Source organism: Lepisma saccharinum, chromosome 7 (assembly GCF_977018435.1).
Source record: "Lepisma saccharinum chromosome 7, izLepSacc3.1, whole genome shotgun sequence".
Lineage (NCBI taxonomy): Eukaryota > Metazoa > Arthropoda > Insecta > Zygentoma > Lepismatidae > Lepisma > Lepisma saccharinum.
Window position 1 is genome coordinate 88625745 of NC_139235.1, and position 60948 is coordinate 88686692.

The window sequence follows — 60948 nt, forward strand, 5'->3', positions numbered from 1 at the left end:
CAACAACCGTAAAATCCAACACCATGATCATTTTAACGGTAGGTATATTGGTCCATGGTGCAACGGATGCAACCTCATGGCCCGGGACCCGCGCTTCATCCCTGTGTTTTTTCACAATGGCTCGGGATACGACTTCCACCATCTGGTGCCTCACTTTGGGTACGACGACATGCGAATCAACGTCCTGGCGCAGAACGAGGAGCGTTACATTAGCTTGAGCAAGTGGGTGCGAATCCCAGGATCACACTCTACCGTCGAGCTTCGCTTCCTCGACTCCCTGAGGTTCCTCCCGGCCAGCCTCGATGCTCTCGCAGGGAAGCTTAGCGACGAGCAAATGCTTATTACCTCCGGAAACTTTCCGAACTTGGACGCCGGCCTCTTCAAGCGTAAGGGGGTCTATCCCTACGAATACATCACAGACCCTTCCAAGTTCGCGGAGACGTCGCTACCTCCCCAGGCGAAGTTCTACAGTCAGCTACGCGGCTCGAACATCACCGACGAAGAATATCACCATGCCCAGTCCATGTGGCGCGAGCTGGGCTGTCGAACTCTCGGGGACTACCACGACGCCTACCTCAGACTTGATGTGACGCTCCTCGCCGACGTGTTCCAGACGTTCCGTGCGACCGCAATGAAGATCTACCAGCTGGACCCCGCCTACTTCTATAGTCTCCCCGGACTGGCGTGGTCAGCCATGTTTCTGGTGACGAAGATCGAGCTGGAGCTTCTTTCGGACGTGGACATGGTGCTGTTTGTGGAACGCGCCGTGCGGGGTGGAATGGTCCAGGTGTCGCAGCGACACTCGCACGCCAACAATCACCACATGGCCACCGGCTACGACCCCTCACAACCGTCCAGCTACATCATGTACACGGACGTCAATAACCTCTACGGATACTCCATGATGCAGCCACTCCCCTTTAGAGGCTTCGAGTGGGCTGACCCCTCCAACTTCGACATCGAAAGCTTCGACGAATCGGAACATGGGTTCTTCGCCGAGGTTGATCTGCAATTCTCCGAGAAGCTGCAGGATTTGTTCAGCGATCTTCCCCCTGCACCCGAGTTCAAGTGTCCACCCGATTCCAACCAGAAGAAGCTCGTCATGGATTTCGAAAACAAGAAGAATTACGTCCTGCACTACCAGAATCTCCGGTGGTTAATGCAGCGAGGGGTCGCGGTCCACGCAGTTCACCGCATCCTCAAGTTCGAGCATTCTCCGTGGTTGCGTCCATATATTGAAGTCAACACCAAACACCGCACCGCAGCCACGTCCGAGCTTGATAAGGATTTCTTCAAGCTTATGAACAATGCGGTGTTCGGGAAAACCATGGAGAATGTACGGAATCGTGTAGATGTGAGGCTAATATCAAACAAAGCACAATGTCGCAGGCTCGTAGCAAACCCGTTATTCAAATCGAGGACCATTTATAATGAACAGCTTGCTCTGGTGCATATGAGGAAGAGCGAGGTGATGCTCAACAAGCCAATTTATGTTGGCGCCTCAGTATTAGACCTGAGCAAACTGCACATGTTTCAAATATATTATGGGAAACTACGCCAGCACTATAACGATAATATCAGCCTACTCTACACGGACACGGACAGCTTGGTGTACCACGTTCGCACGGACGACACGTACGGGGATATAGCCACAGTTCCATCTTTGGTTAACCTCTTCGACACCTCGGGCTATCCCCAGCAAAACAAGTACGGTATCCTGGCCCGCAACAAGAAGGTGCCTGGCAAACTCAAAGACGAGAAGGACGGTGAAGTAATTCTCGAGTTTGCAGGTCTTCGCGCCAAGGCCTATGCCATCAAAGCCGAGGGCAGCGTTACCAAGAAGGCCAAGGGTGTCGGCAGACAGGTGGTTCGGGAGCATCTCACATTCGAGGACTTTGTCGATTGCCTCAAGACCAGGTCGTCGGTTCTAAGAGCAGAACAGCGCATCCAGAGCGTCGACCATATCATCACCACAAACAAAGTTAGAAAAATTGCGCTGGATCCCGATGACGATAAGAGGTGCGTCCTCGAGTGTGGTATTCACACATTGCCGTGGGGGCACTATCGCTTAGCAGAAAGCAAAACCTGCAACATATGTCCATCTTCAACAGAAGATTCATAAAAACAAAACAAAACAAAAAAAAAACACTTTGACTGTCATTACAAAAAAAAACTTTGACCGTATTCTTAAATAACCAGCATGCCTATGAATTTGTTCGGTTTCAAAAAACAGATCATTATGGAAACCATACCAGATCATGAAGTCTTACCTTCCGTGTTACCTAAACTCAACGGTCTGTTGATCATTCACCTCAACAGCATTTGGACGAAATTGGATGAAGACGTCGGCAAAGTTTTTTACGTCTTCAACAACAATTTACATTTTTACGAAATTCCGATCGACGGGAAACTTCAAATCACCGTGAATCCGGAAAACGCAGGCGAAATCAAAATTTCTACCGGCAAGAACATTTTTCGAATCAAGCACGACAAGATGCTTTCTAACATTACGTACGATGTGTCTGCAGGAGATTATCTTTACATGGAACTCCTCGGAGATTACGACAAACTTATTCCTCTCTTCGTAGAATTACGAATCGTCTATCCTATTATAAATAACCGTTAACCAAAAATGCCTAACGACATTTTCGGCAACACCAAGCGTGTAGACCACGCAGAAGAGATTCTCATGTTGGACGTTCGTGTTAAGAAGTTGAGGACCGATTTGATCGCTTTGCAGGAGACCTTAAACAAAAGTTTAGAGTCGGAAATCGCTACGCTCCAAACGCAATGTCTCGACCCCATTCTGAAAATCGATTCCGAACTGAAAACGCTCATAAAAAATTATGTCGACGTACCTTCTTACGACAACGTTCAAAATATACAGTTGAGCGTGGATTCGCTTCAAAATGATTTGGCCAAATTACAGCAATTTCAATCGAAAAATGAAGATTTGGAAAAATTGAAACTCGAAATCGAAGAACGAACTTCCGCAATCGAAAAGAATTTCTCCGAACTTCAAACCGTGGTGAACGATATTGATGTAGAACGCTTGCACGTCGTCGTTTCCAAATTACAAGAAGAATTCACCGGCACGTTGGAAGAAATTAAATCCAAGTTACAGACTTTGGAAGATACCATGACGAACCTACCATCGTCGGACGAACTGCAGGTCATCGGTAAAAGCGTCGCGAACATAAAAATTCAATTGGAGGCCTATCAAGATTTCGAACACATTCAAACCACCATCGCTACGCTTCAGGCGTCCTTGGAATTGATCAACGAAGAAATTAAAAATATTCAAGCTGAAGCGAGAGCGTTGACGAGCATTCAAGACACGTTGGGCACGGTTCAGCAGAAGATCGAATATTTAGAAAATTTGAACGTCGAATCCAATCTCGCTCATTTTCATCACGTACTGGACAGCATACAGGGTGACTTGGAATCGTTACGGACGAGCGTACCTTCGAGCGAAGATTTGGAAAAATTGAAAACGGCGGTGACGGCACTATCCGATTCGAGCGACGTCAAAAGTTCGTTGAGCGATCTCGAGAGTAGGGTGGCCAATCTCCCCACCTCCAAAGAATTGCACGCTTTGAAAAGGAACATATCACGTATGCTGAAACGGCTGGAAACAGAAACGGCGAACGTGGAACAGATTCGAGACGAAATCAGTTCGCTGGTGTCGACGCTGCCCACTTCGCAGAGCGTAGCCGATCTTCACACACAGATTACAGAGATGCGAAGCATCGTGAACGATCTTACCGAGAAGAGCTCGAAATTGAATCAAGTCGAGAACCTTCAGAACATCGTCGTCAACATCAGAGATCAAGTCGGAGTGCTGGAATCCACGCAGGAATCGACGCTGGCCTCTTTCGGTGCCAAGTTGCAAGAACTCAACGAAAACTACAAGCAGTTGAACGTGGAAGTGAAAATCAAACCGTCGTTGTCTGCCGTAACGGATACCATAGTCGAGCATTTGCTGCCCATCGAAAATAAACTCGGACACGTTCACAGTAATCTGCTCGGCGTCGACACTAAATTCGCTAAACTGCATTCTCTGCAAGCCATCGAAATCAACAGCGTACCCAATCAACAGAGAATCTCCACGTTCGTCGAAGGTAACAAACTGTACATGTTACATCCTTATCATCCGTACTACAAGTTTCTCCTCGATGGCACGATTCAGATAAACGAATTCTCGTACTGGTCTCACGGTAGAAAAGCTAGCGTTCCCACCATGACTTTGATATCGAATCGTGGTGTCCTGAAAGCAGGAAACATTCCTCTGGCACGTTGAAACGAAACGCGCAACATATATGAAATACACGAAGACGAAGATCTTACCGTTTTCGACGTGAGTGCCGGCGATAAGCTGATCATTCAAAACACGAGCGAGGTGCCACCCTCTTTGAATCCCATCACGCTGGTGCTTCTCTTCAAACGTAATCTCTAAAAAATGTCTAGGCAAGCCATCGTCGAAGAATTGCATAAACCTGCACGCCGTAACTACGAACGTTTGGCTGTGGTAACCAAGGGCATCGACGACCTCTGGCAAAGTGACCTCGTGGAGATGAGCAGTGGCAATTTGAAAAATATACATAAATTGAACAAGAGCAACAAGTACCTCCTCACCGTCATAGACACGTTTTCGAAATTCGCATGGGCTCTACCTTTGAAAGCCAAAACGGGAACATGCGTCACGGAAGCATTCAAGACAATTTTTCGCGAAAGCGGTGGCAGACGACCACGGTTTCTGCAAACGGACAACGGTAAAGAATTTTACAACGCTGTATTCCAAAAGTTTATTCAAAAACACAAGATTCAACATTATTCGACCTTCAGTCACATCAAAGCCAGCATCGTGGAAAGATTCAATCGAACCTTGAAAACACACATGTGGAAACGATTCACGCTTCGGGGAAATTACAAATGGGTCGACATCCTGCCGGAACTCGTCGACACCTATAATGATACGGTACACAGAACGATAGGCATGAAGCCAGCCGACGTTACGAAATCCGACGAGCAGCGTTTAATTTCTACCGTTTACTGTCCAAAGTACACACCCACGGCAAAGAAAGCTAAATACAAAATTGGAGACCAGGTGAGGATCAGCAAATTCAAACGCACCTTCGAGAAGGGATTCACAAAAAATTGGAGCACGGAACTTTTTACCGTGGTTCGAGTTCTACCCGGAAACCGACACACGTATATAATAAAAGATAGTAGCGGCGAGATTTTGAAAGGAAGATTTTACGAAGAGGAACTCTCTAAAACGAAACACCCCGACACGTACCTCATCGAGAAAGTATTGCGTAGGAAAGGTGACAAACTGTTTGTCAAATGGCTGGGACTTCCGGAAAAGAGTTGGATCGACGCGAACGAAGTGATCTTGTGAGTACGTGGAACGTGGTGAAGCGTCTACCGGATCCGGAAAGTCAAACGAGAAAAAAAAAGAACGGCGAGTTGCTTCCCGACAGCATCCGCTGTCTGATCGTAGGTCCTTCGGGGTGTGGGAAAACGACACTGCTCGTGGACAATTTTCTCCTCGCACCGAATTGGTTAGATTGGAAGAACAGGCACCTGTACGTGTTCTCGAAAAGTTTGGAGCAATCCAAATACCAGCAACTGATGAAAGTGTACGATGGTCTGGACATTGCAACGTTCGCTTCGGAAATAAAACCACTCGACGATTGTCGTGAAAATTCAGTCGTCGTGTTCGACGACGCCATCCAGGAAAATCAAAATGAAATTCGCAACTTTTTTACGCAAGGTCGTCACAAAGAAATGGATTGCTTTTACCTAGCTCAAACGTTTTCCAAAATTCCAAAACAGTTACTACGCGACAACGCTAATTTCATATGTTTGTTTCGTCAAGATCACACCAACCTCAAGCACGCGTACGATGACTACGTAGGCGGAGACATGAACTACAATCAATTTTCGGAATGCTGCTCTTCTTGCTGGAACAGTGACGATTTCGGATTCGCTACGATCGACATGACGAGGAAACCCATCGACGGAAAATACAGAAACAAAATCAACGACTTTCTAAACGTTGCAACGTTGTGAGAAACGACGTGTATAAATAACGTCATGACGAAACGAAAAATCGAAGACGAAAATCTCAAGCTTCGCGATTACCTTGCGAAACGCTTCAAAGGTTGGAAATCCGAGAATCGCGGATTCTACGAAGAGAAGAAACGTCAGGATCAACCCGTGATCGATGCCATCAGCGGTCTAGGTAAAGAAATTAAAAGTGTCACGGAACAAAATAAAAATTTGATCAACGAACTCGTACCACTCGCAGCTAAAAGTTACGCTGTACCCACGCCTATTTCGAGCATTCCTTCGACGCCGTTCGAACTGAAGGACGTACCGACACGACGTCGAGCCATAGGCAGCACGTCTTCGGATAAAATCGAGTTGGGACCTTTGGCACGAGACTACCTGAGCACGGGGAAATTCGACAAGGATGAAGTGTTCGGATTGTATCCCAGCATGGAAACCAGCGAAGGCGGCGGTGTGGTGTGGAAGATTGGGAAATCGAAGGTGACCTTCGAAGGCAACGACATTAAAGTCAATTTAGGCGACAAGGATAGTTGGAACAGGTATCCGGGTACGGTGGGACTGTGGGAACTCGTCGCCAAAAAGCAGCCGAAAGATTACACCGACGAAGATTACCAAAGTTACAAGGAAATTCTGATCATGACGGATGCCTTGTACCAGAACAACGACGCCTCGCAGAATAGGGTGAAATCGAGCAGCGGCGAGAAGTACAAGAATCTCATCAAACCGATTTGGAACCAGGTCAAAACAGGCAGCGGCGTCAAACGCTACAACACGTTACCCAAAGAATTCGTTTGGGTGGACGACGTTAGGAAACTCGTGGACCGATTGTTGGTGATAGCCGCGAAGAGAATGCAGGCAATCGTAATTTCTACAACGAGAAGGTTGGCATCGTGGACATGATCAGCACGAAACTTTCCAACTTCATCGTGAACGACGACAAGGGCATAGGTTACCTGATCAAAATCATCAACACGCTGCCTCCGAAATTTTGGAACGTGGCCGAAGGAAAGGGACTCGTGAACGACATCATCAACAAGTTACCTTTCGAGATGCATCTACCTGGCTACCAGTACTGCGGACCGGGTACCAAACTCGAGAAAAGATTGGAGAGAGGAGACAAGGGTGTGAATCCGTTGGACGCGGCATGCAAAGATCACGACATCGCCTACAACACCACGCAGACGGATCTGGACGCACGTCACGAAGCAGACAAAAAATTGGAACATGCAGCTTTCGAAAGGTTCGTGAGCAGAGACGCATCGTTGGGTGAACGGGTCGCCGCACTGGGTACCACCATCGCCATGAACACAAAACAAAAATTGGGGTGGGGTATATAAATAACATCCAGTAAAAAAAACAACATGGCTTGCATAACTGATTTGCCGCACGAACTACTATCTAAAATATTCAAAAAGGTAGTTAACGGAGATGTTAATAAACTTGTGATCATAGCTAAAACGACGCCGGCATTTCACATGGGATGCGAAATAGTTTTCAAGGACCGTCTTCGGGAGATCAGTGGAATGAGGTGCGGTGATCTCGAGACTTTTCTGTCGGCCGCGGGGGAGAAATTGAACGAGAGGTTGGACGAACTGCACGAGGCGAGGCAGGGGAGAAGACGGGACACCGATGATTGGAGAAAATCTAAGCAGGAGACGGAAGAAATCATCACGCACATCATCGCGTTTTCGGAAGCACGAACTTTCTTCCTCTGTTAAAAAAATATTCGATACAAAAAAAATCTCGTGAAAAAATATATATATAAATAACACACATCGTGAATAAAAATTAAATTTTTCTCTAACACCCTGAAAATTTTTCTTTGATATGACGAGTGAAAACATGAGTGACCTCCAAGCATTAAAACAAATGCTAAATTTATCAGTCGAGTATGTAAAAATTCAGGAATTGGAAGTCGACAAACCTTACACGATAACTTCCGGTTCAATCGTTTCTACCCAGTATGGTCCCAAGGTGCGTCTGTTGTTCAACGGACAATACAGTCTATTTTTACCAGATTGATACGCTATCATGTTATCCGACGAGAAGCTAGCTATCTTAATCGAGAACAAAACTCGAATTGTGTACAAGGGGACAAAGGAACTTCTTGGTAAGAAAACAAAGCATGTAATAGAATTTGTGTAACGGGGCTACGCGGAGTATATATAAAATAACATCCATTGAAAAAAAATCTCAGAATATTTATATATAAATAACATACCGTGAAAAAAATAACACATAGAGCATCAACATGAAGCCCAAGGGTGTCGTGTACCAGATACCATATTCGAATCTAAAAAATCTAGGTGCCCTCGATGGGTTACTCACCAAGAAACAACGCGAGAAGAAACGTTCTTGCTTGTCGAAAGGACACGGAATGAAATTGCTGCTCAGCACACCTCAATTGAGACGCTTGCAGCGTTCGCGGAAACAGCAAAAGATCGGAGGTTTCATATTCAGCATCCCGGCCATCCTAGCAGCATTGGGGGCCGTTGGAAGTTTGGCTGGCGGAAGTGCCGCCATTGCGAAAACCGTCATCGACTCGAAGAAGAACAAGGTGGAATTGGAAGAACAGAAACGTCACAACCTGGCCATGGAGAAGAAAGGGGGGAAGGGCGTGATGAAGAAGTTTAAAAAAAAGAAACAACAGCACTCACCAACCGAGACATTGAATCTCTGATCGAACCGTTACAAATCAAACACTTCAGAGGAGTTTTCATGTCCGACTCGTTACCTTCAAGCGTCAAAAGAAGAGAATGCGGAGTAGTCAACTTGGACGGTCAAGAAAATCCAGGCACGCATTGGATATGTTACCACAAAAATGATGATAAAGCATTCGTTTTCGATTCTTTCGGAGGTGTTCCACCTACAAATTTAATTCATTATCTGAAAACGAGCAAAACCTCTATATACTACAACGACGAACGCATTCAAAATTTCGGAGACGTGAACTGCGGTCATCTCTGCCTCTCCGTGCTCGCGTTTCTCTCTAAAATAAATAACCCTACGATCGAGGATTTCCAGAAAGCATTGTGGAACCTCAAACAGCATCACTAGGATGGGCGTGTTCCATCTCACGAGCGAATCTTCAATCTTGAAACTCACGCTGCACGACGACATCGTCTATCCTAAATCCGTGGCTCTGCGTGCATTCTACAGCATGTACCTCATACCTAACGTCACGCAGCACAACAACAAAATTAGCGTCGGAAGCGAACACATCGTCGTCACGCCAGGACAATACAATCTTTCCACTTTGCAAGCTCAATTACCCAAAGGCACATACCTTTCTCAAAATTCGGTCACGCACAGAGTGGAAATCCTATCCGCGACGGAGACCGTGGACCTGGGCACCATGGGAGAACTTTTAGGTTTCGAGAACGACACCAAACTCGAAGCTGGCATCAAGCACGTAGCAACCAACATTCCTAAATTCTTGGCCATAGAGACTCTGAACATACACTGCAACGTGGCGGAAGGCATGATCACGAAATCTTCGGACAAATTATTAGGAAGTAACAAGCAAACGGGAATCATAGCCACTTTCAAACCAAGTTCCGAGTTCATGGAACCGATCATCTACACGCCCTCTTCGCCGATCTATTTTCCGGTATGTCGCAACCGCATAGACGACATAGAGTTGGTGGTGACGAACGAGAAAGGAGACGTGGTGGATTTCGCAGGTGCCACTACGACGGCCATCGTGGAGATCAAAGTATGATAAATAACCATACATGTAAAATGGAGCAAATCGAAAGGTACGAATTGAAATCTTTCCCTCCCAACCGTCGCACGTTCGCCAATCTGAACGAAGCGAACAGGGAGATCGAATACGACGTGGACGTAGGCGACGGGTTCATTCATCCTCACAGAGCGGACCTCTACCTTCAATTCGACGTGGTGAAGAAAGAAAGCGGAGACGCGTTTCCCGCAGCAGCAAACTTGATACTCGTGGACAACTTCGTGCCTCACCTGTTCTCGCAGGTGGAGGTGAGGAAACACAACACCGTCATCGACAGAATAGATTATCCAGGCATCACGTCGACGGCAGTGGGAACGTTGAAATTATCCAAAACGGACGCAGCGTACTACCAGGCCGGGGGATTCGAAGCCGGGACCAAAATATCGGCGAGAAGTCACACGGTACTCTTTCCCATGCGTCTGCTGCCTGGTTTCTTCTCGGACTACAAGGAGATCATGTGGAAGGGAGGACTGAGGATCACGTTTCGAAGAGCGGCCAACGACAACGACGCACTAATGCGATACGCTACTTTGGGTCCGGACGGCACCACGCCGATAGCCAACACTTTACCCGAAGCAGCGAAATGCGTCATCCGGAGCATGGAATTGAGAATGCCGGTGGTGGAATACGAAACGAACTACGCTCTCTAGTACAAAGCGGAGATCTTGAAAAGTCCGCAGGTGCCGATTCACTTTCACGGTTACCAGTGCGTGCAGAAGATGGCGTCGGGAAGTCACATGGAATTCGACGTGACGACGCAGTTCAACAACATACAGTTCGACATGCCAGATTTCGTCGTAGTGCTTTTTCAGACCGGGAGGGACAAGAATCAGGAAAAAGATTCCAGCAAGTTCGACGACTGCAAGATCAAGAACGTTTATCTGAAGAACGGTAGGAACGAAGTGTTCCCGCGCGAGAATTACAACCTCGACGTGACCAAAAACGATTACCTCAAACTTTACGAAGCGTTCTCGGCTTACAAACGCGTGACCGAGGGAAGCGTGGACATGTACTACACGCCCAGCGAATTCAAAGCACGGAGACCCATGACCGTCATCAACACATCTAAGAGAAAGAAGGTTGTGGTCAACGATCGAACCAACATCAAGGTCGTCTGCGAGTTCCATGATGCCTTGCCCGAGGATACCCTATGCAGTGTCATCCTGATTGCAGAGAAGTCCTTCGCCTACGACGTGAAGAACGAGAGGGTCACAGAGCAGTTTTAACAAGTTTTTAACATCTTTTCTTGCACAAATAAGAAATTTTTTGTACTAGCACAATCAGTTACAATAGCACAATACGAATTTCACTAGTTCAGATCAGTTACAAATGTCAATTTCATTAGTTATCAGTTACAATATCTTTTTTTTTGCACTATAGCACGAGAGACAAATCAGAAAATTTGCACAAAAAAATTTGTTGTTGTTTTTACACAAGAAAATTAACAATAAAATTCTTTCTTTTTTTATCGTTTCAGATGCTGTCGAAACATCAAAAACACATACACACACACTAGAAAAAAAAGCATGCAACCTTATTTGTAACACACACACATACATTCTCCATCTTCATCAAGAAAATATTATAATAAACATAATTATTTTTATCTATATCTCACAATAAAACTCTATATCCAAAAATATTACAACATCAAAATAACACTAGAGTCGTTAGTACACGTTGCATGCATTACGGAGGTCCTCTGTAGAGTTTCATGGAAGTTTGAGAAAAAAAAAAACACGTGAAACTCTACAGAGGTGTGGTTATCTAGAACCGCAGCCGTTAGAAAACCTTTTACTTTTTTGGTTGGGCACCACGCACCCTGGCGAGGTTATAGGGGCCAGGAATCCTAAAAAAACAACAATTATTATTTGTTTGTTTGTGTCACAATACAAAAATAATAAAAAGCACGCGCGTGCGCGTGTGTGGTATATCGTTCCCCCGAGAGAGGTTTACAAAGGTCACGATATATAAACATTGGCTTTTTTTTTTTTTTTTGGACTTGGAAAAAATTTACAATAAGATGCATTCGCTCACCACTGTTGCCAGCCATAAATCTCTCTCTCTCTTCATCTTACAGCAACGTTGGCATCTCTATTTTTTTTTTAGTTGTAAGTGGGTTGCCAACACACTCTAGTTAATAATGCTACATATTATACACACACACGCACACACATACTGTGTTGCCATCCACCCATCTCTCTCTCTTTTACGGCAGTGCCGGCTCTCCTTGCCCAGTGTGTGTTACGCCAGTATATAAATTGGCTAAGCCTCAAAAAAAGTAGTAGCTTTTGCTAAGTAGGAAGAAAAAAAGCTGTAGGTAGGTGTTGGCAGCACTATCAGTTGTTTAACTCTTCCCCCTCTCTTTTTTTTTCTCTCTTTTTTGTAAAAGGCCATGGCAAAAATACCAGTAGGTTGGCAACTTGCTTTATGCACTGTAAGGCAAGCCTCAAGCAAGGTTGTCAGCTCCTTGCTTTAGGTTAGGTTAGACCAAGGAAAAAAAAAGCTGTAGGTAGGTGTTGGCAGCTGTCGGTTGTTTAACTCTTCCCCCTCTCTCTCTCCTCTCTCTTTTTTGTAAAAAGTTATGGCAAAAGTACCAGTAGGTTGGCAACCTTGCTTTATGCACTGTAAGGCAAGCCTCAAGCAAGGTTGCCAGCTCCTTGCTTTAGGCTAGGTTAGACCCAAAAAAAACCTTGGTGATTTTTTCGAGTAAGATGTTGGCAACACTGCGAGAAAATAGGGCTTATGCCTTACAAGAGCAAACCATTAAGGCGAGCCTCAAGCAAGGTTGCCAGCTCCTTGCTTTAGGCTAGGTTAGACCCAAAATAAATCCTTGGTGATTTTTTCGAGTAAGGTGTTGGCAACACTGCGAGAAAATGGGGCTTATGCCTTACAAGAGCAAACCATTAAGGCGAGCCCCACCGAGCCCCATTTTCGGTTGCAGAACCCGTGCACCTGCACTACTCGAGAGCATCCTCAATGTGCGTTATGGTGCCTTGCAGCTTCCCGAAATCCTCGTAGGTCTCAAGTTGGAGTTTTATGTTGGCAACACTACGGGCAATGGTGTTCAGCTCGCTGGACGAAGGTAGATTGTCGATGAAGTCCTGTAGCGTTTGGAGTTTAGTTTTGACTTCGGTGATGGCTGCATGCAAAGCGTCCGTTTGAAGCTCAGCCTTGATGCTTTCCAACGTAGGAATTTCGAACGATTGAAACTGTTCACCCAATTTGGCAATACTGGCGTTCACGCGGCCGTACTCATCTTGAGTCTTGATGCTCTGGATGATGGTTTGCAGTTCAGTCTGGATGGTGCTCGTTTGGTCCTGCAAGTGTCTCTTCAGCTGTTCCACATCGGAGGTCTGCGTTTGCCGCAGTTTCAAAAATTCGTTCTGCAGCTTGCCCATGCTCAGCGCCAAGTTGTCGAAGTTGTCTATTGACGCGAGGTCGGTGTACTTTTGCAGCAGCGATTTGAGCTCGGCGTCGATCTTGAGTACGGGGTCCAGGCACTGAGACTGCAGGCTGGCTATCTCTGACTGGAGGCTGGAGTTGAGCGTGGACTGGAGGGCCTGCAGGTCGCTTCGCAACTTCTTGACCCTGACGTCGAGCATGAGAAGCTCGTCGCCGTGGTCGTCGCGTTTCGTGTGGCCAAAAATATTGTTAGGCATTGTTACCACTGTGGTTATTTATTATAGGGTAGGTGATTCGCATCTCCACCAAGAGCTCCACGTATAGGCGATCGCCAGCAGACACATCGTACGTTGTAGTAGCATCCATCCTATCATGCTTGATGCGATAGATGTTCTTGCCAGAGGAAACCTTGACCTCCCCTTTGTTCTCAGGGTTCATGTTGAACTGCAGTTTGCCGGAGATGAGGAACTGGTAATAATTCAAGTTGTTGTTGAATACATAGAAAGTTTTGCCCACATCCTCGTCGTACTGGGTCAGAATGCTATTCAAGTGTATAATTAACAGACCGTTAAGTATAGATAGCATGGAAGGCAGGAGTTCGTTGAAGCTCGACGACGACGTAGGCTGGACGGGCACTTCCATAGCTTGCTTCCTGAAGCCAAACAGATTCATAGGCATTGTTATATAATAGAAATATTGCCAGCTGTAGGGTTAAAATTACCCCCCCCTTTCCCCCAAATCGCATTACATACATACATTTCGTCCATGGCGTTACGAGAGGAGAGCCCTGCTTAAAGGTTTTTTTTTGTTAGCATGCAATAGATCAGTATGCTAGAAAAAACAGAAAAAAAGGGAGGGGGTTAACAAGAGCATCAACACTGCACCACCACTATTGCCAGTTAGCATGTGTTAGATCGTAGTCATTTGTCACCAACTCTCCATCTTACTGCATACTTATCATCTTAGAAAATATACAGCATAGATCGTAGTCAGCGCTGTCAACTCCTATTTGTAGGTTAGCCTCGCCTGTGAAATATCATATGGCAAAATTAAAAAAAAAAAAAGGTTTGTGAAGCAACTTTTTGGTACTAGTTTGTGTTGCCAACTCCTATTTGTAGGTTAGCGTCGCCTGTAAAATATCATATGGTAAAATTTTCATGGAGTGGGTTAGCAACACTGCGAGCACAGTATGCCCAAAAAGAGATTGGTCAACCGGTCAATTACCACTACTCTTGGCATGTGTTATAATTTCCATCAGTGCTTGAATAATTTGAAATATTGGTAGAATTGACAAATGTACATGAAAACAGTCACTTTATCACATGTTCTCATTGAATGCATATTTTTCCACCTTCCATCTTAGGACAGATACTTAACCCTCCCCCTGACACACACATCAGTTGTGGCTCCTGGTGAACCAAACTTGTGGGGTTCTTTGTTAAAATTAGTCCCGTTATCTCTTGATACAACCATGTGACTTATTGAAGATCATGCTAGCCTCTCTTCTATAGTGGATACTTTTAAAAACTGCAACTCATCAACACTCTCCAAAAGTACATATCCTGTACTCGAAGAAGATAAGGTGATTTTTTTATTATTTTTTTTGCTATTTCAGGCATCGTGGGAAAATGCAAGATTCCAGGGGTCCTGGGTTCAGATCCCAGCTTGGACATGGGTGGTCCTTTTGAGTGTCCCTTCATCAATTTCAGCCTCATCATTACGATTAGACAAAAGTGTTAAGAAAAGCAACAATAAATAACCCAATTTAATAAATCAATGAAGGAAAATGCTCACGTGGCTCCTGAATTGGCAAACACAGATTACACTACATTATATTATCATAGGCGCCACCAGGAATTTTGGCAGGAGGGGGCAAACTTGGGGAAAAACAGGTACGTTTCATTTCTTAAACACTAAACACAAACACACATAAAAATATGGGCCCATACCACTTCCTTCACTTGTAAAAGGTGACATAACACACATATTCCCAGAACAAAAACTGGGGCCGCCTCAGTTCTCTGCCAAATAAGTCAATTGCTCTGAAATGAAAGTTTGGATCACTTAGCACTTATAGTCGTTGAATGCGTAACATACACAATACTGAAAGTCGATCATGTGACATGATTGATCTTAATCGTTGCCTTGTGCTGAAAAATCTCTCGATAGAGCACGTTGTAGCTGATAAAGCACTGCAATCTTTGCGGCAGTAGCTACAAATGATACATTGAAGTGGTATGAATAAGGTTTTCAAAAGTTGACGGTATGAGGAAAGCTTTGTTCGCATTAGTCCACTTTAAAAAGTAGCTTGTAGCCTCAGCCTCCAGCTTATCAAGTACATAGGAATGCACTTGTCAACTTCGTTACCATCTTCCTGTACTCGTCGAATGACAACAGTTTGAGGTATTTTGGGATGAAAATGAACAGTTCCCGACATTGCTGGCTCTCGGGTGAAAATCGTAGATCCAAGGCAGCAGTAAGTGAACCAAGGTATGGCACAAATATATGCTGACGAAAGTACTCTTCTACACTTTTTGATGGCCAGTTTTCTTGATACTGTTGCCGTCAAGTACAGCGAGATCGTGTTAGTACCATATCAATGTGCTCACAAATTTGTTGAAAGTACGTACATCTCTGCAAATTTACTGTTGGCATTTTCCCTGTATTGCAGAATCAAGAATGAACATTCGGGTAAAAGCCAGGGAGGAGCAAATACCCCCCCCCCCCCACTCTTATGAGGTGGCGCCTATGTGTATTATATGCACCTGCAAAATAAATACAGCTAGCCGAGTGTTAGTATGGAAGCAGATGATGTCAATGACTGATATATCCATCAAACCAAATACAGATAACATATCAAGAGCCGGAATAAATTCCTGTGTAATGGGAAATGCCAGCAGTCCCCAGGTGATGAGAGGTCACCGAGGGAGTCTTGATCAAGAGGAGGAAGCGCGAAGGTGTTACGAGTGACAGTGTTAAGTCAGCCCGCTTAAAAGGTTTGGGCGAGCCCACTGAGGACACCTTCGATGGACTAACCCAGCACCACGTCGTGACTCAGCTGAGGAACCACGAAAGAAACCACGTACAGTGGTGGCACTTTGGGTTTATCATTACCAGTGTTTAGACATCTTACTGACTCGTGCGTGGTCATCTCCCCACTCGCTTGTACAGTCTCTATTAAATATTGGTAAAGGGTGATAAACATAAATTATTACATTCACATCCTCTCGCAGCTAAGCAGAATATAATTTGAGAGATTTTCAATTGTATTTATTTGACTGCAGATTTTTTTAACTTGTCATTTTCGTGAACCTATATTCATAGGGTGCCGCATGATGAAAACCGAAAACTTTTACAGTGTGTACAGAACATCAAGGGAAGCAACTTTTCTCAGTCACTATTTGCTCGTCTAATTATTCTTTCGATGTTACAAGCAATCGAAATATGGCATCTTTTGTCCTTAATGTATGCAATCCCACTGATAGCTTCGCAGTTGCAGAAGTCATTTATTTTTACTGCCCTTTAAAATTCTTAGAGCAATATATAACATGCTATGGAAACGATATCATGCAAACAGTCAGGGTTAAAACTTAACTTTTCCTTTATAAAATTGATATCACACCTATGTTGCTTATCATATTTGATGTGTTTACGTTAGAACAGGTCTTTGATAAATTTTCTCAGTATGATATGAAAATTCTGTTAGGTGACTGTAATGCACAGATTGGCAAAGAAGAGACATTTAAACCCACGATTGGTAAAGAAAGTCTTCATGAATTAAGTAATGATAATGGTATAAGATGGATTACTTTTGCAACCTCAAAGAATTTAATTGTGAAAAGTACCACTTTTAAACATAAAGATATCCATAAATATACCTGGTCTTCTCAAGATGGTAAAACTCATAATCAGATAGATCATATTCTCATTGATAAGAGAAGGCATACTAGTATAATTGACGTTCGTACACATAGAGGTGCTGACTGTGCCAGTGACCATTATTTAGTAATTGCTAAATTAAGAGAAAGACTCTCAGTGATAAATAATAAGCAACAAAATCTAAAAGTTCTAAAATTTGATACAGGAAAGTTTACTAACTAACTAACTCCCTAGCCTTCTTAAACCCGAAGGTTCATGGCTGCAGCAACACAGGCCTTCCATCTTTCCCTATCTTCAGCAAGATCTATATACTCTTTTCCATCTCTACCGATTTCCCTTAGGTCCATCTTAACGTTGTCCCACCATCTTCGTCTTGGCCTTCCTACAGGTCTCTTACCATCAGGTTTCCCAACAAGAATCCTGTAAACTCCTCTTTCCTCTCCCATTCGTGCCACATGGCCTGCCCACCTAAGTCTTCTTGATTTCATTATTCTAATAATACCTGGACATGAATACAAATTATGAAGTTCTAAATTATGTAACCTTCCCCACTCACCTGTTTCCTCATCCCTTTTAGGTCCAAAGATTTTCCTAAGGATCTTATTTTCAAATACTCTCAATATATGTTCCTCTTTCAATGTAAGGGACCAATGTTTCACATCCATATAATACTACAGGCAAAATTACTGTTTTGTATATTTTAACTATTAGTTTCTTAGATATTAAACGAGAAGACAAAAGTTTATGAAGAGAGAAGTAACATGCATTTCCTGAATTAAGCCTACTTTTTATTTCCTCTTTAATATAATTTTCATTTGTTAATATTACTCCTAAGTATTTGAATTTGGAAACTGGTTCAAACGAGTTGTTATCAATAATTAGATTTTGATTATAACCTAACACTTGGTTTCCGCCTGTAAGCATATATTTAGTTTTCTCTTTGTTTGCTTCCAAACCTATCTCTTTAGCAGTTTTGAAAAATATTTTAGCATTATTCTTAATTGTAATCACATCATCCCCTAGTAAGTCTACATCATCTGCATATGCTAACAACTGAGTCACACAATTTAATTTTAGTCCTTCTTTAGTTTCTTTTACCTTCCTAACAGCATATTCTAAGGCAAAATTAAAGAGGAATGGAGATAATGCATCTCCTTGTTTTAACCCATCATGAATTGTAAATTTGTCAGACATATTAATACCTACACGAATTTTACTTTCTGTTTCACTGGTGCATATTTTTATCATACTAACAAGCTTCTTAGGTATTCCAAACTCTACTAATATATTATATAATTTATCTCTTTTGACCGAATCATATGCTTTTTTGAAATCAATGAATAGCTGATGGACATTTTGATTATATTCCCACTTTTCTTCAAGTGTCTGTCTGATGTGAAAAATTTGATCTGTAGTTGATCTGTTACGTTTAAATCCACATTGATAATCACTCTATAATTCATTAGCATATGGGGTTAGTCTTGTTAAAGGAATGTTAGACAATATTTTGTATGTTGTTGAGAGTAGAGAAATTCCACGGTAATTATTGCAGTTCATTTTATCACATTCTTTAAACACAGGAACAATTATGGATTCTTTCCACTGTTGAGGGATTTCTTCTTTATTCCATATTAAACAAATTAATTTATGAATTTGACATATTAATGAATTTCCACCATATTTAATTCACTCAGCTGATATTAAATCAATGCCAGGTGCTTTGTTATTCTTTAGCCTTTTAATAGCATCTTTAACTTCAGTCAAGTTAGGTTCTGGAACTAAAGGTTCTGCTGTGTGGACTTCATTTACTTCTGATTTATCTCCTACACGGACATTTAAAAGGTCATTAAAGTAGTTCTTCCATCTATTTAGAATATCGCTTGGGTCAGCTAGAAAATCACAGTCTTTATCTTTTATCAAGTTTACTTTAGGTTGCCACCCCTTTCTAAACTCATTTACACCTTTATATAAATCTCTGATAATTTTATTTTTGCTGTTTGTTTCAATTTCGTTAATTTTGCTTTTCAAGTAATCTCTTTTTTTACTTCTAAACGTGCGGTTAACTTCTCGCTTTATTCTATTATAATTGTTTAGATTTGTATCATCAGAGTTATTTAACCACCTAAGTCTAGCCTGATTTCTTATTTCTATTAGATTATGACATTCATTATCAAACCATGGCTTACTTTTTCTCGGTTTATGGTATCCTATACTTTCTTTAGCTGTTGATTCTATTGCATTACGTATGTGCTCCCAGTTCTTATTTACGTCTGTCTCATTTATATTTTCATCATCATTTAAATCCTGCAAAACATCAAATCTATTTGACAGTTTAATTTGGTAATTGTTCTTAATTCTTTTATCAGTAAAGTTTCCTGTATCAAATTTTATAACTTTTAGATTTTGTTGCTTATGATTTATCACTGAGAGTCTTTCTCTTAATTTAGCAATTACTAAATAATGGTCACTGGCACAGTCAGCACCTCTATGTGTACGAACGTCAATTATACTAGTATGCCTTCTCTTATCAATGAGAATATGATCTATCTGATTATGAGTTTTACCATCTGGAGAAGACCAGGTATATTTATGGATATCTTTATGTTTAAAAGTGGTACTTTTCACAATTAAATTCTTTGAGGTTGCAAAAGTAATCAATCTTATACCATTATCATTACTTAATTCATGAAGACTTTCTTTACCAATCGTGGGTTTAAATGTCTCTTCTTTGCCAATCTGTGCATTACAGTCACCTAACAGAATTTTCATATCATACTGAGAAAAATTTATCAAAGATCTGTTCTAACTCTGTATAAAAATCATATTTAGTATTATCATCTTTATCTTCCGTTGGTGCATGTATGTTTATTAAAATAATTTTACACCACCTACCCTGTAAAACTGCATATGATATCCTATCATTAATAAATTCTACTGTTTTAAGAGCCGAGATAATTCTATTATTTATGAAAAAGCTTGTTCCAAAATTATGATTTTCAGTACCACCATAGAAAAAAGTATAATTTTTAGTTTTACAATTCCCTTCTCCTGGCCACCTAACTTCCTGGACAGCTACTACATCTAATTTATACCTAACTATCTCATTAACTGTACACTGAAATGCCCCAGGCCGGTAAAGGCTCAGAACATTCCAGGTGCCTAATTTAATATCCTTATTCCTAACGTAGATCTTATCCTTAGTCCAGGGACCTCCCAAAGTAGTCCCCACCCGGAGATCCGAACGGGGGACTATTTTACCTCCGGAATATTTTACCTTGGGAACATCCATGGCCTTATATTGCTGTTTCTTGACATTTTTTTTTTTTACAGTGCAGAGTTGTCAGCTCTACGCCTAACCCCCAATATGAATGGAGGAACTACTACACAAGACAAACATAAACACATTAGACAGCACAATTACTACACAAGACGAACACAAACACATTTGACAGCACAACTACTACACAAGACACACACAAACACATCACAACTATAACACAATATAAACACAAACACACCACAACTACTACACAATATAAACATAAACAAACTACACACCACAACTACTACACAAAACAAACACAAACAAATTAGACAGCACAACTACTATGCAAGACAAAACAAACATACTAGACAGCACAACTACTACACAAACATACTAGACAGCACAATTACAACACAAGACACATACATACATATCACCGATATTACACAAGACAAACTTCAAACAAACAAAAGTTTACTGATGAAAGAATTAAGAAAGATTACCAAATTAAACTGTCAAATAGATTTGATGTTTTGCAGGATTTAAATGATGATGAAAATATAAATGAAACAGATGTAAATAACAATTGGGAGCACATACGTAATGCAATAGAATCAGCACCTAAGAAATATAGGATATCATAAACCAAGAAAAAGTAAGCCATGGTTTGATAATGAATGTAATAATCTAATAGAAATAAGAAATCAGGCTAGACTTAGGTGGTTAAATAACTCTAATGATACAAATCTAAACAATTATAATAGAATAAAGCAAGAAGTTAACCGCACGTTTAGAAGTAAAAAAAGAGATTACTTGAAAAGCAAAATTAACGAAATTGAAACAAACAGCAAAAATAAAATTATCAGAGATTTATATAAAGGTGTAAATGAGTTTAGAAAGGGGTGGCAACCTAAAGTAAACTTGATAAAAGATAAAGACGGTGATTTTCTAGCTGACCCAAGCGATATTCTAAATAGATGGAAGAACTACTTTAATGACCTTTTAAATGTCCATGTAGGAGGTAAATCAGAAGTAAATGAAGTCCACACAGCAGAACCTTTAGTTCCAGAACCTAACTTGACTGAAGTTAAAGATGCTATTAAAAGGCTAAAGAATAACAAAGCACCTGGCATTGATTTAATACCAGCTGAGTTAATTAAATATGGTGGAAATTCATTAATATGTCAAATTCATAAATTAATTTGTTTAATATGGAATAAAGAAGAAATCCCTCAACAGTGGAAAGAATCCATAATTGTTCCTGTGTTTAAAAAAGGTGATAAAATGAACTGCAATAATTACCGTGGAATTTCTCTACTCTCAACAACATACAAAATATTGTCTAACATTCTTTTAACAAGACTAACCCCATATGCTAATGAAATTATAGGTGATTATCAATGTGGATTTAAACGTAACAGATCAACTACAGATCAAATTTTTCACATCAGACGACACTTGAAGAAAAGTGGGAATATAATCAAAATGTCCATCAGCTATTCATTGATTTCAAAAAAGCATATGATTCGGTCAAAAGAGATAAATTATATAATATATTAGTAGAGTTTGGAATACCTAAGAAGCTTGTTAGTATGATAAAAATATGCACCAGTGAAACAGAAAGTAAAATTCGTGTGGGTATTAATATGTCTGACAAATTTACAATTCATGATGGGTTAAAACAAGGAGATGCATTATCTCCATTCCTCTTTAATTTTGCCTTAGAATATGCTGTTAGGAAGGTAAAAGAAACTAAAGAAGGACTAAAATTAAATTGTGTGACTCAGTTGTTAGCATATGCAGATGATGTAGACTTACTGGGGGATGATATGAATACAATTAAGAATAATGCTAAAATATTTTTCAAAACTGCTAAAGAGATAGGTTTGGAAGCTAACAAAGAGAAAACTAAATATATGCTTACAGGCCGAAACCAAGTGATAGGTAATAATCAAAATCTAAATATTGATAACAACTCGTTTGAACCAGTTTCCAAATTCAAATATTTAGGAGTAATATTAACAAATGAAAATTATATTAAAGAGGAAATAAAAAGTAGGCTTAATTCAGGAAATGCATGTTACTTCTCTCTTCATAAACTTTTGTCTTCTCGTTTAATAACTAAGAAACTAAAAGTTAAAATATACAAAACAGTAATTTTGCCTGTAGTATTATATGGATGTGAAACTTGGTCCCTTACATTGAAAGAGGAACATAAATTGAGAGTATTTGAAAATAAGATCCTTAGGAAAATCTTTGGACCTAAAAGGGATGAGGAGACAGGTGAGTGGAGAAGGTTACATAATTTAGAACTACATAATTTTATTCATGTCCAGATATTATTAGAATAATTAAATCAAGAAGACTTAGGTGGGCAGGCCATGTGGCACGAATGGGAGAGGAAAGAGGAGTTTACAGGATTCTTGTTGGGAAACCTGATGGTAAGAGACCTGTAAGAAGGCCAAGATGAAGATGGATGGACAACGTTAAGATGGACCTAAGGGAAATCGGTAGGGATGGAAAAGAGTATATAGAACTTGCTCAAGATAGGGAAAGATGGAAGGCCTGTGTTGCTGCAGCCATGAACCTTCGGGTTTAAGAAGGATAGAGAGTTAGTTAGTTAGTTAGTTAATGATTCAAGATTTTATTGATTGACTTGCTTTCTTTTACATCGCCTTTTGTGCCACGTTTGGCTAATATGCAAGGATGGGGATGAGTGGTGATATGATGAAATTTATCAAACATCCATGCCCAGGCTGGGATTCGAACCCGGGACCCCTGGCGTCATAGCACGATGTGCTAACCACTCCACCACGGGGTCCGGCTCAAAAGATTTGAAATTGATATTTACACTCCATAAGATGCTTAGTGTAACCTGCATAAAACTACACATTTTATTGCTTTCTAACCGAAATAATAAATTTGAAACACACATTCCCATCGTGTTTGATAATAATTTGAGCCGGTAAGCTGTCCTACATCTTTCACTAGCCGACCTCCATGGTGGGATGGTTACATAACACACTACGATGCCAGGGGTTCCAGGTTCGAGCCTCGGCATGAGTGTTGTTTGTGAGCAGAGGCGAAACCACAAATGTTTATCTGGAGGGGAGAGGGTCAAGTACCAGGGCAAATGTGCCAATAATAATAATAATAGTAGCATTAAAAGACGTTATTGTCGTCGTAAATCGTGCAAAGGGGGTAGAAATCGGTGCTAAAGCATTTGTGTTTGAACAAATTATTTGAAATAATTTTTCCAACACTTTCAATTTCATGTTAGCTAATAATGGAAAACAAGCACACAAACTATATTTTTGAAAGACAGAATATGCATGACGAACGTTATTCTTTTTGTACATATGACATGTATAACTTTCATGTACAGCATACATTTTACACATATGCAACATGGAACGACGTAAAATAAGAAAATACATGTGCAACATGTTAATGCCAAATTGTGTACGTATTCAAAGTTTATTTAATATATATATATTATTTAAATACATTACATGATAAATTCATCCGCCAAATTGTCTCTCAAATGTGCATGCCTCATCATTGCGAGCAAAGTGAGCAAGAAAAATTTTACGAAATGTACTTTTATTTGTATAAAATTTGAAATCGAGGGGGCAATTGCCCTTCTGTGCCTCCTGCAAATGCCCTTAACCGTCTGGAAGAAAAATGCAAGAAACACTTGAAAATTAATTTCATTTTGAGTATCCATTTGTCCTGCTATTCTTAGATTCTGCTAGTCATGTTTCTTTACTTCAATGTTTGCCCCCCCATCCCTAGATTGGACATCTGTCCAAGATTGGGGGGGGGGGCAATGGCCCTGCCCCCTGTGGTCGCATCACTCTTTGTGAGTGTCTCTTCATCAATTTCACGTCATCACTCATTGTCACGATTAGCTAGATGTGGTAGAAAAGTAACGCTACGTTAAAAAAATTAAAAAGCCACTCCCTTCTCTCTATCACATGAATTGCTATTACCAAAAGGTAGACAGGGGAAACAAAAAATTATGCAGTTCAAACTTCATAGCAACACATCCAAGAAAAACATCCAAACTCATTAGGCACCTTTAATACAAGACTTCTCAAAATGTCACAACTGTTCTAGATACTTAAAATTGCAAGATCATTTCCCGAAATCTGAATCTGGAAGGTATTTTTTTCCCCCAATACTGATACATTATACGGAATCCCACACCCCTTCATAAATCATAAAATCAATAAATGTCTTGGTTATGTTGCTATAGTAATAGGGGATATAATATTGTAAAGAGTAGTGAGAATTCCAGGTAGGAATGTGTTCTGTATTTTTCACCGGGGGCAGAGCAGGCTCTCAGGGGGGGCAGTTGCCCCCCCCCTTCTGGCTATGGGTCTGTCCAGGCGTAATACTGGTTTTGCGCAGGTTAACATTTGTTTACAATGACATGGAACTGTAATTCCATGTCAAGAAGAATCCAACAAATCGGTCTATATATGTTGAATAATGTCCCAAAAAAAATAAAACAGAAATCTGCATTGGTAAAAATCATATAAATTTGACAAGTACATAGTGATCCCAATCTCAAGTTTTCCGCAACACTCGTATTGCAATTCCCCCCCCCCCCACCTTCGTTCCTGTCTGTTTAAACTCGTGGAATGTTCAATGTTATGAAATAAAATTATTATAATTAATACATAAATATTTTAATATCATAATTACTCGAATCATTCAATCCTAAAAGCACTTTCTTCAGTAAGTTTCTCTGCCAAACCTGCCAAACCTGCTAAATTTTCACTTTCATCTACTGATTTATACGAGGGGCATCCAGAAAGTAAGTTCGAATTAGTAAGGACCTTGATTTTTTGCAAATGCAATAATAGTGAAAAATGTCAATTGCTGCGAAGTAGTGTTTATGAATGTGCAGTGATGTGTGGACACATTTTTCACCCGTTCGAAATAGCAAAAGAACGAGAATTTGGCATAAAATGTGAATTGTTGGCATTTTTCGCAAATTTTAATAATGTGCTTCAACAATGAAAGTGCCTGGAAATCCAACATTCTTGTCTTTTTTAGGCTTAAAGAAACACAATGTGCCATATTTGTGTATCTAGAACACACACTTTTTCCAACATTTTATCCAAGAAAAAACTATAATGCATGTACGTGGAATAATTCCGACAAGCCACATTCAATCAAATATTTTCCAGGATTTTCTCAACTTCTATCAGAACAATTTGCACCAGAGAGCAAAGTGACGGGGTTCACACAGAAGCCGCATCATCAGTATTTGTCGCGTGAGAAGTGTTTTGAATCACCGAGCTAAGTGGTGCAATTTTGGTGGAGATTGAGTGCTCACCTACTGCCACAGAGGAGTCATAACATCTGCATTTGTCGAGCGATAAATAATGGAAAAGTAACTTTCTCGGAAAATTGGTTCCAACATATCAAACTGTCAAGAAAATAACGTACACCATGTGACCTACAATTTAAAACAGTAGTTTAAAAACGTGATGAAGGTATAATTTTATGTATATTTGCCACAAAGCGTTTAAATGAAAATGTGAATTTTGGGGGAAATAACGCTGAATAGTAAAAATAAATAAATAAAAAAACACCAATTTGGAAGAAAAATAAAAAATCAAGGTCCCTACCTATTAGGCATAAATAAAACAAGAATATCAGTAGTAATTAAAACCATTAGTTACAGTGAGTGACTCCTAATCTAATTTTCGTCATAATCACCACTGTTGTTCTGGCATTAGTCGTAGCATGACACTAAATTTTGTGTGCCCATGGCATATGTGTCTGACAGCAAAGGCTAGAACTATCTTGAGTGCAGTGTAGCTGTCAAAACCTTGTCCTGCCAGAAATCTCTTCAGCTGAGCAAAGAGATGAAAGTGGGCCCATGCAAAGCCAGGGCTGTACATGGAGTAGTCCAAGATCTCTCGCTTGAAATGATGTAAAAGAGCCTGCGTGTACTCAGCTGTATGGGGTCGTGTACATTGGATTGGTCTTCATTGTCTGATCATATTATCGCTCATGATGTCTGGTCTGTAAACCTCACACGATTGCTGATGGCTTTTTGCAGGATTCTGAGCATACAAAAATCTGATTACCACACATACCTCACAGTCAGTGGGAGACTGTATGAGAGCTGACATCTTGAACCTAGAACTGTCTTAAAACTGCTGCGTTTTACTGTACTAGATTACAGCCACATGACACTTCTTCCTGCCTGCATATGCATGTTGCACTTCGACCACTAGCACCGCGTGCAGGTGTCATTGGAATTTTTTTACAGGATGCCCCTCGTACATAAACTTTCGGAAGCTGTTATCAACAGCGTGTTCCTGTTTTAATATTTGATTAGCTAAATCAGGTACCTTTACGATGCAGTAGATTCCCCTTCCATAAATTGCTTGTGTTTAATTTTTAATACATATGTACCCTTTTTGCCAGTAATAATGGTATAACTGCATGTTGGCAGTTACACAGTACTTCACTTGGATATACTGTGAATGTTTGTACTGAAGGAGAAATCCCATTGATAACTTAACAACTTAACCCTTGCACAGAAGTGAAACAATTGAATCATACAAAACAAATTGTCATATTTCCTTACATAAAAGATAAGTAGGTTTGTGCATTGAAAAATGAGTCTGCATTCATGGTTCTTGCAAGCAGAGGGTTCCAAACCTCAGAGGAAATATCAACAAACATACCTATAATACCAAGACAGGCTAAAGATATTGAAAAATTACAAAATTCCTTTTTGCATCAATCACTCTAATCTCATTTAGTTGTAACGTTAAAAATAATCAAATATTTTATTGAAAAACTGGCTGCATATGAAAAAATCCCATAATTGTGAATAGTAATAATTTTCCAATTTCACTAGTTTGCAGTTTGAATGCAAATCATAGAGAAATAAGGTTAATTTCGTGGATGCTAATATAGGTACTTAATATACACCTGGATCTGTATGACATTCTTATTTCCATTTCCAGAAACATGAATTTAGTTTATAATTGCCAGGGAAAATTCCAAATTTTGTCCTGGAAAACCTGGAAGAGTGAATTTGATTTCTGCTTATCTGTAGGGTAGCCACCATCATTTGTACAATTCTGCAGTACTTTGTCTTTCTTCTATGAAACCGAAAAAATCAATAAACATTCGGAACCATTACCATACTTCCCAACACTTATTCATGTAATAGCATGAATTGCACCCATTTTTAATATAAATTAATTTCTTAGCTGTAACTTTGGCAACACTGCCAATGAATATAATAAAATATGACAAAATACAATGTTATGGTATGATTCAAGTAATTTCTTTTCACAGTAAAAATAACCCCATATGCTATTCTCACCATCTGATTAAATGTAGTCACCACCATTAATTACAGTGAAACCTCAAATTTAGGTTTTTCAGGGGACCAAGATGGAAAAACTTAAAATGCGTAAAAATGTAAAATCGAGTATTTTTTTTTTTTTTCATTTTGCTATGTTGGGACCATCAAGATTGAATGTGTAATGCAGGCAATGTAAAATCCAGGGTTCCACTGTATGTTTATATATGGGGTAGCCCAGAAAATACTTTCTTTTATTTGGAGGGGGGGTAGGGGCATTTTGTACATTGGCTTTTAAATTGTGACACAGTGAAACACCATGTTATATATAAGCAGTGGTTTAAAAAAAAGGAGCGTCAGTACTCTCCAATGCAAATCGGAGCTGTGTAATCATTAGGGCCAAGCTGAAACTTACTGTTTCTCACTGGTATTAATACAGATACTTCCATTTTTTAATATATTTCCGTGAAAATATTGAAAAATAGGGCTGAACGAATACATATGTGACCCTACACTCGTAGATTCGTGCTGATTCTTCGAAATTAAAAATATTCATGATTTTATGTAATTATTTAATCATAAAATCCTTCTGTAACTGCAATGCTCTTACCAAAGTAATGATAATTATGCACTTTTATAATTTTGAGAAAATTTATATATATATAGACTCTGCAAAAGTGTTGCATTGCATTTTTGCAGCCCCCATGATTCCTGAATTCTGCAAAATAATTGTCTGATATGGGTTATTAAACTTGAATTGATACTTTCACATGCATATATAGGCTAATCGGAACTGGACCTACAGTTTAAAGTGGGATCTGAACCACTTTGCAATGTACCTCCACTGGGTTTCAAACCTGGGACCCCTTGATTACAAGGGATTATTCTTATCTCTGTGCCATCGGGGAGGCCCTCACCAAACAATGATTAGTGTTTATTCTCGGCTATGGAAAAAATTGTGCCAGTACAGTAGTGTCCCGATAGGTTTGAAACTACCTTGAATTACAAAAAACTTGCTATACAGAACAATGTAGAAAAGAAATATCTGAAGACAAAACTACAGTATGCGAAAAATGCAGTGGATGGTATCGTTATGAATATTTTACTCACATTTGCTCATTACAGCAGTAACAGTAATGTTAGGAAAAATTTTTAGACATTATTTAACTTATATTTTTAAGTATTTTCTGCTTCAGGGCATTGCATCATTTCAAAACAGCCATGTCACACCATTGTCTGATTAACAGATTGTCGGCGGGTTGCCTCTGGCTAAGGCATTAATATACCAGCCCAGTCTCTAGTTTACTGCACTTTTTAACACCAAGTGTGGATCAGATGCATCCCAGTGCCAGGCTGGTGCAAGAAAATTGTGGTCAACCAAGTAAACGCTGTACACAAGAAAGTGGTGTTCAAGTTCAGAAGATTCAACAAGTGCCTGCTTATTTGATTGGTTGGCATGTACCACATGAACATACACAATACTGTACAATGCTCCAGAATGTAGTGCAAACGTTGTAGATGTCAAATGAACAAAGTAGACTACTCCACTGTTGCACTTTGCAACCAACTAGACATGTGCGTAAAAAGAGAATTAAAAAAGTGCAGCAAATTAGATAGGGCTACCATGTCTCATTGTGTACTATTGGGAGAGAAATCATTACATAGAACAGTATCATTTCTTTCTTATAGTTCTTCGAAACTAATCTCTGGTCAGATATTATCTTTTCAGCATAAATGTGCCTATTCTACATTGTATGAAAATGCTTCATGCCTAGATGAATGGATGGGTTAATGTCATGTAGAGCCAACGTATTTTAGGAACAGCTACGAGATCTTTCACTTCGCTAGTTAGCGAGCCTAAAATTCCACTCGTGAATGCGACGACGTAGCAAGTTGTGCAGAAAGAATGCACAGAAATTACTTGTGCGTGTAAAGTCGAGGTGATAGGATCGGGTGTTTGAGTTTCTTGCCGGGCCATTGTTGTTTTCTACAATCTTTTGTTGACGACAGGGTAGAAGTGCTATTTTGAATTACGTTTCACGTGAAGAATATGCCTCCTACACACTACAAAATATATCGTAGGACACTTAAGGGACAAACGCGTGAAGTTGTCGCGAACATATTGAAATTTATGCGGGAGGAAGCCGACCAAAAAGGATCTGAAGTTGCCTCTGAAGAAAGTGATGGACCGTGTTTGTGCTGCGACTGGTGTCTCTGTAAATACAATAAAATCAATTAAAAAGGAAAGTTCACAGGTTAATGTGGGAACATCCTCGTCATATAGCATGCCACATAGAAATAAAAACCGACCGCGACCATGTACAAATATTGACGATTTTGATATGTGCGTTTTTCGAAGGATAAAAAAAAGGTAAAGTGCTCCCCTGTGCATAGCACCACGCCATGAAGGCGTATAGGGGGTGTGGGGGTAATGCCCCACACTTTCTTGATCCGGTCAAAGGACAATAAACGAATTTTATACCACAGACAAACAAGTGTCTACAGTAAAATCTGTGCTCGCTAAATTAAAGACTTCAATGGGGTTTAAAGGGCAGGAGTCTAGTTTGTTAAAGATTTTTAGAAAACTCGGGTTCAGGTGGAAGAAAGTGCAGAGTAATAGGCGCATACTTATTGAAAGAAATGATATTCGCAATGCGAGAATAAGTTATCTGCGTGAAATTTGTAGATATCGAAGGCAAGAGCGTCTTATTATTTATTCTGACGAAACATACATCCACAGCTCTCACACAACATCCAAAGCATGGTGTGATGACACTGTTCAGGGCCTAAAATATCCAGTATCCAAAGGGCAATGCCTGATTATTATTCATGCAGGCACCCACAATGGCTTTATCCCAAACGCTCTTTTGATATTCAAGTCTAGACAAAAAACTGGTGATTATCATACAGAAATGAATTCCAACAATTACACGCGATGGATACGGGAAATGTTAATTCCAAATTTACCACCAAATTCAGTATTAGTAATTGACAATGCATCATATCACAATGCCCAGAAAGAAAGACTGGTTATTGAAAAACGGGATACCTTTTACTAATGATATGTTTAAACCTGAACTGTACAGTCTCATAAAACTACACAAACCAAAAACAAAGTCTTACGTTATAGATGACATAATGAGTGAACATGGTCACACTGTCCTTTGTTTGCCCGCATATCATCCCAACTTGAACCCAATTGAGAAAATTTTGGGGATATGTAAACAAAAGGTTGCCAATCGCAATGTCACCTTTAAATTGAACGACGTCTGGGAACTGTGCAAGGAAGTGTTTGCCGAAATTGGCGAGAAGGAATGGGAGCCCTGTTGCTGCAATGTCAAAAAGATGAGGAAGAATACATTTGTTTGGAAGGTTTGCTGGAACCGGAAATTGAACGTCTCGCTTTCAGTATTGGTGACAACAGTAGCAGTGCAGATGATTCTGTTTCAAGTGCTGGTGAGGATTCGTGCGACATGACAGATTCGGATTCCGAGCTTGATGGCATTGAGCAGTTGGAATAAAAACAACTTTGTTTCATCATGACATTTACGGCATTACAATACACAAGGTAAGTTTATTAAATTAAATTGTTTTGCGTGTGCCTTTCTAGTCAGATGTCTGCTTTGTGTCACTGTCAGCCACCGTTCCTTCGTTTACTTGCATCACTGCACAACCCATGCTAACATCACTTGTTTCTCCTCCCCCACAGCTGTAGGGGCTCGCTTCGAGCTTGTGCATAAGAAAACCTCATAGCTGTTCCGAAAATACACTGGCTCTACAAGTGTTTGCCTGCCAGAGTTCCAATGTTGTTTGAATGTTATCTTTCTTTTGGAGCTATATATTTCTAGAGTATAGTAGTCCAGCAAATGCAGCAGAGGCCGTGAAAGTGACAAACAACTATAAACTAGATAAAATTCATACATTTGTTGTCAATCTGTTTACAGATTTCAAAAAGTAGGTACCTATTTTCTTAATTCATGTTAGTATATCCACGTTGGAGAAAAATATGCTTGCAGTGGAACCTGAACTGTTTGTTTTTAAGTTGATTGTGGTCAAAGTGTGTGTGTAGTGTAGCAAAATTGTATAAGTAAGCTAGATATTTATGGTGAATAAAATATCAAGATTTCTGTATAAAACGTGGACAAATATTGGGATCAAAAGTGGTATATAAAAAGGGCATTTAGGTGTTAAAATGGTGAATAAAATCCCAAAATTGGTTCGAAAATTATGCATATTACACACAGAATAATCATTTTGTTTCTAATAGCACATTTATGTAGTGTATGTTAGTGTTTAAGTTTATTTCTGTGCAAAATAGTCCATTTTTGCTTTTCAAAACACAAAACCTTTCAAAAACATCAAACACATAATGCATTATCATCACTGCATGTTATTTTATTTTACTGTTTGTCAAAAACTAAAAATGCATGCTTATTGTGTATAAGTTTTATTTCATTTAGACTGGAAAGGCAAAATGTACAATCTGCAATCCACTCTATTTACACGAGCGTACGCTGAACCTCGCCCGCTCAATAAAGATATATTATTATTATTATTATTATCCAATTATCATTTGACACAACATGAGAAAGTTAAAATAGTAAAAACCCTTAATAAAATTTCTGTTTGCATATGAGCTTCGTTTCATAGCCTGCCATGATGAATGTCTCAATTGTGATGCTTTGTGATCATAAGGTCCTCTAAGAAGACCTGAGAAGGTTCATAGTGTTCTTCAGACCTGACTAGCAGTGGATTTACATGGGTCATTTCATATATAATGCACACTAATTTATTACTGACCCATATGTTGCTGTGGCGGTGATGTCTTTTCACAGTCCTTCAATGTAGTCTCCCTGCTTGGCAATGACCGAAGCACAACATCGAGGAAGCTTCTGTATGCCATCCAATACACCATCTTTGTTCAGCTGTCGAATGGCTCTGGTAACAGCAGTAGAAAGCTCTTCCAGACGTGAAAAACAACGTCCATGCAAAGGCAGTTTCAACTTAGGAAAGAGTTCGAAGTCATGTCTGGACTTACGGAGCATGGGGTATCACATCCCAACCAAAATAGCCAAGTTTTTCATTGACGACATGCCCGATATGCGGCTGAGCGTCATCTTGAAGAATGAGTGGACCAGCCTCGAGTAGCTGAGGGCATGTTTCTTGCATTTTTCTTCACAGATTTTGCAAGAAATCATGGTAATACACTGCTGTGACAGGTGTGTCACATGGTACTCTGAGGATTATTCCCTGATGATCATAAGCCAAAAAAAACATAATTTGTTTGAATTTTGATTGTGCCCACCAATTTTTTTTTTCGGTCGTGGGGAAGATGGAGCTCTCCACTCGTTTGACTGCATTTTCAGTTCCGGTTCAAAGTCCCTGATCCATGTTTCACCAATAGCAACAATCCGATGCAAGAATGCCTCTCCTTCAACGTTGAATCTTTGTTTCAGCGTGGTTGCATTGTCTAGCCGTGTCGTCTTCTTGCAGCTGTCAAAAGGTGGAGAACCCAATGCGCCAAAATTTTTCTCTTTCCTAAATCATTGATCAAAATGTGGTATACTGACGTCGGTGGGATTCCTGTGGCATCAGAAAGTTCTTCAGAAGTTGCACAACGATCTTCTTCTAATTCATCAGTTGTTGTTTTCGGCCTTCCTGGTCTTGCATCATCCTCATACGACCACTATGAAAACGATTTGACCAACGAGACACTGCACTACGGTTCAATGTTGACTCGCCGCATACTTCCAGTAACGCTCTGTGGATTTCTCTGGGGTTTTTGACACATAAGAGTTTCAATTTTAATGTACGACCTCTGATCCTCAACTGTAATAGTAACCGAGACACCTACAACCACACATTTCCACTCTCACAGTCAAGCTATGTAAAGTAGAGCGGGCCCATGTATATGCACTAAAAAGGGCCACAATATGCAATAAAATTGTATTTTATGGTCTATAGTTGCTACACCCTTTGGGGGTACGTACTTAAATGTTCTTTACCACGGCTACAGATATATCTTAATCTCAGGGGATAGGTTCTTTATTCGAGAATTCCAAATAAGAAAGCGTTTTATAGCCAAGAGGATATAGTTAAATGCGGATCTATATTCTGAGAACTATACAAAATACAGAGAAAATATATAGCGAAGCTGTATATACATTGAAATATACGCTGATTCCAAATTTACGTCGGTTATATTCTTCTTAAAAGGAAATCTTGTTCTTCGTTCTTCTCGTAATTTCTGGCAAAAGACATCTTCTTCCTTCTATTTTTGATTTGGAAAAAGACATCTTCTTCTTTTCTTCGTTCCATTTTTGGAAAAGGCTTCTTCTTCTTTGATTATGGAAAAGGCTTCTTCTTCTTTGATTATGGAAAAGGCTTCTTCTTCTTTCATCAATTTCTTCTATAGGAAATAAAGGCTTCTTCTTCTTTCATCAATTTCTTCTATGACAAAATATAGGAATGGCTTCTTCTTTCTTCAATTTCCACTTCTTTTCTTTGGTAAAAGGATAATCTTCTTTTTCTTTCTTCTACCTTTTATGACAATCTCTTTCTTCTATTTACAAAACATAGTCATCCCCTTTTATTCATCGCTGTTTCTTATTTCCTCTATTCATATCAATTCTTATTTCTTCTTTCAGCAGCAATTCTTATTAACTTCTATATTCCGATGAGATATTCTTATATTCTCGATAAATTCTTCTATTTGTATCTTTCCACAGCAAATTCTTATTTCTTCTATTCTTCTTTGCCACTGGGAAAAGTCTTATTTCTCTCATTTATCGCAAATATTTCTCTTTACCATATCTCTTCTCAATAATATAGACAAATCATTATGCTGCATTCCTTGTAAAGAATTGAACCAAAGCTATAGAGGATTTTTAGGGGCGTCTAATCTGACAATAGCGCCTCCTCCTAAAACAACAACCAAGGGAAATAACCAGGATCGCTAATAATAAGCGCTGCCGATGGCCCAGTGCGACTAATAAAGAGCGCAACCGTAAAGTGCTTTGGGGCGTCTAATTTGACAACTGCACCACCGGGGACAAGCAACCAAAACATTCTCCTCGCCAGAGAATCAAAAAGAGATAGATTTCTGAATTCCTTCGCTTACTTAATAACTTTCCTAAACCTTTCATATGCGGCCATATTCTTAATTATTTTAATTTACTATATACAAGATTCTATTTATTTCTTTTATAGTATTTGAACTCTTCTTTTATATATTTCTCAATTTACTATAATATATATAATCCCTCTTCTCCGCTCTAAGTTTTTTATAATTTCCTTTGCTCCTCTTTATATAGCGTGCTGCCATCTCTCATCGATTCCGAGAAACCATTCCTCCTTGCAACTTTCATTGTGTCATCGAAACTGGCACGTGACATAGTAATACTTCCTAACCCAACCAATATCCTTGGACATAGTTGTCCATAAGTACAAAAATTGAAAGAATTTTTGTCTATAGATGCATATTTTCTGCATGATTGGATATCTTAATGTAGTTATTCATACTATGGGAATGAGAGATGCGGTAATAGATAATACAGGTACTCACGTTTTCCGCGAAGCTGTTTTAAGTAATTTTCTACCAAAATTAATAGAAAATTACTTAAAACAGCTTCGCAGAAAACGGGATTACCTGTATTAATGTAGTTAGTTAAAAGTTATTGCACTTGTATCCCAAAATAGTGTCTATTATTGAACCGAGAACAAAATAGTGTCTTACGAGGTGTGGCTAGAAAAAAAACGGATTGATGTTGCTGCTGACAAACGGCAAGCGCGTCAAGGTCAAGCGGTGCATGACTGTATAACGTGATATCCTGCCTATCGACTGTGTGATTGCCCAGGGTGCGCGACAGTCAGTTCCGCTGTAGCTTGTGGACGAAGTGAACCGTACATCTGTGTTCCGTCGGAAAAATGTTAAGTGTGAAAGTGGAATAGCGTATCAATGTGAAGTTTCTTATGGAACTCGGAAAACCACAGAAACTTATGGTTTGTTGAAGGAAGTGTACGGAAATGAGTGTTTATCACGCACGCAAGTGTTTGAGTGGTTTCAAATGTTTATAGAGGGACGAGAAGTGATTGCGGACGACTCGCGTCCTGGACAGCCTTGCACGTCGAAAACGGAATCAAACATTACAAATGTCGGTGAATTGATTCGAGAGGATCGTCGCTTGAGTATTCGAGCTATTGCAAAACAACCAACATTATTACATTAAGGTGCTGACGACCCTTCGTGAGCGAGTAAGAAGACGTCGACCTGAATTGGGAAAAGCAAGTCATGGATTCTTCATCAGGACAATGATCCTGTCCATACGGCATTATCAGTCAAGGTTTTTTTTGGCCAAGCATGGGATTCCAGTGTTAGAACATCCACCCTATTCGCCGGGTATCACTCCGTGCGACTTTTTTTTATTCCCAAAGGTCATATCAGCACTGAGAAAAACCAGATTTACGACCGTAGAACCTGTGAAAACAAAAGCGACGGAAGTCATGAACATGGTTTCAGAAAATGATTTCCAGCACTGCTTTCAGAAATGGAAGATTTGTATGGAGCGGTGTATCGATAGTTCAGGGGAGTACTTTGAAGGAGATAATGTTCGTATTGTACAAAATTACCAATAAAAGATTTTGTAGCAACAGTCCGGTTTTTTTCTAGCCACACCTAGTATTATGCAACCGGAAAACAAGACTAAAATGCTTAAAATGTGGGGAAATTTTATAACATGTTGCTCTATTGTTGATTTTTTTTTATTTATTGTTTTAAGTCCACTTTATGCACAGTAAGGCTAATCGGGACTGGACCTACAGTTTAAAGTGGGTTCCAAACCACTTGTGCATCCACCGGGTATCGAACCCGGGACCCCTTGATTACAAGGCGACGATGCTACCACTGCGCCATCGGGGAGGGCTGCTCTATTGTTATCATGAAGATTGAATGTACAGGGAGGTTATTTCAGTCGTTCACCGCCAGCCTGTCGGCCGTTCAGCGGACTCTTCATGCAACAGGTCCCGGCAAATTGCGTTCAGGAAGTCCGTAACAGAAACCGCTTGTTTTGTAATGTTTCCACTTTTCACAATTACAGTTACAATTACAATTGAAATAAGCACGTACCTTGTCGCAAGGATGCTGTGTGTGTGTGTGTGTGTGTGTGTGGAAAAGGTGTCCTCCCAAATACAAATATTTCTGGCACCTTATTTCTGACAGAAAATCTTAGATTAGTCATCGCTACTTTATCCTCAGTTGTCGCGACAGCGCCGGCAGCTTATCGGGGGTTGGGTGAGTTGTCTGTCAGCCGCGAGAGGGCGCTTCATACTGCACGTGTCGGCAGTGATGCCAACCGTAGGGACATGTCCCTAAGCATAGGGACTTTTCACTAAAGTTCGCCCGCGTAAGAACGTAGGGACAGATTGTGCCAAATGAGGGAAAACGTAGGTACTTTTTTCAATCTTGGTAAATGACATTTTATGAATTAGTTTATCTGGATACTTTAGCGAAGAGGAGAAAAAAGAACTAACTAACAAATCTCCATCAGAATTTTGAAACATGTTATCGGTTACCAAAAACTTTCAAGGCAAGTTCCTTTTTGAAAACATTTCCACTCTCGCGAAAATAGTGCTAACATTGCCACATTCTAAAGCGGAAACGGAAAGAATATTTTCAATGTTAAGTGATACAAAAACAAAAAAAGGGCCTCCCCGATGGCGCAGTGGTAGCGTCGTCGCCTTGTAATCAAGGGGTCCCGGGTTCGATACCCGTGGAGGCACAAGTGGTTCGGATCCCACTTTAAACTGTAGGTCCAGTCCCGATTAGCCTTACTGTGCATAAAGTGGACTTAAAACACCAACTCAACTCAACAAAAACAAAAAAGGGAAATAAAATGGGACCAGAATTGTTAAAGACTGCAGGAAATACAGCATCACCAACCAACATCTATCTCTGCACAGCAGCAGCATGTATGACTTCAAATAACATAATCAACAGTAAACGACTCAACGTTATTCATTAGGGGTGTGCGGGATCCTTTACTTTAAAAAGTCGTTAATTCTCGACGTTTTCTGCCTTGTAAGTTTCTGGAACTTATCGAAAATTGTAAGTTTTTATTCTAGAAATGCAAAAACAATCACTTAAAGTGAAAATGACTTGTAAAATTCGAGATTTCCAGTGCTTCGGGAAATTTCGAACATTTCCCGTCCCGAAAATTTTCCGACTTGGTCGGGAAATTGCAAATTTTTCAGTCCCGAATGTCGGGATTTAAAAAAATTACCGTCCCGACCCAAAAAATTCTGTCCCGCACACCCCTATTATTCATTAAGGCAAGAATTTCCAATACCGGACCCTTCTGTAATTTCTATGCTACGTCTTATACTCACGAAATAATTATTCGTGATGATTTATCTCAAGTTAACATGTTGGGGTGAGGGGGGAAAAATGTTAATTAACGTGTAAAAGTTGTAAAATAAGCATTTCAATTCTCGCAATGATTCTCCGTATACAAGTATGGTAGCCATATTTGTTGATATGAACAAATTACAATTAGTTACGCTGTCTACAGCGTTGCCACACTGTTGATTTCATACTTGGAGAGCATGGATTGTATAAGAATAGCGGAAGAGAACAGTTAAAAAGTTGTTAATGTTATACAGATTGTTAGGTGGAGTGTGCAGGAGGGCTAATTAATAAACTTATTCATTTCAGTATATTGCCCAATGAACATGCTTACATGTGACAGCGACAATCACGATGTAGAAGAACTGATTTGATTACAGGTAAATTTGGCAACATTACATCAATCATAAAATTGCAGGATACGAAAATGGCGTCTTCGATGATGTTAAAGTGATACGAAAAAAATATTTTTTATCGGTTCGTAATCACAATTACCGCAAAACCATTCAGGGAATAGCCCCACTGAGCATTCTCGGTAAGGTTAGGTTAAGTTAGGTTAGGCAAGGCAAACATAGTTAAAATTTGGGCTCGAAAAACGGGTAGCCCAACAAACCATTGACGGATAGCCCCACGAACCATTCAGGTACAAAAAAGATAAAGTGTTCCCCTGTGCATAGCACCACGCCATGAAGGCGTATAGGGGGTGTGAGGGTAACGCCCCACACTTTCTTGATCCGGTCGTGAGTGGGGGTGATGTGATCAGCATCACGCCCCTGACCGCCTTTACCCCCCAGGGTTTCCCCCAGGTACCCATGTTATTCGACGCTGGGTAGGCGCCGGGTCATTTGGTCAGTTGTAGGGACATTTTGACTACGTCTGTAGGGACATTGCCGAAAAATGGTTAGCAACACTGTCGGCTACCAGACTAAGCCCTGCGTCAGGTCAACCTTGCAGCAGGTTTTAGCATATGTAGATCCAAACGTGCGCGCAAGAATATAGTTCCACTGAGACGGGTTCTATTCCGACACAACTGCATACTTGCAAGAAAACAGTTATTTAATTTGTAATATACAGACAAAATAATACATTGATTAGCAGGTATGGACTTAATTGGTTGCAATCACTGTGCAGACGAACTTAGAACCGCAGATTCGCCAACTCGAATCTGTAATGCGTTGAAGAGACATTGAAACTTTAGAGCGAGTCGAGCGAGACTGAATGCGTTGCAGAGCGGGTGAAATCGCTGATACCAGTGTTGCACCTTCCACTATTTTAACCCTATGTTTATTGTAGAGCGGCGAGAATGGCTGAATCTCCTGTTCAGCGCGCAGTTATACCCGAATGTTATTTTGGGCTTCATCCGAAAGGAAATGTTCTTCAAAGTCAAGCAAGTTGTTTTAAATGCATAATCCTCCTTGCGGCAACAAGATCAAAGTAAAACAGGGCGTGAGGTGATTTGCCGTCAATGTGCACACGAATTGTATCACGGGTGTTGAATGATTTGCGGTTTGAGTTTAGCAAGAGGAAACGATTGTTTGTTGTTTGACGACAAAAGAATCTCCGCGGTATTAAAAGATATCGCAGTGAGAAGAAACATGTTTATTATTTGGACGAGACGTCCTTCAACTCGGTGGGTGGGGGAAGGGGTAATAAAACATGGAAGGATACCACCATGCAAAACCACCGCCAGGGCTGAAGAAACCGACGATGAGGGGAAGGGGGAGGCTTATTGTTTCACCCACTGGCGGCAATGAAAGCTTTGTTGAAGGCGCATATTTACTGTTCCGCGCAAAGAAAGGGAAGGGTGATTATCAGCAAGAAATGGACAGACCAAGATTTGAATCCTGGTTTAGTGAAGTGATTCATAAATTGAAACCAGAGTAATAGCGACAGACAATGCACCTGATTGTATATATCACCAATAACAAATCATGCTTTTTTGGTGGTACAACTTGAAGTGCGTGTGTCTTACAGTAACGGATGTATTGCGAACGAAGCAACCAAGTTTTTCATAAATCTATTTCTTTCTAAACCAAAAACAATAATTTGTCATTAAATTCAAAAGGGGCCTATCGTTGTTTACTTTTATCTTTGTTTATTTTTATTTTTGCGTGCTCGAAATATACACACATGCTCTCATGTTTAGAAGTTGTTTCGCTCTTATATTAATGACACATTTATTAAATAATATATGCGCAGAAAGTACTTTTAAAATGTTATGTTTCAGGAGACAAAGAGAAGCAAAAATACAATCCACTTGACATACATGCGGGTTTTGATGTGTTGTGCGGTTGGCAATACTGTAGATTTTCTCAGTGTCTCCGATGTAAGCAGCTCGGCGGTTGAGGAAAGACTGGCACGGAAGATTCTGAGCTCAGTTCTCGCGCGGATTGATACACAAAACCTGCTGCAAGGTTAACCTGACGCTTGGCTTAGTCAGTGTACGTTCAAGTTCACTTCTGTTTGCGTTTATCAGTACGCGTGTTGTTTATACTGTGTTGCTACTCATGGCCAGTACTTTATTGTGTGTTAATTGTTATTCATTCATTAGTTATGTCGTTAAACAAATATAGTCTTGAACAGAGAGTTTTTATGTACGATAATTACGTGAAAACGAATTCTTGCAGAAAAGTGGTCAGGGAATTACGATAGACCGGATCTCTTGAACCTAAGAAACGTGTTGTATTGCTGTTAAAGGAGGTCATTTTCAACATCTCTTATAACACAGGAGGTTAGTGATCATCATTATTATTACTTTTAAATATCATTTTACGCTTTCGGTTTGCTTTATGCGCCGGGATGCTGTCTTCCCTTTCTGACAACTGACGATAAAGTAGCGATGTCTAATCTAAGATTTTCTGTCAGAAATAAGGTGCCAGAAATATTTGTATTTGGGAGGACACCTTTTCCACACACACACACACACAGCATCCTTGCGACAAGGTACGTGCTTATTTCAATTGTAATTGTAACTGTAATTGTGAAAAGTGGAAACATTACAAAACAAGCTGTTTCTGTTACGGACTTCCTGAACGCAATTTGCCGGGACCTGTTGCATGAAGAGTCCGCTGAACGGCCGATACGCTGGCGGTGAACGACTGAAATAACCTCCCTGTATAATGAGGGAAAAAATAAATCCTCCATGACAACTAACCTCTGTGACAGATTGTTTAGTACACTATGCTATGATGCCAGGAGTCCTGGGTTTGAATCCTAGCCTAGGCATGGGTGCTCATTGTGAGTATCCTTTCATCATAACTTATCTTCATTGTCGCGATTGGCCAAAAGTGGCAGAAAAGCGACGATAAATAAATAAATAAAAAATCATTTCTAGCCATGACCAAAAGCATATTCTTTTTTTTTTTTTAATATATGTATAAGGTTGTGCAACAATAGGTTTGACAGTCTTTTTGCATACTAGGCATATGCCAACTGCCAACCTACTTTTGCACCATCCTCACTTTTTTTTGTAAGGCTGAGCTGTGCCAACAAGACTTTGTAAAAATCTAAAGTAGTTCAGAATATTTAATTCATATGGCGTTCCATAATTACTACATCAATCATTTCGACAGACCTGAAAAAATATTTTTTTTCTGCACAGTAAGGTGCAAAAAGTGGTGAAAATATTTGGATCTTGCATAATTTTGATGTTTAGTCTGCAAATGTATTGATACAGTATCAGCTGTTATCAGTGCTTTTGACCAAATTGCAGCTGATACATCAGTTTGGTTTTAATTTTTTCAGATTAACTTGAGCAAGTATATTTTTCCCTGTTTTATAATAATTATTAATGACCCTTTGCTTCATGTCAAGAATAATGAATCAATTTATTTCCTCACACATATTTCATTCTCAAAGTTTATATTGCTTGTTTAATTACCGTAGTTCTTCGAATCGAAGACGCCATCAAATCTAAGGTGCACCTGAATTTTCGCCTAATTTTTTCAGAAAAGAAAATTCTTCGAATTGAAGGTGCAGGAATATGCACAAAGACGTTCATATATTTTAACCTTTGCGGTGTATATTTAGACATTTATAGGGTACATGTTTATTTGTTTACAAATACCTATACGGTACTTAACCTTGCAACATCGGTAACTTCTGTTTTTACATTTTTTTTGTTTATTTAAACATCTATAGGGTACATGTTTATTTGTTTACAATTACGGTATATGGTACTTTACCTTGCAACATCGGTAACTTCTGTTTTTACAAAAAATATTTACTCTTTGTAACTACCAGTATTAGAGAATGCAGTAGATTCTATGTTGTACGTGTATGAAATACGTATATTGTGTATGAAATACGTATATTGTAGTATATACGTCGAATCGAAGACTCCATCGAATCTGAGGCGCACCTGAATTTTGGACGTCTACAAAAACTATCACCTTAGATTCGAAGAACTACAGTATTGGGAACATCCTGAATACCAGATTGTCGTTTTACCTGAATGTTCTAGGTATGAAGATATTCCAGATGATTGGGAACCACCAAAACCACAGCCATACAAAGAACAAGGAAATCTACACTATTACCTTCTGGAGCCGGATGCGTATGACCAGTTCTGTATCATGTGCAATGGTGGCAGTGTTGTACAAAAATGGCTGAATTCTGCACCAGAACCTTCATTGGTTGAGGATAGACCGGTGAGTAGATGTAAAGATTGGTGAATAAAAGTGGGGTAAATTTTCTTAACCTCATCTTCACCTAATAGCACATTTCCAGGGTTGACTGGGAAATATAGAAATAGTATCAACAGTTCCCTGACCTGAAAAAGTGACTTTTCGGAACTGCTGGTTTGAAACGAAATGTGTATGTCATGCTTGTCTGCAGAAACCAGTGAAACTGCTTCTACTAGATGTAATTTTTTGATGCTTGACATCTGTAACACAGAGTGGCTGTTTTCGTGTTGGCTGTGTTGCCTCTGCAATGATGAGAAATCTTGACCATGACTTCATAATGATGATGTAATACTTAGGCTTTTCTGAGTATGCAACACTGCCTCACTGCATGTAATAAAATCCATATAATATGCTCGAATACTACATTAATGGTAACATCATCGCCTTGTAATCAAGGGTTTGAAGCTTTGTGGAGGAACGTAGTGGTTCAGATTCCACTTCAAACTGTAGGTCCAGTCCTGATTACCCTATCTACACAGAGTAGACTTAAAAAAATCTAACTCTAATAGTACATATTTTGGTAACATAATAGATGTGATTTTTTTAATGCTTGGTGTAGTGACTTTCATGTTGGCAGTGTTGCCTCTTCAATGAGAAATCTTGACCATAATTTTACCATCATGATGTAATACTTAGGCTTTTCTGAGTATGCAACACTTCCTCACTGCATAATATAATCAACATTAATTGTTCGAAGGAAGTGATGTTCCAATGTTATGCTGTTTTTGTTTTTATATAAGAGTTTCTAAACTGAGCTTCCCAACCTTGAACATACAAATAAAAATTAAATTTTCGAGCGTAAAAGTAATTTGTAACTTTTAGCTACCGTATTTCTTTGTTGAGCCCTGATCATGTAGGGCTGCCTTACTATGTGCAAGGAGCATTCATTCTCATCTCTTATCCCAACTCCTCATATACTGTATTTATGCATGTATAATGCCCAACCTTGTTTCTGATTGGATAAAGGGACAAAGAATTAATAATGGCAGTACATTTCAAGTTGAAGACAGGACTTTCTTAGTCATAGGTCATACAGCTGTTGTTATGCTGATCAAGAGCAAATGACATCATACCTATTCAATTAGTCTCCAACCCATGCCACCTCCCCCCTTCTCCGTCCACTGTGTTTATCATCCGAATGATTTCATTTCTGTAACCACTTTCTTTGTTCTCTTGTAGAAGAAAAGAGATCAGAATTACTTTATGGATTTGCAGGATTCAGGAAGTTATTTTCTACTATTTCACAGCCAACAAATACCACTGATGGAATGTGCATGCTCAAATTCTACAAGAACAGTGGCACTTTTCATGATGCCTCAAAAACTCCCAATGCAAAGTGAAAAGTCATAGGAAACTGCCGTATTTTTTTTTTTTTATCCAACCTGGTAATTTGTATTTTGCACCAGTTGACGTATATGTGTTACATGCAGTGACATAGTAAAACCATACCTGTCCAAATTATTCTGTGTGTAATACACACTACAGTTTTAGGGTGCAAACATTTTGGAAAAAAGTGTACATTTTACATGAGTAAATACAGTAATCATTATTCATTTGTTCAACTAAGGGTTTTATGGTTCTAACTATCATTATTATTATTAGGGATGGGCTGATATGAAGTTTTGGCTGATATCAATAAAGTACTGATGTAGAATTTACAGATACCAATAGCCAATATTCTACCGATCCATTAATTCCAAATAGTTCACTGACCTCCTTAATAAATGTACGTTACCAGATAAACCAAACTTTTGCAATGGAAAAGAAGCTGCATATTTACTCATTTCTTTTTAAAAAACGTATGGGATAAGGATTATTATTATCCATAAAAATTATAATAGAAAGGATCAATATTGCATTCAATTTTAAGATATGTATAGATATATCAGGTCGGTAAAATTATTGATAATTTTACCGATATGCCTATATCGGCCATACCGATTAGAGTACCGATTAATCTATCCCATCCCTAATTATTATTATTAGTATTTTTATTTATTTACTTTTGGAGGGTTGTAAGGACCACTGTAGAAGGTATATGAAAGTCAACCTCAACTCCATGCTTGAAGTGAATTTTGGAAACACCTTTTCGTAGATGAAAAATGTCTGTTTTTCTTTAATAGCAATAGTTTTTTTCCACTGTGTATGCATGTATTATTCATGGGTTGTCGACAAAACTTGGGCTTGTTGTACACCAGGTAATAGCATTATGAAAACTATGTTGTTGTTTTTTTTCCAGGGTGCTACAGTTAGGGCACATATTTTCAAACATATGTATTTGTTAGTATGTTAAGAGCCATTATTTTGAAATTCGAACAAAGAAGGGATATTTTGATAGTTGTATTTTTTGATTGGCTTCATTTTTTTATATGTTAAAGTAAGTCATGAGAAATGAATATCGTGCGACTTTTTAGAATGAAAAATTTTTCCCTCCCCTGTAGAAAATGTCAAAGTTCAAGGTAAGAATGCCCATTTTTCATGAAAAGTGAAACATGGGTAAGTTCGGAGGGCTGTATCTTTGGAAATCAATAACATCCCAAACTTTTGTTTTGATATACTGTTAATATAAGACTGTTTGCTTATATACATTCAATAGTTATGATGGTTCATTGTTGCTTTACCATTGTTATGCTGCAAAAGAGGGTCTAAAATGCAGTTTTTCCTGTTTTCGGCCCATAATATCTTGGTTAAGCAACAGTACCCCAAGATTTGTTTACTGGACATTGAAGCTCACTATTAGGACAAGCTACCTGATATAGCACGTGACTGGGATATTGATGCTGTTAGCAGATATAACCCTTTGAATACTCAAAAATTGCGAAATCCGCATCTTTAGAATTACCTATCTCAAAACTGCATCAAGGTAAAAATACACTTAGTATGCCAACTTGTAGGTGAATATATGTACTAACACCAGGAAATGAAAAAGCTTTGGGGCCTCGTCCCATTTTCGAGAAAATAATTTTTAAAATATTAGGAGATGTCAATGTAAATTATCACACTTCCTCCCCATAATCCTGTACGTCTCTTATTTCCCCTTTATAAATAATAAAGAAGTGAGACGTGGATTATATTATCGGCACAGTGGAAGTTAATTATTATTCAGTATGTAATTAAACTATTTAATGTAAAGCTTAATATTCATTCAACCATAATATTTATTAACAAATCAGATTATACTTTCCACATTTATATATGTATCACAAGGTTCATTCACAACCCATCTAAACACCGAAGAACAACATTTTAGTTTATTCAACAATAATAACCATGTATAATCTCCCCATTAAATTGTATCAGTCCATCCAATTAAATCGTCAAAAGTCAGTATGTAATGGCTATACGAGTGAACTGCAACCCTGCCTAAAACCCTCACAGCCTACATGACCCAGAGCAATCTACCCAAAAAAAATTAAATTTCTTCTTTAACATTTTCAAGAGGTCGAAATAACTATATAAACGTTAGGCACATTACACCAGGACATGCAGGCCCAAAAAGGGTGATACATGGATATACAGCATACTCAGCCTGTGGCCAGTTAGTCCTACGTCTCCCCCAGTCGGCAAGGATCTGCCATGCCAAACACCTTGCTCACCCAGCGCAGAAGCTTAGCCAGTGGCATACCCTACCTTAGTCACATGTATATTGCATCTTCAATACGTCACCAATGAGTTATTGTACACAATGGGCTTACAAAACAATCCCTCTCCTAAAAATACAATTTTCCAACACATAGTGTACTCCTAGTTACACATATCTTATCTCAGAATTCACATTCCAAACATGCTCTTCATACACAACAACAAAGATTCAAGCTTTAGAGCGAGGTGTCGTAATAGTTATAGGCGTTTGCGCATGTCATCCCTCCAACTCCATCGCCTGTAAATATTCAAAAAGAAAAAGAAAACAAACTGGTACCAGTACAAATGTACAAATATAAATAATTCATTCTCACTATAATACATGCAACATACACCAAAATCTACAATAATTTACATTCATAAAATGGGAGAATTCTTAATTAACCTTACATAATATATATGAAATATATGGTGTACCCGAAACCCCCAATGAAAATACTCATGATGTTGTAAAAAACGTGGGAGTGGCCTTGAATGTGAATGTAGATAACAATATGATTGATGTTTGTCACAGATTTAAAATACTCCCTCATCAAAAATCAGGTGGAATAATTGTAAAATTTGTTAGGCGTACTGATAAGGAAAACTTTTTGGCAAAACGCAAGGTAAAAAGAAACTTGAATTGTACTCATTTAGGATACACGAGTAATGAAATTATCTATATTAATCAAAGCCTTACACCTTATCGAAAGATTGTGTATGGGAAAGCCAGAAAAATTAAGCATGAAAGAAATTATGCCTATTTGTGGGTAGATAGTTCAGGGAATACAAGATTAAGGAAAAAAGAGGACGATAGGGATGTACATGTACTAAAGACGATTGAAGATGTAAATAACCTATAATATTATAAATGGCTACTTCAGATGAGATGACAATTTACTATCAAAATGTAAGAGGCTTGTGTACAAAAACCAAAGAATTCTATATAAATGTTATCTCAAATAGGTACGACATTATACTCATTACAGAAACATGGTTACATCAGGGTATACATGATGGGGAACTGTTTAATGGGAAATATAAAGTTTATCGGCATGATAAACCGGTTAATAATAGGGGAGGAGGAGTTGCCATTGCAGTTAGGGAAGATATTATTTCTAAGCACATAAAGTTAGATGACAACCTTGATTTATGTTGTGTAAAAGTAACCATATGTAACATAATATATATTATTGTTGTTGTATACTTTACACCTGGTTCTAATGTAGACAAATATGCAGCTTTTTATAGGTCATTTGGAGACCATGAAGAAATCCAAAACAATAATCTTATAATTATTGGTGACTTCAACCTTCCATTAATTATAGATTCAAATTATAGGTTACAAAATGGAGGAAGTTGTTATAGAGTATTAGATGACTTTTTAAGTCTTCTTAACTTACAATCGATTAATAATATTAAAAATATTAATAATAGAACACTGGACTTGATCTTAACTAACACTAAAAATAACATTTCAGTATGTAGAGAAGAATCACCACTTGTTAAAGAGGACAAGCATCACCCTGCTTTAATAATTAATATGAGCATAAGGAAACTAACAAATGCTTTAAAAAATGATAAAATTTTAGTGTACAATTTTCGAAAAGCAAATTTTCTGAAAATCTATGAGTTATTTCGGATTACTGACTGGACCTTCTTGAGTAGTCTCAGAAACGTAGAGGAAGCAGTAAGCCAATTTTATGATGTAGTAAATACGGTATTCGAAGCATCAATTCCAAAAAAGAAAGCTTATGTAAATAATAAATACCCTTGCTGGTTTACGAAAGAAATTGTTGAGATATTGAAGTTAAAAGAGTATCACAGAAAACATATGAAACATGCAAAGGACAGTAAATTATTGTATGAGAGAACCAAGGTAAAAAGTCAAAATCGTTGATAAATAAAGCTTATTTTAATTACACTAAGGAAATGGAGGATAATATCAAACATGATGCATGCTCCTTTTGGAAATTTGTTCAAAACAAAAAGGATAAAAATTGACACAGTAATAGTGCTATGGTTTTCAATGGGAAAGTTTTCGATACTAGTCAGGATATTGCAGATACCTTTGCACACTACTTTAAATCTGTTCATGCGGATTCCCCTAGTTCATATAGAGTATCAGGAAATGATGAGTTACGAGTTCCACATTCATTATGTATTGAAAAAATTACTGAATGCGAGTTTAATAATGCCATCAAAAACTGGTCCAGATGGCATACCGCCTTACGTATTAGAGGGATGTGCCGAGGTCTTGAAAAAACCTTTACTGGTGATATTTAATTTAATATTGGAATTACATACCTTTCCAAATATGTGGAAATTAACACGAGTGTGCCCAATTCTGAAATCTGGAGATAGTAGTAACATGGAAAATTATAGACCAGTTGCAATCCTCAGTGCTCCAGTCAAAGAACTAGAACAAATTCTATATACTAGAATTTTTAATCATGTAAAAATTACATAAATAGTAACCAACATGGATTCTTTCCTCATAGATCCACTGTAACAAATTTAGTAAATTTCATTCAGATGTTTATAATGCAATTCATAATCAGTCAAGTGTTCACACTATTTACATGCATTTCTCCAAAGCTTTTGATAAATTAAATCACGATGTATTACTATGTAAACTTGCAAACTTTTACGAGTGGCATGTTATCTCTTATTATTTCATATCATCACAATAGGAAACAATATGTGACTTACAAACAATCAGACTCACATCAATACGTTGTAAATTCTGGAGTCCCCCAAGGTTCGAACCTTGGTCCACTTCTGTTTATTTTATTTATAAACGATTTGCCACATAAACTTCAGCACTCCAAACTTCTCATGTACGCAGACGATGTTAAACTGTATAAAGAAATTAATTGTACTTAAGATATGTTAGATCTTCAGAATGATATAAATGTACTCTATGATTGGAGTATGGATAACGATCTAAGGTTTAATATTAAAAAATGTAGATTTATGGTATTTTCGATGAGTAAACACCCATATGAGTATTCATACAGAATTAGTAATGAAAAGCTGGAAAAAGTGTACTCTGTCAAAGATCTTGGTGTTGTTGTTGATTGTAATTTATCCTTTGAGGAACATATTTCAAATATTGTTAAGGATGCATATAGACGACTAGGATTTCTCATAAGAAGCTCAAAGAGCCTAAATAATTTAAATGTTATTATGCTCTTGTATAACAGTATGATAAGAAGTAAACTCTAATATGCGTCGGTTGTATGGTCTCCTGGGTTTATACGAGTATCTTATAAAAATATAATAGAGCAAATTCAAAAAGATTTCTACGGTACTTATACTACAAGAAGAATCAAGTATCTGCTTACGAGATGAAATTATCTTATAAGTAGAGCCCGGAAGTTTGGCAAAATGCATATATTGATAAAATTTTTCCGGATATACGTTTTTTATGTTGTTTCGAATGTTTTAAAGCCTTTTTATTTTGCCTATTTGGGACCCCACTGCCTATTTTTAATTATAATGCCTTTTTTTGCCTTTTTCAATGAAATTTTACCATTCTTTTTTTTTAAAAATATGTATATAAATTATTTTTCTCACAAAACAACGTTGTTGGCATTTATTTTTCTTCCGTTTATTATGTGAATAATTTTTGCCTTATTTAAGTAATATTGAACTCAACATTGCTGAAGGAGAAAAGTGTGAGAAAAAAGTATTTCATGCTGAGTTAGGATATTGCCTTTCGGTTAACATTTCCTTGTGCATGATTGACTGATGAATACTTGTTGCAGAACACCTGCACAATTACGTCATCACGTCCAGCGTCCGTGTCAGGAGGTTATTGACAAGAAACAGCACTAATACCCAAGGGCCTTTGCATGAATTCCAAAATCAAGTTCTCTATCTTTAGTTTACTTCTGCACTTTGGAGTGAAAGGATCGTGTAGTTGTCATCATGCCGAAATTTAGTGTGCCATTAAGTGGTAAGTTACATGGTTACGTGCGTGAATTTGGTGAAAGCACATTTTCGACAGACAGTACTATTCTTTTCTGCAAGATATCTGAAAAAAAAACAACCATGAGAAAAAATACTTTATATCTCAGCATGTGTCAACAGCAAAACATAAATCTGCAGCTGCTAAAATGATCGGACAAAAGAAGATATCCCTAATTTCAACAGTGGGCACTTCATCTAACAGGCAATCTCAGTTTTCTCTTGAACTGTGCAAAGCTTTTATGGAAGCAGAAATACCTTTCTCGAAATTGGAAAACAAGTCACCGAGGAAATTTCTGGAGAAATACACTAAAGAAACGGTGCCGTCGGAATCTATGCTGCGGAAAACATATTTAAGCGTCTGCTATGAAGAAGCTCTGCAAAGAATTTGTGCTGAAGTTGGTGGAAAGAATATCTGGATTTCAATAGATGAAAGTACTGACGCTATGGGACGCTACATAGCCAATGCCATCATAGGAACTATGGAACCAACATGCGGAGAATCCTCGTCATTTCTTCTCACCTCAGAACAACTAGAGAGAGCCAATGGTTCGTCAATAGCTCTGGCCAGTTGATGTACATCATGATGACGTGTTACTTTTTATCAGTGATGCAGCTCCCTATATGAAGAAGGCTGCCATAGCATTGAAAATTCTCTTCCCGAACATGCTTCATATCACATGTGTAGCCCACGCAATGCACAGAATCACCGAAGAAGTTAGAGTGGACAGGTTGCTTTTGAACACAAAGAAGATATTTCTGAAATCTCCCTCTCGAACCCAAAAATTTCAGGAAGTTACGCCTGAGCTTAGTTTACCTCCGCAACCAGGCTTGACGAGATGGAGAACCTGGATATCAGCAGCTATATATTATGCTAACAACCTTGAAAAAATCAGTGAGGTGATCGATGCTCTTCCAGAAAATGAAGCGGCTTCAATTCGTGAAGTGAAAATACTCCTGGGCTATTCAGAACTGAAGAATGAACTGTCGTTTATTTTTGCACATTATTGTGCATTGCCAGAGACAATTTCAAAGCTAGAGAAAAGAGGTGAGACTCTTATAGCATCCATGAAAATCTTCGAGGAATCTATGCAGCAGATGATGGAAGTGCCAGGAGAAAAGGGGTCAGCTGTTGCGGAAAAGTGGAAACGGCTAGTGGGTGCAAATAAGGACCTGAAACAATTTAGAACAATTTGTGATATTCTAAAAGGTGAAAATGATGTTACCGAAATGAGTCCAGCTACATTAGCTTGTTTTATGTATGCTCCAATAACTTCTGTCGAAGTAGAAAGATCATTTTCTATTATGAAAAACATTCTCTCTCACAGTGGACTATCAATGAATGTTGAGAACTTAAAGAAACACCTTGTAGTTAAGTGCAATCAAGACGGAGAAAATCGAAATGCCCTTCCCAATGTAGATTTTAACATTTTGCCAGAAATTATAGATAAAAGTAAGTGACTTCCAAATGTGCCTTTTTTCGGTTTATTTTGCCTTTTTTCATTTTTAGTGCCTATTTTCCACATTATAAATGCCTTTTTGCCTGCCTATTTTAACGAAAATAAATGCCTGAACTTCCGGGCTCTACTTATAAGTATTTATTGAAACAGTTTTGTTATGTAAGCCTAAGTAGAAGAAGAGAATTAGCTCAACAAATATTTCTTTACAAAACAGTAAATGGAATTCTGGATAATAGTAACTTTTTTCATCAGTTTAAATTTAATACTAGAAAATCTAATCTTCAGATGCAACACCTTTTCCTCTGCGATATACCGAGAACGGAAAAATACAAATCATCACCTTTATTCAGACTTTGTTCTGCATATAATAATATTTCTACAAAGCATGACAATCTGGATCTTAGTCTGCCACTTTCCTTGTATTTAAAAACACTAAAACTAATTTTTTAAAAAGACTAGATATACATATGTGAATCCATTCTACTGTGCATTTTTCCATTGTTCTGAAATTATTTTACCTTCTATGCTATTTATATTATTATTATTATTGTTATTATTTTTTACGTTCAATACTATGTAAAGGCTATGTTCTGAACAATGAATATTTATGTATATGGTTGGATGTATATATGTTTCTTTCCTGTAGTACTTCACTTATTATCTTGTGTGTATAAATGCGTTTGTGTGTGTGTATGTGTGTTTATATGTAATCTACACTCTTATATGTTTATTATTTGAATTGTGTAAGCTTTCCTGTAATTGGAGATTCTCTCTGTAGGAAGCAAACGAATAATTAAATAAATAAATAAATAAATTTTGAGATTTTACCAATCCAGGTAGTAATTACATATTATTTATTGCCTCTCCTGGGCTCCAAATATCTTTTCAATTTATTCACATGTACTTTAGAACATACATTTTCATCATCAACTTTCTTAACCAGAACTGAATTCTCTGTTAAAAATTTACTTATGAAATATGGACCCTCGTAGGTATTAGAAAGACTTTTAGTTATGTTGTCCTCCAAGGAAGATTTAATCTTAGTCCTCACCAATACCATGTCATTGACTTGAAATGTTATGGGAGCATATCTCTTCTTATACAATTGTTTTCTCTTGTCCCATTCCCTTTGCATATTTCTGATGGCCCTTTGCCATTTGTCTTGCAAATTACCATCTGGTACATTAAAATCCAAATGAGATAATTGCCATTGGACTTCCAATGGATCCCATAATTGTCTTCCCAAAAACAATTCCGATGGAGTATATTTCAATGTATGATGGTATGAACAATTTAAACTATACTGTACAGGGGTGCTGACTTGTCAAAATTATTGGTGGGGCCTCTGATCACTTAAATAAATTAATGAATGACTCACTCTCTCCCTTTTTAAAGTTTTGGCCTCAGTCCTGATTTCCCAACTTTTCGAGATCCCGAGCAGTCGGGAAATACCGAATGTTCATTTTAAAATGTCGTTATTTCTCGACGTTTTCTGCATTGTCAATTTCTGGAACTTATCGTAAATTGTTAGTTTTTAATCCAGAAATCACTTAAAGTGAAAATGGCGTGTAGAATTCGAGATTTTCAGACATTTCCCATCCCGAAGTCGGGAAATTGAAAATTTTTCCCATCCTGCACACCCCTAATAAAAGCCCATGAATTCATAAAAAATATCAATTTTTTTATTCACAGTTCGAATGCAGAATATTAATTGTCCACGGATGGATATGTCACAAGTTTCGTCAACCATAATAGCAAAATATTCCCGACTTTTAATATCTGCTACCATGGAGCTTAAAACAGATCTCCCTAATATATCAATGATCTCATTCTAAATGTCATGTGAGAGCCATTTGTAGCCCAAACGTCCCATCCACTACCCTAGTTCATGCACATCATCTTTTGAAACTCTTTTTAGTAAAAATTTTAACAATACTCATAATTACATACTTAGTATATAGTAATAAGTCATGTATTTTGCTGTCTCTGGTCATAGCCTCCCCAAAGTTGATGGTTTAGCGGTCTCAGCCCCCCCCCCCTTCCCCCCAAAGTTGATGGTCTAGGAAATTTTAAATGTGTATTTAAAGTTAAGTTCATGTGGCACATTTCAGAGTAAACTTTACAAGAGAAGCAAAATAATACATTAGATCCTCTTAAGCAAAATTATTTGGGGAGCTCTGCCCCAACATCGTTAATATTGGGGGAGGGGTTTGAGCCACCCCAGGCCCCATGGAGTCGGCACCTATGATACTGTATCTTTCTCAAACCTTCATGCCATTTAGTTTGATCTGCTGAATAGTAACATCTTAAGGCAGTTTTCAAGGTACGTATGTATCTTTCACTTAAATTGGCCTGAGGATTGCCAACAGATAATCTAATAGGCAGAATTCCATGGTTAAATAAATAACTGGTAAATTCTTCTGATACAAAATATGAAGCATTGTCTGATACAATCTCATAACAATAACCATAAGTCATAAAAATATGATCTAATTTATCAATCAAGACCTTTGAACTCAATTTCCTAATTTGCTCAAATACACAAAATTTAGATGCACCATCTACCAGAACAAAAATATATTTATAACCATTAGATACAGGTAATGGTCCACAAATATCTATGTACAACCTTTTCATGGGAATAGTTACAATTTCAGACGTTAATATATTTTCAGGGGTTGTATTTTTACACTTAGCTCGTTGACATACATCACAAGATTGAACTAAATTCTTAACATCCTGAGACATATGTTCCCAAGTAAAGTGTCTCTTTAGATGCTTAAGTGTTTTCAACCAATTTCCATGAGATCCTGTTCGCATATTAGTGTAATAATATAGTATTAAAGGGTGTTTCAAATTATCTGGTACACATATCCTATAAGGAAAATTCTTGGCTTTAGTTCTTTTGTACAAGAAACCTCGATGCAATCTATAATCTGGTAGAATTATACCTTGCTCTATTTGCCGTATAATATTAGCCAATTCCTGATCGTTCAACATTTCTTTCTTCAAGGTATCGGCAGAGCGTATAGAAGAGAAAGTGTGTGCACTTCGGTTTCTTCCCGTAAGCCAAGTTAATAGAGCTGTGCCCCTCCGAAACACTGGCAGCACCTTCACTTGCGACGAGCGTCTTCTGCTTGCAGTGCGGTAGAGCATGTGTTTTGTTGTACTAGAATAACATTGTGCTTTTATTAATTACAACGTTGTTACGTTGTTGAGTTTAGTGTCGTTAGATTTGTGATTGATCCGTTGTGACTAGTTTGTGTTGTGTTCAACGCATTATTATTGTGTTTGAGACAGCAGCGTGCGAAAACTACAAGATGCCTACGTGTTTCGTACCCGGCTGTAGATCTGGATATGACCTCTGTTCTTCAGGTAGTAGACATTTTTTTAGGCCACCTAAAGACAGTAATGGTTTCTCAAAATGGGAGTGTGCCATCCCTAGAACAGATAAAAAACTAAGTCGTAATTGCTATGTCTGTGATATTCATTTTTCCTCTGATCGTTTAGTGAAAGCGGATTCGTTCATAGTGGATGGTGAAACAGAATTTCCACGACAAAGATGGAAATTAAAACCAGAAGCAGTTCATCATATATTTCCTAATCTGCCTAAATACCTCTCTAAGACAGTTAAGAAGCGAAAATCTCCCATGAAAAGGCAATCCTTGCGGACAGATGATAATAAAGTAAGTACTCGTCGCAATGTATCATTAAGCTTATCAGTAGAGGATGATTTGCTTCACACTGCGGATGCTAGCAATACAATAGCATTGCCAAAAAAACAACTTAAGAATCAGAAACGCAATTAATTAGAACGCTAAACTAAATTTGCTTGAAAAAGGCGCTAAAGATGCTAAATTAAAGACAACAGTCACAGAGTCAAAACAGTTCGCGTCTGTTAGCAAAAATCAAAAAATTGTAATTGATACAATCTTAAAGAAATGCCAGCTGAAAAGTAAGACAGGAATGAGACACAGTTCTGAGTATATAGTGGATTCTCTTCTTTTAAAAATTAAGTCCCCCAAGGGGTATTAGACACTGTTTGCATCACAATTTGCTACCTTTGCCTTCTGAAGATCACTTGAAGAAATTGGTGAAGGGTCTTAAATGTCCTTATGCAATCAATTTACGTACCAGCAAAACTTGCTTTACTTTCGGGCGGAAACTGTGAATACAGGACTGAATCTCCTCTGACGTCTTTTGTTAATCAAATGCGAACTCTGGTTAGAACAACCGAAAATAAAAATCTTTCGATGAAGAAGCAAGCTGAAAATAAAATAAGGGAAAAAATTTCCATTGTTGAAGATGAAATTCAAATACCGGACTGGGAAAACAACATACGGAACTTAAATGAACAAAGTGTTGGTAAAGAATACTTGGTGTATCATTTGGCAGGATACATAGTACGGTATATTTCAAAAGTGACGGATTGTAAACTGTGTACAACTTTTCTGCACGGGGAACCAACTAATGTACCTGCCCCACTTATACTAATCCAAGACTCTGGTTCCGGCGAGGGCTGTAAATACCTTACCTATGCATCGAAAAGTGTTTATGATGTGCTGTTACGAGTGGAAGAAGTTGTTGCAAAAAAAATATCATGTGCTAATAGTTTATGGGGTGATATATTTTTTGAGTGTTTGGACAATTTAAATATAATTGCTGTAAAAACTTCGCAATTAGAATGCTGTGAAGATCATGTGCTGCGTACGCTATCTAAACTCGTATTTCACTATCTGAAATGTCGATTTTTCTTCCGCACCAAGGAGATAAGAAAGGAATTAAGTGCCTCGAACACAGCAAAATCATCTCGGAAATTCTCCAAACTATCCAGCTGCTGAGCTCTTCTCCAAACGTAAGTAACATGCATTTTTGTTTCTTATGTAGTTAGTTATGTAACCAACGCGAGCATCTTCCGCGCCGTCTCAAACGTCACCACTGCCATCTAGGTTGTGGACCATGGCAACTCAGGGAGTGCGCACACTATTCATTCTATACGCTCTGGTATCGGCATGAAATGGGTTCACCAACATGGCCAAATTAACATTACTTACATAATCAGAATCTAATTCTTTCATCTGATATTCTCTCCAATCATACATACGAGATAATAAATCAGAAGTCACATTTTTCTTAGAGGGTTTGTGCACCACTTCAAACTTATAACGAGAGTTTTTCCATCCACCTCCCATATTTGGAATATTTCCTGGATTGTTTAACCATATAACTCAGGCTCATATTATCTAATTGAATTATGAAAGGCTGAATTTTCAAACAGTATTCAAAACGTGATATGGCTTGCATTAAACTTATAAGTTCAATCTCATAAATTGTTTGTTTTCTATCAACTTCCTTTAATCTTTTAGAAAAGAACGCCACTGGTCTCAGATTATTATTTTCATCCGCTTGCAAGAAACAAGACCCGAATCCTCTCAAGGACCCATCACATTGAATAACAAACTGTTTATTTAAATCAGGCAATTTCAAAATTACATGTTCTCTAAATAAAGTTTTAATTTTTTCTAGTTCTTCTTGTTGCCTAGATCCCCAATGAAACTTTATTTTGGTCATTCGGATTTCATTTAAGGGTGCTACTACAGTATAATACTCTGGAATAAATTTAGAATAAAAATTTAAGGTACCCAACAATGTTAATAATCCTTTTAAATTTCTTAGAGAAGGGAGATTTTGAATCGCTTCGATTCTGTCTGGATCCATTTCACAATTTCTTTGCCCCACAATAAAACCCAAGAATTTTATTCTCCTTTTCAAAAAACAACTTTTATTGGGGGAAATCGTTAACCCATATTCTCGTAATCTCTGCAGTACGAGGGTCACTATTTATATTTTGAGCCTAACAATGAAAAAACAGGAATTTGGCATTGAAAACTGCTTTATTGTTTTTCAAAGTATTCTCCTTTATGGTCAATACACTTTTGCATTCGTTCGAACCATTTGTCAAAGCAGTTTTTCCTATCTTCTTGAGACACCTCCATAATATGGTTTTTGAACGCATCAACGGCATCTTCCGCCGACGAAAATCGTTGTCCACGCAATTTATTCTTGACATTCGGGAACAAGAAGTTATTGGGTGCCAAATCAGGACTGTACGGTGGATGACCCATCCATTCGATTTTTTGACTGTTCATAAAGTCGGTTGTTAGACAAGATATGTGACAGCTGGCATTGTCTTGATGAAGAATGATCCGACGGCGTTTGTTTGTTTTCCGTATTTGACCGAAGACCTCTGGCAAACAAATTGTTGTGTACCATTCAGAGTTGACCGTTCTACGTTCCTCTAAAGGCACAGTTGCCACATGACCAGTTTTCCCGAAAAAACAGGCGACCATTTGTTTTGATGTGCTTCGAGCGCGAACAACTTTTGTTGGATGGGGTTCATCTTGAAACACCCATACAGTCGACTGCTGTTTACGTTCTGGCTCATATGCACATATCCATGATTCGTCACCTGTTACAATCTTATATACGTCTTTTGAAGCACCACGATTGTATTTATTGAGCATTTGTTTGCACCAATTGAGGCGAGCGTCTTTTTGAGTTTTTGTCAAATTGTGTGGGATCCAACGAGAACATAACCTTTCTCACAGCTAAATGATCATGTAATATTTTATATATGCTGGTGGAACTAATGCCTATGGTTGCCTCAATCTCACAGTATGTCACATGACGATCTTGCAGTATTAGGTTTTGCACAGCATCAATGTTTTCTTGAACAACAACTGATTTTCGATGACCGCGAATCTCGTCGGTGAGCGAATGGCGGCCACGATTAAATTCGTTATACCAGCGTTTCACAGTGGCAAAGGATGGCGCTTCATCGCCAAATGTGGAAGTAAGTTGATCGATGCACTCTTGTCTTGATAATCCACGTCGAAAATCGTAAAAAAACATCGCACGAAAATGTTCACGAGTTAATTCCATTTAATTGTTGTCGCGCAATCTCCAAGGCAACATAAACAACACAAATGAAGCTATTGACAAAACATTTGAAGTACGTTATGGTCAATAATGCCAGACGATTCCGTGCAAACGTCAAATCGCACCTAACTTCAATCAATGTTGCCAAGGCTCAAAATATAAATAGTGAGCCTCGTACTAACTGTAAATGTTCCAGATGTTCTTTCTCATTAGCACTATGAACAATTATGTCATCACAAAATAAATGTAAAAACCTTCCCTTATTATAATCATGAAAAACTTGGTTCAGGACTCGTGACATACAACTTGGCCCAATACTAATGCCAAATGGAATGACCTTATATCTATACTGATTATTAGGAGTTACAAAGGCTGTTACATCTCTACTAGATTCATCCAAATTTACTTGGTTGAACGCTCGTTTTAAGTCAATAACAGGAAATACTCGCCTCTGACTCAATTGAGCAATAGTTTCTTACATATTAGCTACTGGGTGCGCATCATAGATTATTTTCTTATTCACTGCAGAATAATCACAAATAAGTATTTTAGTCCCCCCTGAAGAAGGTATTTCAAAGCAAGGTGCTGCATACGGTGATGAAGAAGCTTCAATAATGTTTTGTTCTAATAATTCCGTAATCACTCCTAGTTCCTGTTGTTTAGATGGCAAAACAAAATATGGACTCCGATGTACAGGAACATTATCATATAATTTAATTTTATACAAAAAGTTCTTTAAACGTCCTAGCTTAGAAGTAATAACATCAGAAAATTCACTTTTTCAACTTACATAATTGTTGTTCAGTATCCTCTAATACAAACTGTTTAAAAGATGCGCCAGAAACAGCAGAAGATCTGGATTCGAGTCCACGCCTTCTCACTTGTGGCCTCCACGAAGTCCTAGACTGGCTACGAAAGGAGTTCTCACCAATGTTTACATTTTTGACTAAGTTTTCCCGGTTCGCACCTGCTGCCTGCTGGATAGCTGCATGTTGACCTTGGTTAGTTCTCGTGCGCTGATAAGACCAAGCTCTGGATCCTCGGCCCATGCTGGCAGATCCATGGGCAAGAGAACGTACAGGAAATAATGGACGTTCTTGTCTTCGACCTATATTCTGTAAAACACGAAAATTTTTGCATAAGCTTTCAGATGTCCACTTGATAGGAATTTTCTCATCACTTCCGGAAAAAACCAACAATTTGTTCTAAATAGTTAATCACTATGTGGCACTGTTTTTTAAATCTCACACCAAGCACTAAGTCTAGAGGCATGTTTTTGCAAACATGAAAAGTTGTGGTCTGAGATAAATTACCAAGAATAACATATAACATAACTCCTTTTTTAATATTCATGAGGTTATTGTTACCAACTATCACTCGCATGTCAAGATCCCATTCTCGAACAGTTCCCCTAGTCTTTATTCGTTCCAATAGACTTTCACTAATTAAACTATATGTTGACGCCGAGTCTAAATATGCCAGTAAATTCAGATTATTGATTTTACAGTCAACAAACACAGCAATCACATTAGTTTCACCACTTTGTCTGCGTCCTATGTCACTACGTGATCCTTGAAAAGCAAATTGAGCACCTCTCACCTGCACCGGGCACCATCGCTCAAAATGATCACTTGCTGAACATTTACAACAATATTTGGAGTATAGTCTTTGAATTCATGACCTTTAGCCTTGAATTGTCTTTCCATATTATGCAATCCCAAAAAATCCTTGGACAAATAAGAAAGTTGTTCCAAAACTTTCAACTCGTTCTGCAATTCATTTAAAGTATTAGGTATTCCGTTTAGATACAATGTTTCGGAATACTGAAGTTTAAGTCTCTCCACAAGATAACTTACAGAAGTACTTTCATCTATGTCATACTGCAAAATCTTAGCAGCTCGAGCTCTACTTTCGAAATACTCTAAGGGAGTTTCATTCTCTCTTTAATTACCCATTAAATACTTATTACATAAATACTGCCTCCCAATAGAAGTTGCATACTTATTTAAGATCATTTGAACTACATCATTCCAAGGGATATTTTCAATTATACATTTCATCCATAATTTACCCATATCAGCATTTAATTTGGGTAAAACTGCGAGCATAATCTCGTGAGAAGGAAACATTTTTTTGTCTTTAATACCCTGCAATACATACAGAA

The 60948-nt window shown here is 38.5% G+C and overlaps 1 protein-coding gene across 1 annotated transcript; it reads left to right on the forward strand.

Moving 5' to 3' along the window:
• The first annotated feature begins 31022 nt into the window (after window positions 1-31022).
• LOC145990552 (uncharacterized) lies at window positions 31023-44156 on the forward strand. The gene is made up of 3 exons (XM_083126245.1): window positions 31023-31219; window positions 42570-42756; window positions 43972-44156. The coding sequence occupies exons 1-3, from the start codon at window positions 31023-31025 to the stop codon at window positions 44140-44142; spliced, it is 555 nt and encodes a 184-aa protein (XP_082982371.1). The 3' UTR covers window positions 44143-44156.
• Window positions 44157-60948: the final 16792 nt, after the last annotated feature.

Excerpts from the sequence above, each read along its gene's own strand:
- LOC145990552 (XM_083126245.1), top strand. The coding sequence starts at position 31,023 with ATGGGAGCCCTGTTGCTGCAATGTCAAAAAGATGAGGAAGAATACATT. Across the intron at positions 31,220-42,569 it reads GAGCTTGATGGCATTGAGCA|GTATGAAGATATTCCAGATG; the intron begins GTTGGAATAAAA and ends TGAATGTTCTAG. Across the intron at positions 42,757-43,971 it reads CATTGGTTGAGGATAGACCG|AAGAAAAGAGATCAGAATTA; the intron begins GTGAGTAGATGT and ends GTTCTCTTGTAG.